The following is a 69,727-nucleotide window of genomic DNA, read 5'->3' as shown; positions in this document are numbered from 1 at the left end:
TGGGTGGAAAGATGAAGAATTCTGTTTTGGGCACATTAAGCTTGAGGTATTGGTGGGACATTTAAATAAGGATGTCCTGAAGGCAGGAAGAAATGCAAGATTGTGGAGAAGGAGAGAGATCAGAATTGTAGAGATAGGTGTTTCATTCATTCAATCGTATTTATTGAACACTTACTGTAGGTGGGGCACTGTACTAACACTTGGGAGAGTACAGTACAACAATAATCAGACACATTCCCTGCTCACAATGAATTTCCAGGAGAAGGGGGAGGTCCGTAGCATTGAAGACAGCCAAAATAATAATGTTGTATTTGTTAAGCGCTTATTATGTGCAGAGCACTGATCTAAGCGCTGGGGTAGATACAGGGTAATCAGGTTGTCCCACGTGAGGCTCACAGTTAACCCCTATTTTACAGATGAGGTAACTGAGGCACAGAGAAGTTAAGTGACTTGTCCACAGTCACACAGTTGACAAGTGGCAGATCTGGGATTCGAACCCATGACCTCTGACTCCCAAGCCCGGTCTCTTTCCACAGAGCCATGCTGCAAAAAGCCTCACTCTAGGCTTCAAGGCTCTCCATCACCTTGCCCCTTCCTACCTCTCCTCCCTTCTCTCTTTCTACCGCCCACCCCGCACGCTCCGCTCCTCTGCCGCCCACCTCCTCACCGTCCCTCGGTCTCGCCTATCCCGCCGTCGACCCCTGGGTCACGTCCTCCCGCGGTCCTGGAACGCCCTCCCTCCTCACCTCCGCCAAACTGATTCTCTTTCCCTCTTCAAAACCCTACTTAAAAATCACCTCCTCCAAGAGGCGTTCCCAGACTGAGCTCCTCTTCCCCCTCTACTCCCTCTGCCATTCCCCCCTTTACCTCTCCGCAGCTAAAGCCTCATTTTCCCCTTTTCCCTCTGCTCCTCCACCTCTCCCTTCCCATCCCCACAGCACTGTACTCGTCCGCTCAACTGTATATATTTTCGTTACCCTATTTATTTTGTTAATGAATTGTACATCGCCTCGATTCTATTTAGTTGCCATTGTTTTTACGAGATGTTCTTCCCCTTGACGCTGTTTATTGCCATTGTTCTTGTCTGTCCGTCTCCCCCGATTAGACTGTAAGCCCGTCAAACGGCAGGGACTGTCTCTATCTGTTGCCGACTTGTTCATCCCAAGCGCTTAGTACAGTGCTCTGCACATAGTAAGCGCTCAATAAATACTATTGAATGAATGAATGAATGAAAGGAGGATTAGGATGGAGTAGAGGCCATTGGATTAGGCAAAAAGGAGGTCAGTGGTGACCTTAAAGAGGGCAATTTCCAAGGAGTGAAGGAGACAGAAGATAGATTGGAGGGGGTCAAGGAGAGAATTAGAGGAGAGAAAGTGGAGACAGTGAGTGTAGACAACTCACTCAAGGAGTTTGGAGAGGAATACTGGGAAGGAGATGGGGAGGTAACTGAAGGGAGTTGTGGGGGTCAAGGGAGTTTTTTTTAGGATAGGGGATTCATGGGCATGCTTGGAAGCAGTGGGGAAGGGGCCATTTGAAAATGAGTGGTTGAAGACAGAGGTCATGGAGGGAAGAAGGGAGGGGCAATTGCTTTGATAAACTGAGATGGGATAGGTCAGAAGCTCAGGTAGAGGGGGTAGAATTTTAGAGGAAGTGGCAGAGCTCCTTATTGCAAAAAAACCCTGATCCAGAGAGGTGGGTTTTTTTTTAATTTATGGTTTTTGTTAAGCACTTACTATGTGCCAGGCACTGTACTAAGTGCTGGGGTAGATATAAAGTAATTGAGTTGGACACAATCCATGTCCCAAATGGGGCTCACAGTCTTAATCCCATTTTATGACTGAGATAACTGAAGTACAGAGAAGTGAAATGACTTGCCCAGTGTCACACAACAGACAAGTGGCAGAGTCGGAATTGGAACCCATGTCCTCTGACTTCCAGGCCAGTGCTTTTTTACATGAAGCAACACTGCTTCACTCCGAGAGTTGGGGCAAGGTTAGCTGTTCCTCACATGCAGTTCCTTTCCTGGCTTCACCCTTAATAATAATAATAATAATAATGTTGGTATTTGTTAAGCGCTTACTATGTGCAGAGACTGTTCTAGGCACTGGGGTAGACACAGGGGAATCAGGTTGTCCCACGTGGGGCTCACAGCCTTAATCCCCATTTTACAGATGAGATAACTGAGGCACAGAGAAGTGAAGTGACTTGCCCGCAGTCACACAGCTGACAAGTGGCAGAGCCGACATTCGAACCCATGACCTCTGACTCCAAAGCCCGGGCTCTTGCCACTGAGCCATGCTGCTTCTCTAAGCCTTTCCAGGCTCAGAGCCCCAGAAGGGGCAGGGAGCCCTCTGAACTGCTGGGGTCATGAAGAAATTTGTGTTCCTGTGTGAGTGTGTGTGTGTGTGTGTGTGTAGTGGTGGGGGTTTCAATTTTGGTTGTTGTCAGAGTGGATGGGCAGTAGGATGTACACGGGACAAAATTCACCATCTGCTCCCTCCCTCCCAGAAAAGTGGAGCAAAATCTGTAGCCTTTCCTTGATAATGGAGAAACAAAAAATAAGAATGACTGTGGCCAGCTGGTTTCATCCCTTTGGCCTAGTGCCTAAAAGCCTGCTTGGGGCCTGGGGTGGTGGGCACACATGACATTTTGCATTCCTTCCCTGGGAGCTCTGCTCCCAACTCCATCATCCTGGCAGTTTTTGTAACTCAGTGATACCTGTCGCAGGGCAGATGACAGTCCTTCCTCCAGGGTGGCCCCCAAGGGGGTAGGGAAGAGGTGATCCTCTGCCATTTGCCACACTTGAAATACCATCGCTGCAGCTCTGCTTCCTCTTCTGAGGCAGAAACAGGTTTTTATCATCAACAATGGTATTTATTGAGTGCTTATTATGTGCAGAGTAATAATGTTGGTATTTGTTAAGCGCTTACTATGTGCAGAGCACTGTTCTAAGTGCTGGGGGAGATACAGGGTAATCAGGTCGTCCCATGTGAGGCTCACAGTTAATCCCCATTTTACAGATGAGGGAACAGAGAAGTTAAGTGACTTGCCCACAGTCACACAGCTGACAAGTGGCAGAGCTGGGAGTCGAACCCATGACCTCTGACTCCAAAGCCCAGGCTCCTTCCACTGAGCCACGCTGCTTCCCTGTACTGTACTAAGTACTGTACTAAGTACTGTGCTAAGCCCTTGAGAAAGTACAATGCTACAGAGTTGGTAGAAATTTCCCTTCCCACAAGGAGCTTTATGGCAGATTTTCCTTTTCTCCACTTGAAAAGCTTATCAGGCATGTTTTGCTTCTTCCACTGGGTGTTCCCTTTGCAATTCCAAAAGAAACTAAGCCGAGAGATCTTAAGGAAAGAGTTTCTCTTTTTCCTCTCAGAACTAGAGAGTTCTTTCTGTGAGTTGAACGTGAGCCTCCGAATGCCGTTCTAGGGTCTGGTCTGCTATGCAGGCCATTGGCTAAGCAGTAGCCTTGCCTGGTTTTGCAAGGGCAGGACTGAGCCCGTTGAGGTTTGAGTTATGAAGGGTTGAACTCTGGAAATCATTAGCTTGTCTTCCCAGTTTGGTCCCTCTGCTTAGTCTGCATGCAACCAGTCAGTCTTTTGTATATTGGGCATATTTTTTTGCTTATCTGTTGGTTGGCTACATCCATGCCATTTTAGATTTCAGCTCCCTGCCTCCAGCCTCTCCTCTCCAATCTATACATCCCACTGCTGCAAAGAACATTTTCCTGCTCCTCAAAACCCCTAACTGGCACCTCACAATGGGCTTCAAGGTTCTCCACCAACTCACTCCATCTTAACTATCTTCTCTTTTTCCCAGCTCGCCCTCTTCATTCCTCCCAAACCAACCATCTAACTGTCCCTCACTGTCAACTCTCTGGCCTCCACCTCCTCACTCATGCTGTTCCACCCAGCTTGGAACTCTCTCTTCCCGAAATCTGCCAGATACTAACCTTCCCCTTATTTAAAGTCTTCCTGAATTTATTCAATGTACATTCAATTATTTATTTCAATTACTCAGTAAATACTTTTATGTTTAAAAGATATGAAATTTTTGAATTCAAAGCATCAGTAAGGTCACATCTTCTCCAAGAGGCCTTCCCCAATTAAACCCTTTTTTCCCAGGATCACTCTCTCTTCCGTGTCGTCTATGCACTTTGATCTGTGACCTTCAGACAGTTGATATTTGCCCCAACTCCAAAGCGCTTATGTACCTATCTTTAAATTATATATTATAAATTACTTATTCATATAATTGCCTGTCTCCCCCTCTAGACTATAAGCTCATGACTCTCCCAAGTTCTTAATACAATACTCTGCATATAGTAAGTGCTTAATAAATACAATTGATTGATTGATTGCTATCTTTCTTGCCCTATTGTCGTGTAAGCTATTGTTGTGCAGGAAATGTGTCAGATGCTTGTTTTATTCTTCCCAAGTACTTAGACCAGTGCAATGCATTCAGAGGGGGCTCAAGTACTCTCATTAAAATTACTTCATTTTCTTGAAATTCTAGCAATTCTTCTAGCAATTGTTTTTCTAGATCATGAATCATGTTCAGTTGAATTTAGCATGTACCTTTCACTTCCCTTACCTTCCAACCTCAGAAGTTGCTAAGTCCATAAACCTTGAGGAAGTGGAAAATTCATAAAGACCTCATACAATCCTGCCCACCCTATTTTAAACCTGCTCGAAAACCACAATGGGTAGTGTTCAAAGCTTCTCATTCGGGCCTGCTCCCAGGGAGGAGTTGGATTATTCAACATCAATATATCACTCAATCAATTGGGCAGTAGTATTTATTGAACACATACTCTGTGGAAAGTACTGTGCTAAGGGCCTAGGAGTAAATAAGTAATAATAATTGCAATACATGTTAGATTTTTACTATGTACCAAGCACTATGCTAAGTGCTAAGATAATCAGGTTAGACATAGTTCCTGTCCTTCATGGGACTCAGTCTAAAGGGGAGGGAGAACAGGCATTCAGTCCCTATTTCACAAATGAGGAAGCTGAGGCAGAGGGAAGTTAAGTGAATTGCCCAAGGTGACCCAGCAGGCAAGTGGCAGAAGTGGGATTAGAACCTAGGCCCCCTAATGCCCAGACCTGTGCTCTTCCCCCTAAGCCATGCTGTTTCTGAGCGTACAGTAGAGTTAACAGGCCCAGTCTCTGCATTCAAGGAGCTTACAGTTGTTAGGAGATAGACATGAACACAAGCAATAAAGTATAAGAATGTTTTCATAAGTGCTTTGGGGGTTGTGTGGTGCTTAAGAGACGCGGAAGTGTTTAAGAGACCTAGGTAGAGAAATGGGGTGGGGAGACGAGGGGGTATTCAGGGAAGGGCTTTCAGAAGGGCTTTGAAGAAGGGGAGAGTTGTGGTCTGCCGGCTCTGAAAAGAGAAGGCATTCCAGGTGGAAGGGATGGGGGTGAGCATGAGGTCAGCGGTGACAAAGACGAGAACGAGGCACAGTGAGTAGCCTGTTTTGAGAGGAGAGAAGCATGGGAGCTCGGTAGCAGTAGCAGAGGAGAGAGAAGAAGAAGAGGGATGAGAGCTGATTGAGTGCCTTAAAGCAGCTGATCAGGAGTTTCTGTTTGGTGCAGAGAGGAATGGGCAACGATTACAAAACTGAAGGTTTTGGAGTGGGGAGATGTGTGGCAAATGATGTTTTAGAAAGATGATCGTGGACTGGAGAGGGGAAAGACTGAAGGCAGGAGTTCAGGGAGGAGGCTATAGTTGAGTTAGGATATGACAAGCACGTCGACCAATGGGGCAGCGGTTTGGATGGGGAGGGAAGAGCAGATTCTGAAGATGTTGCAGAGGAAGAAAGGACAGGATTTGGTGCATGAATGAACATGACATCCCAGCCCTCCCTAATTCCATTACCTTCAGCCTCAGAGGAACTAGGCGAGAAGCAGCGTGGCTCAGTGGAAAGAGCATGGGCTTGGGAGTCAGAGGTCATGAGTTCGAATTCCGGCTCTGCCACTTGTCAGCTGTGTGACTGTGGGCAAGTCACTTAACTTCTCTATGCCTCAGTTACCTCATCTGTAAAATGGAGATTAACTGTGAGCCTCACGTGGGACAACCTGATTACCCTGTATCTACTCCAGTGCTTAGAACAGTGCTCTGCACATAGTAAGCACTTAAATACCAACATTATTATTATTATTATTAACTAGCTCTGAGGGAAAATGACTTGCTCCCCATGTGTACGACTACATGGTAGGCAGGACACTATACTCCACAGCACCTCCAGAGTCTTCAGAGCCTCAGGGCAAGGAGATTTGGCCACAAAACCCAGGACGTGCAGAGGGATGGTGCCCGGCTACCTCAGGGAGTTCCAAAGGGCACATCAATGTCAGGGGTGGATAGTGCCAGGACACCCTGGCATCCATCCTGGTGTTCATCCCACCCAGAGGCCATCTCCAGGGATTATTTACCAACAAAGGGAGAGAGGAAGAACAAGGATAAAACAGGAAGGAGATTTCCTACTACAGCCCAGAACATACACTTCGTTCCTCTAACACTAACCTCCTCACTGTACCTCAATCTCTTCTATCTTCCTGTCGATCCCTGGCCCTTGGCCTGCCCCTGGCCTGGAATGCCCTCAATTAATCAATCAATTAATGGATGATATTTACTGAGTGCTTACTATGTGCAGAGCACTATACTAAATTCTTGGGTGAGTACAGTATAACAGAATTAGCAGACGTGTTCCCTTTCCTTTCATATCTGACAGACCATCACTCTTCCCACTTTCAAAGCCTTATTAAAATCACATCTCCTCCAAGAGGCCTTCACAACCAAGCTCTCATTTCCTTCTGTGTCACCTTTGCATGTCACCTTTGCACTTGGATCTGTACCCTTTATTCATTGGGAAACTGACTTCATTCCAGCTCTTCATTGTTTGTGACTTTGTCTTGCCATGTGATACCAAGTCTGGGCTGTAAATTGAAGGCACATCTCCTCCAAAGGCCTTTCCTGACTAAGCCTTCTTTTCCCTTCCTTCAGCTCCCCTCTGCATTGCTCTGACTTTCTCCCTTTATTTGTCCCCCCTCCCAACCCCACAGCATTTATGCACATATCTGTAATTTATTTATTTATATTGTCTGTCTCACCCTCTTCAGAGGACTCAATCACCTTGCCTGCTCATACCTCACTCGCTACTCTCCTACTGCTACCCAGTCCACTCCCTTTGCTTTTCTAATGCTAACCTCCTCACTGTTTCTCAATCCTGTCTATCTCACAACGGACCCCTCACCTACATCCTGCCATTGGCCCGGAACAAACGTCCTCCCTTCTCAAATCCGACGGACAATTACACCCCCCCACTTTTAAAGCCTTATTATTAAAGCCTCTCCTCCAAGAGGCCTTCCTTGACTAAGCTCTCCTTTCCTCTTCTCCCACTTACTTCTGCATCACCCTGACTTGCTCCCTTTATTTATCCCCCTTCCAGTACCGTAACACTTATGTTCATATCTGTAATTAATTGGTTTATTTATGTTAATATGTCTCCCCATCTAAACTGGAAATTTGTTGTGGGCAGGGACTGTGTCTGCCTATTGCTATATTATATTCTCCCTAGCACTTAGTACAGTGCTCTGCATACAATAAGTGCTTAATAAATATGATTGAATGAATGAATGAATGAATGCACTAGGAAACTGACTACATTCCAGAACTTCATTGTTGGTGATTATTGTTGGTCTGGCCATGTGATATTGAGTTTAGGCTATAAATTGAATGAAAATTTCTTCCAAGAGGCCTCCTCTAAGCCCTCTTTTCCCTTTCTTCAACTCCCTTCTGCATTGGCCTGACTTGCTCCCTTTATTCATCGCTCCTGCCCCCAGCCCCATAGCACTTATATACATATCTGTAATTTATTTATATTAATGTCTGTCTCCCCTTCTAGACTGTAAGCTCGTTGTGGTCAGGGAAAGAGTCTGTTATATTGTAGGCTCCCAAGCACTCAGTACAGTGCTCTGCACACAGTAAGCACTCAATAAATACAACTGACTGACTGTAAATGTTCAAGGAGCTGGGAGTGGGGTCTTACAACCATAGTCACAAGTTGGGCAGCACTACATCCCTGGAGAGGTAGAGTTTGGTCTGGAGCCCGAAACCATGCCACTACCACTGTCTGACCGTCTCCCAAAGGACTAGCTTTCTTGATTCAGCTTTCAGCTTCCTTGACTGTCACTGCATCATTGTCATTATGCTGTTTAGATAACAGAATTCTGCCTTAGCTTTGAGTTCTGTGCTGCAAACTGATATATCACTTATGTTTTTATTGGATTTATCATTAGCCAGAAGCACCCTTTGCTGAATCAATTTACAGTCATTTGCATGTCTTCTTGGGTGTTAGCCTCTAGGGCAGTTAGGATAATTTCTCCAGTGACTGTCCCCAGGACTTCGGATAATGCTCCAAGTTTGTTGAGTTGGAAAAGTTTCTCAGAATTGCAGGAATATATTCAGGTCTCTTGTTGGATTTTCCAGCATGGCTGTGTAGAATAACTCGTCTCTGTTTTACACATCCCTGCTTGACTTTATTGGATTTCAATAAGAAGCTGCGTGTCTCAGTGGAAAGAGCCCAGGCTTGGGAGCCAGAGGTCATGGGTTCTAAACCCATCTCCACCACACATCAGCTCTGTGACTTTGGGCAAGTCATTTGATTTCTCTGTGCCTCAGTTATCTCATCTAGAAAATGGGAATAAAGACTGTGAGCTCCATGTGGGACAACCTGATTTCCCTGTATTCCCTCTAGTGTTTAGAACAGTGCTTGGCACATAGTAAGCGCTTAACAAATGCCATTATTATTATTATTGTTATGGGAATGGATTAGGCAGGGCATCCTTGGCTTTGACTCAACCAGAACCAAGATTCATTTTTCAGGGCAACCAAGAGTACTAAGTAATTTTCAGAGTCTATATCTACCGATGGTATCATATGCTTTTTGTATGGTAGATGGAAATTGTTCAGAAGTCTTGATGTTGGCTCCCTCTACTTTTCTTCAATCTGACATGCTACAGAGATGAAGTCTTTGTGAGAAGCCGCATTGCATAGTGGATAGAGCAAGGGTCTGGGAGTCAGAAGGTCATGGGTTCTCATCCCAGCTTGGCTACTTGTCTGCTGGGTGACTTTGGGCAAGTCACTTCACTTCTCTGGGCCTCAGTTACCTCATCAGTAAATTGGGGATTGAGACTGTGAGCCCCACATGGGACAGGGACTGTGTCCAACCCATTTTTCTTATATCAACCCCAGCGCTAAGTACAGTGCCTGATACATAGTTAAGCACTTAACAAATAACATCATCATTATTATTATTATTAAGTCCACTGGGTCACGTTGTAGTCTGAAGCCACATTGCTCAGGCAATGATAGTCCTTGGTATCCCATTTGGGAATACTCTAGTTGGGAGAGTGAGATGTTTTTGATACTTGCCTCAATCTGACCTTTGCCTTTCATCTTGAAAATGGTGAGGAGTTGGCATTTTTGATATTTTCTCAGTGTTTCATACATTAAGGAAGAGCTTGTGTCTCCTCCAGGCTTGTAGATATCACCAGGTGTGGCGACAGGTCCAGGTTCTTTGTATTTTTCAAGCCTCAGCCCCCAGTAAGCCCTTAAAAATAATAATAATAATAATCTTGGTATTTGTTAAGTGCTTACTATGTGCCAAGCACTGTGCTAAGCGCTGGGGTAAATACAAGGTAATCAGGTTATCCCACATGAGACTCACAGTTTTAATCCCCATTTTACAGATGAGGGAACTGAGGCACAGAGAAGTTAAGTGGCTTGTCCAAGGTCACACCGCAGACAAGTAGCAGATCTGGAATTGGAATTAGAGAAGCAGCGTGGCTCAGTGGAAAGAGCACGGGCTTGGGAGTCAGAGGTCATGAGTTCAAATCCCAGCTCTGCCACTTGTCAGCTGTGTGACTGTGGGCAAGTCACTTAACTTCTCTGAGCCTCAGTTACCTCATCTGTAAAATGGGGATTAAGACTATGAGCCTCACGTGGGACAACCTGATTACCCTGTATCTCCCCCAGCGCTTAGAACAGTGCTCGGCACATAGTAAGCGCTTAACAAATACCAACATTATTAATTGGAACCCATGTCCTCTGACTCTCAAGCCTGTGCTGTTTCCACTAAGCCATGCTGCTTCTCAAAAATAATTATACTAGTATTATATACTGTTATTCTACAATAATAATAATGATACTATTATATACTATTATTCTACAATAATAATACTAGTATTAGTAGTAAGACAACTACTGCAGAGAAAAAATGTACGCTCTGTTTTTGAAGCAAATGTGGAAGCACTATGGTCAAGGTCCTGCATCTGTTCACCTTTCTCTCTGACCTTTCCCACTGCCCAGGCCCACTTGACCACTTTGGGTGTGCCTTATGGGTTGATTGACTCCAGGCTTGGTTACTTGATTCAATCAAGTCAAGCCCAGTAGTTTGATTAACCCAAACTACCGGGTTACTTGATTTACTAAAAGCCAAGCCCAGTCATTTGATTGACTCAAATTATGTGGCTGTATGATTGACTCAAATAATTTGGTTTCATGATTGACTCAAATCACGTAGCCAAGCTCGATCTGAGTCAAGCACATTATGACATGGTAAAACCACTCCCTTGAACCAATCAAGCTCCTGGCCCTGCTTATCACTTTATCAAAGGAGGTCCAGGACTAAACAGAAACCATCCCAGGGACTCACTGCTTTCTATCCTAAAGTATTTCTTTTATTGCATTCTTCTGATCATTATGAATGCTGTATATAAGGAAACTCTGTAATGCTTGAAGTTGAGCTGGTTTTGACTAGCAGGGGGAATCTCTGAGGCTCAGTGCCTCTCCCTACTGGGTGAAGCACTAGTAGTAATAAACTTGTCTCTGACATACCTTTTTCTGAACACAACGCAGAGTCTTTCTTCCACACATGCTTTTTGGTTATAAGAATGTTACCTATTAAAATTCTGGTCCTTAATGTGTGGCTTTCTAGGCTTTTATGTTTCCTGGCCATTTATCATCCATCACCATATCTTAGATTTTAGGCAAACTGACTAAAGAAGGGTTTTATATCTGTCTTGCCAGAATCTCCTTGACATTCCTTGCACTATTTCCCATCTCTGATCAAAACAGGGAATTCAAGTCAGAGAGGCAGGTTTTAAGCATGATTTTTAATCTGTTTGCTGGCTTCATGGCGGATGCAAAAGAATTTCAGAATATTGTAAATCAGTGGTCAGTGACTGGTATTTTTTTGAGCAGTTACTGGGTACAGAGCACTGTACTTAGCAAGTGGGAGATAACAGTACAACTGAGTTGATAGATAATGTCCCTGTCCGTGAGGAGCTTACATTTTAGATGATTTATAAATGCACTTTTTTCTCCTCCTGTAATCATGAAAGGAAATATTTATGAAGTACCCATTATGTTGCTAGATTTGCAGGAAATAGAAAAAACCCAGTATTCTCTTTTATGGCTTGAAAGGAAATGAAATCAAACTGAGAAAACATTCAGCCCCTCAATGTCACTGTTCTAACATGTGAGGTGACAAATAGAGAAAAGAGGAGAGAGCTCAATTTGGAGGGTGATGCAGTGGTCTGGGACTCAGGGAGTTCTTTGTTCCAGTTCCAGCTCTTCACTCAGACTTGGGTTCTTGGACTTCTTAGCCTCTTTCAGCTCTAATTTTCTTCTCTGAAGTCAGAAGCACTCTTCTCCTTGGGTCCAGAGGAAAGCACATGAGTTGATGGGCTCGTCCAGCTCTATGCACAGGTAATCAAGCAATTGTAATTATTGAGCACTAACTGAGTGCAGAGTGCTGTACTAAGTACAGTATAAAACAGTACAGTTGTTACACCCCTTCCCTGCCCACAGTGAGTTTACAGTCTAGAGTGGGGACTCTGGTACTCTCCGGTCAGACTGATGTCCCCGAGAGGAGTCCCAGACACTGCTGTTGTTCTGCTGCGGCTGCTCTGCTGCCGCTGCTCCACCGCTGCTGTGGCCTCTGCAGTTCTGCTGCTGCCGCTACTGCTCTGTTCCTGCCGGGTCTCTCTCTCCAAGTTTACAGTGAGAAGCCGCAGTGGCCTGGTGGAAAGAAAATGGGCCTGGAGTCACAGGACATGAGTTCTAATCCTGGCTCTGCCACATGTCTGCTGTGCAACCGTGGGGGACTCACTACCCCCCACGGAGAAGCAGCGTGGCTCAGTGGAAAGAGCACGGGCTTTGGAGTCAGGGCTCATGAGTTCGAATCCCAGCTCTGCCACTTGTCGGCTGTGTGACTGTGGGCAAGTCACTTAACTTCTCTGTGCCTCAGTTCCCTCATCTGTAAAATGGGGATTAAGACTGTGAGCCCCACGTGGGACAACCTGATTCCCCTATGTCTACCCCAGCGCTTAGAACAGTGCTCGGCACATAGTAAGCGCTTAACAAATACCAACATTATTATTATTATTATTACCCTTCTCTGGGCCTCAGTTACCTCATCTGTAAAATGGGGATTAAGTCTGTGAGCCCCATCTGGGACAGGGACTGTGTCAAATTGATTACCTCGTATCTACCCCAGTACTTAGAATAGTGCTTGGCACACAGTAAGTGCTTAACAAATACCATTATTATTATTATTCCTGTCTGTGGCCTAAGGAGAGCAGGAGGGGGATGCTGATTGGTCTGGGAAACAGCATTAGCTGGGCAAGAGAAAGCACATTCCTGGGCCCGTGCCCAGGCCCCCAGTTGCTCCCTGCTGAGAAAAAAATCCAAAGTAGCAGCCCCCACGATTCCTGGGGAATCCCCAGGATGTTCCAAGGGACTCACCTGGCTCCCTACCTGGAGAGAGCTTATCCCAGTGGCGGTAGGTGCCAAACAAGAGGCTTTGGTTACTGTAGGTCTGGAGTGGGTGGACACCACTCCTCTGGAGAACCCTGGTACTGCTGAGGGGCTTTTAAGAGCTTACATTGCTCAAAGGGGTTGGAAGAGTTGGGGTTTTTCTTAAACAAAGCTGTTACACTCTAGCTTAAGGTCGATTTTGAAGTTGTGTTTTATAACTGGATTTTATTTTCTCCTATTTTGGTCCACAAACTGGTGTTTGGAACTGCTGGATCTTGTGTCTGCTAAATGCTGTGTTGCTTCTATTTTGCTTTTCTATTCTTTATTTTCTATTAAAATACACTGTACGTATCTGAAAGAGAAATGCCCTATGTCTCTATTTTCCTAAGTGCGGTAACAGTCAACTGCAGCCAGCCATCGGCTGGGGTCATACCATTCTAACCTCAGTTGTTTCAGTCCCAGCTGGGGAACATCTTCCATGCGCCCTCCTGGGAGCAGCCGATTGGGATGGAAAACCTGGCCGGAGTGGAAGTCCAGGGCTGGCTGGCTGCATCAGGCTGGTGATTCCGACTTCTGATTGGTGACCTGTTCCTCCCCAAGGAGGCCTCAGCTGGATCGGCCCCATCCCCTGGGATCCAGAAGGGAAATCTCATCCAGCCAAGAGTGGCCAGAGCTTTCCCTGGTCCAGGACCACCTTGCTCCACAGACAGTAGGAGTTGGATACTTCTGGGGCTCAGGAAGGGGGCCCGTCCTGCCCTTCCCCCGCTCCGTTGTGGCATACCTCTCTCCTTGAGCCACCTCACTCACTCCTCCAGCCTGCTCCCCTTCCCTCTCCTGCAGATCTCCCTCACAGGTCCTGCTGCATGCTAGGCCACAAGTCCCTCACTGGCAGGGATGGGCCCTTGAGTATCAGCCCTTCACCACTCTGAGATCTGGAGCCAAAGGGCGAGGAAGGGAGGTTCAGAGGTGGAGGCTGATCTCATCTGGAAAGTGAAAATATTTCCCTTTTTGTGGAAAGGGGAAACAGATCAAATGAGTTGCCTTGGCCTGTTTTTTTTTTAACCACTCACACCAACATTTCTTCCTGCAGCCTTTCTTAGGTGGGAATTAGTGAAGAGAAATATTGTCAGTCTGGGACTTTCAGATTGGGGGATTTCCCAGGAATAAATAGATTCTGCCCGACCACAGAAAAAATGTAGCTGCTTAAAGAGGCAGCTCCCATTCAAAGCCATCTGGTACCATTCCGGGACTGGGTAAATCATCTCCTCTAGAAACTATAGATGAGCAGCAGCCTGAATCTGCTGTATTTTATGTATAACTGGAAGAAATGACAACACTGTGTGCTCCTCTTCTAGGGAAAGCAAAGTAAGTGCTCCATGGTGCAATTTCAGGTTTATCCTGCCTTAAGTAAGCACATCGTTTGGGGAAATGCAGCGTCGGGGGCCCACGCAAACCCGCAGTGTGGAGTTGGCAGTTGCAGGAGAGGCAGTGACATTTGTGGTGGAGGCATAAGGAGGCCGGAGAGATTTGGGATAACAGCTTGTGTGCTTAGCACTGGATCTTTTCTCCTCTTCACACTAGACCCTCTCCTCTTCCTGACTTCCCAGATGTCATCGACAGCGCCCACTTTCTCCTGGCCCCCAGGCTCACTACTTTGGAAATAGTGGGACTTCTTTCTCTCTCTTTCATTTGCTTCCCGGGTGGCTTTAGGCATGTGGCCATAGAGACTCACAATTGTCTTGAAGAGTTCAATAGGCTCACATATCTAATTTCTTTACTATTTTCCCCTGCTCTCTTTGTTAGTACGGTGCTCAGCTCACAGTAAGCTCTCAATAAATGCCACTGATTGATTGTGTTCTTTCCGAGCTATCCTAATTATGCTACCCACCTTCATCCCCTTGCTCCTACTTTTCCCCTCGCTTGAAAATCGCTCCCTCCTCAAATCTGATAACCACAGCTCACCCCATGTTCAAAACCATCCTGAATGTCCAAATCTTTCACCATGTCTTTCTCAAATAATTTCTAGCTTCCCAAATCATTTAAACCCATCAGTCATCTTCAGTACACATGTACCTGTCCTCAGCTCTTATGTATATACATTTATTATGTTGTATATTTATTTATTTTGATTTCTGTGTAAGGATTTTAATGCCTGCCTCTCCCATTACAGTGTAAACTCCTATGGGAAGAGAATGTGGCACTTGATTTATTGGGCTATTACTTCTATGTGGGCAAGTCATTTAACTTCTCTGTGCTTCAGTTACCTCATTTGTAAAATGGGGATTAAGACTGTGAGCCCCTCGTGGGACAACCTGATTCCCCCGTGTCTACCCCAGCACTTAGAACAGTGCTCTGCACATAGTAAGCGCTTAACAAATACCAACATTATTATCTGGGGGCAGGGAAAAATTCACCACCTTTGCCCATTCTGTATAATATCACTTCAACATACTGCATGTGCACATAGCATAACATAATGATGTCATAAGAAAAACTGACCAAATCCTTGAACCTAGAGGGCTTGTCTGGAAGACTCCTGACCTGCTCTCCTTGCTCCAGAGCTGTTGCCTTCCCCACCTTTGCCCCCATTGCCACCCCACTGCTCCTTTTTTCTTGTGCCTCACTCTTTTACCATCTGAAGTTGGTCCTGTTTGCCTCCCTTTCTGTCGGGCCCTAAAGCCTGACAGTTCTTTCTCCACATTACCTTATGGAGCCATCCCTTCCTCTTGCGTGTTGCCTCTCAAATGGATTCCTGTTACCTCGTCCCTTGTCTGCCCCCGCCCCGCACACTCTCTCTCTCCTGATCCTCCTCCTTGGTGAGGTGCTGTCCAACTCTATCCCCTGAGAACTCTGGGGGGAGCAACAAAGATTTTCCCTAAGAATGATCTTTGTGCTAAATGTTTCTCCAGGTATCTGTCCTATACGATCGGGCCTTTGTTTCATAGATGGTCTCAGCAGTTTCCCCTACTGCTGGAGCTTGGGCTCAAGCACAGGCTGCGCCCTTGAGAGACTCAATGCTCTGCTTCCTTATCCACAGACATCCTCCTACCCACCCAATGCCAGGTTGGGTAACGGGCTCTCATGTCTGCATTGTGAACGAGCCAGGAAGTGAACCATTTGGGCAGGAAGCTAGGGGTGTCTTTCTGACAGAAGGGTGAGGTGAGGGTTGAGCTGACATTTGGGGTTTGCAGATGTAGCCGCTGGCCAAGAAGACTGAAGCGCCAGCAGCGCTCGCTTCCCCATCTCTGGCCCGTGGCCCGGCACGCCACCTGCCTCTGCTTTGGATTCTGCCTCTTGGGGTCCTATCCTGCTTGAGGCCTCTGCTCGAAGACAGCAACCTCCATCCTCCATTTCCCAATTGCTCTCGGTCAGACTGGCTGCCTGCTGCTACTGCAGCCTCCCAGCCAACCACTGTTCTGCTACACTGCCCGAGGTTTAAATGTTCATCGCCTCCCCAGTGCCACAGATGGGAGTGGTTAGGGTGTCAGCCTTGGTCATCCATTTCCCTGGCAAGTATCAAGGAAGGTGGGATGTGACAAGCAATTCTTCAGTGTGGGTCCCGCGGTACCCTTACAAGGGTTCAGTCCACTGCTCCACCGTGGCAAACTGAAATTGATAGTGTTGTGTAGGTGACCCCGATGGAATTGCTATCAGAGCCAGGAGGGACAGCTTAGTTATACCCAGGGGTTACAGCAGGTTTGCAGATGGGCCTGAAATCCTAGGCCAGGTGCCCCATGGAGAAAAGTTCAGAGCACCAACAATGTCTATCCTGGGGCAGACTGGGTCTGTTCAGCCCAGCATTCTTTCTTCTCCGGCATTGGCACCAGGACCCTTGGGTATTGGTGGGATGGCTGCCTTCCTGGAGACCCTCCTCCCACGTGGTCCTTAGTAGTGTAGTCAACACCTCCATCTTTCCCCTCAAAGTGTCCCATCTTGGACCTCTCAACCAGGCATTTCCAACCCATTCCTGAACCTGCCGATCTTGTCACTGCCTACCTTCCTGGGATGAAGATTCCATATGGCCTTCATACGCTGGGCCAAGGAGGACTGTTTCTTCTTGCTTGTTTTGAATCTACTCCATCTTTTTGGTTGCCTGGCTTAAGGTTGTTGTTTTTTGGAGGGAGGGGTGTTCAGTGGCACCCATTCTGCCTGTGCCTCTAAAGTGCTGTTTTCTCAAAGAATACTTGCTGTGTAGCTCGCTCCTTTCAACTCCTTCCAAACCCAGGTCCACATTTTTCATAGTTCCCTTTTTTAAAATTAATTACCCTTATGATAGTTGTTCCTCCTTCTCCTTTCTTCAGTGAACTACTTCACCCTTTTTCCCTTCTATTCTGTGCCTTCCTGCTCCCCACCATGCTACTCTGGCTAGCAAAAGTATGGCCCAGTGGAAGAGCTTGGAGCCAGGAGTCACGGGTCCTGTTCTCAGCTTTGACCCTGGCCTGCTGTCTGACCTTGGGCAAGTCACTTAAGCTGACTGCACCTCAGTTACTTCATCTGTCAATAGGGATGATGATAGTTGTCTCCCTTCCTCGAAAAGCTATTTTGAGATTAAAATGAAGTGATTGATGCAAAAACACTTTGAAAAAATTAAAGTGTGAGCAAAAAGCAAAGTATTAAAATTTCTGCTTCTTCTGTCTGCATCCCGAGCATTGACCACAACTCTGAAATATGGACTGGTATATAAGGAGTACTTCCTATGTGAGGTGCACTGTATTAAGCACTTGGGAGAGAAGAATACAGCCGAGGTGGTAGACATGATTCCTGTCCACAAGGCACACACAATCAGCCTGGGTGGGGGGAGATGGAGACAGGAGGAGGGAGCCAGCCTTGGGCTATTAGGAATGGGATGTTTTGGATGGACTGTGAGGAAATTGCACTGTGTTACCTAAACAGGGCGTCTGGTCAGCCCCATCCTGAATTCCTGACAAGTTGGGGGCTGGGAGCCGGAAAAGGGAATTGGCAGCTTCTCCAGGGATTTCCCCCCCACACCCACCCCCTGATGCTCTTGGGTCTCTGCTGAAGGCCCTTTGACCCCAGGGTGGTGAGGGGCAGACCGTGCTCCCCAAATCATTCATTTCCCCTTACTGGCAGCAGTGAAAGTGGTCGCAGCGCTCCAGGCCCTGAGGCTTGTGTAGGCAGTGTAGGAAACGCAGGTTTGCGGGAATGCAAATTCCAATTTATCTCTCCCTAGGCAGATCAGGCAAAGCTTTCAGAATGTTTGGTTACTTCGATTTTCCCGCCAGGCTGACTTAAAGACGTTTGCAAGGAGTCAGTAAGTATCCCGACTTCAAACTTAACCCAAACCTGACACATCTGTGTGATCTCTGCCTTGTTCAGGGCCCACAGCAGGGTTTCTCTATGCTCATGAGACCTGGGAGGAGAACCAATGAGCGGAAAGCAAAAACCTAGTCAACCTGCTTCCTCAGGCTTCGCCTCAGCCCTTCAGACAGGAAACCTGTTTCAGTGGCGGCTTGGCTCGCGGAGAGGAACCTCTCCCGACCCAAGTGGCTAATCAGCCAGAAGCAGCTAGAGCAAGGGAAGGGGCCCCGGGTGGGGGCGGGGAGCAGGAGGGCAGGATCCAGCAGCCTCTGATGGCCTGGAACAGAGCGGTCCAGCTCCGAGCTCCGTGGGTGGGCGAGGGAGGGAAGGGGAGAGAACAACAACTCCTGGCCACAGCGACCGCCCGGGCTCCCACTGGCCAGATTGAAGGGAGACAGTGAAGCGCAGAAGAGCCTGGAGATGAGCAGCTTGGGGAAGCCACCGGCCCCAGGGCTGCAGGCAATCATGGCTCTCCTGTTTGCTGCCGCCACCGCCTCCGGTAAGGGTGAGAGGTCATCGACAGAACTGATGGGGGAGGTAGGCGTGGCACAGGGCTCTGCTCCCAGCTGTTTTCCTTGTGACTTTCACCTTCCTTACAGAACTGAGCTGCTTCTTTAGGGTGAACGCTGATGGACCTTCTAGGCTGTCAGTGTGTCCTGGTCCAACCCAGCTGAGTGGTTGGAGCAGATGCTCTGCCATCAGTTGTCCCCAGCTAGCATTCTGCACTCTGCCAGTTGAAAAAGGTTCCTGGTATATGGTCTCTATTTTATGTAGACTATTAGAGTTATCACCTCCCAGGTCTGTCTTTGTATTGCTTGCAGAACCAATGCTGAGGAGGAGGCACCAGAACCCAAAGGTCTTCCGGACCCCTGAGAGCTCAGCGTTTCTGAGGGCTGGGAGGGCTGGCAGCCAGAAGGGTGGGTCGCACTTTCCCTTGGAAGGGCTAGAGGGGGTTGCTCTGGGAAAGGAGAGGAGCAGTCTCTAGGGGTTTCCAGGCTTTGATCTAGGCAAGGGGGAGGGACTGCAAAAAGCCAAGTGGGCCATGGCATTTAGTGGACTGCCCGCTGTGGGGAGACTGGCTGTCTGCAGTCCTGCTGAAGAAAGGGTGTGGCTTTCCATCCTCGCCAGCTCGGTCAGGTCAGGGTTCCCTCCAGCTGAGAGGGCCCTGGGGATAAGCTGGCACCTCGCAGATCAGTCAGTGGGATTTACTGAGCACACACTGTGTATGGAGTGCCATTCTAAATATGTGGGAGAGAAGCAGCATGACCTGATAGGAAGAGCCTGGGCCTGGGAGTGAGAGGACCTGGGTTCTAATCCCAGCTTTGCTACTTGCCTGCTATGTGAGCTTGGGAAAATCACTCAATTTATCTGTGTCTCTGTTCCCTCATCTGCAAAATGGGGGATTCAATACGTGTTCTTCCTCAGACTTAGAATGTGAACCCTGTTTGGGACAGGAACTGTGTCTGACCTGAATACCTTGTATCTACGCCAGTGCAAGACACACAGTATGTGCTTAACGAATACCGCAGTTATTATTACTGCAGTACAGCAGAGCTGATAAATACATTTCCTACCCACAAGCAGTTTATAGTCTAGAGGGGGAGACAGATATTAAAATTAAATATGGACATAGACATTAGTGCTGTGGGACTGAAGGTGGGGTGAATATCAAGTGCTTAAAGGGTACAGAGCAAAATGCAAATCCCTCAAGCTCAGGCTCCAGAGACTCTGGCTAGGAAAGCAAAGCTAGCAGGATGCTTCAGTGGGTTGAGGGGCCCCTGTAGGTCTCAGGTGCCACTAAGGTCTGGGCTCGAGGTCCCCTCACACTGCCTCAGCCCCATTGAATGACCAACACCCCCCACCCCAGTTGCTTAGTCGGCTCTCTGTTCTGGGCTTCCAGTGGCACGATTTTGAATGTTTACCAAGTGTTTCCCATGAACTGCCATTCTGAGGGTCATCTGCAGCCTTGAAGAAGAGAAGAAGCATGGCTCAGTGGAAAGAGCAAGGGCTTGGGAGTCAGAGGATGTGGGTTCTAATCCTGGCTCTGCCACTTGTCTGCTGTGCGACCTTGGGCAAGCCACTTAACTTCTCTGTGCCTCAGTTCCCTCATCTATAAAATGGGGATTAAGATTGTGAACCTCAGGTAGGACAATCTGAGTACCTTGTATCTACCCCTGCACTTAGAACAGTGCTCAGCACGTAGAAAACACTCAACAAATACCATCATTATTATTTGTTTAGACTGTGAGCCCTTCATTGGGCAGGGATTGTCTCTATCTGTTGCTGAATTGTACATTCCAAGTGCTTAGTACAGTGTTCTGTACATAGTAAGCGCTCAGTAAATACTTTTGAATGTACTCTGCTATGTTGGGAGAGTTAGGTGGAAGAGAGGGTTTGGGAGGGAAGAAGAGAAATTGAGTTTTTGACAGCTTGAGTTTGAAATGCTGGTTGGGCATCTGTGAAGAGATGTTCTGGAGGCAGGAGAAGGTGTGAGATTTCAGAGAAGGAAAGAGTTTGGGGCTGGCGAGGTAGATTTAGGAGTCATCTCTGATTCGGTGGTGGTTGAAGCTGAGGGAGTGGAGGAACTCTCAGAGGCTCCTTCTTTGGACTCTCAGTCTTTTGGCTTTTCAAGACCTAGAGTGGGAAGGCGTGCCCCTTTCCCTGCCTGACTGAGCCTGGCTGAACTGAGCCTCTGCTCCAACTCCAATATGGAGTCACATCACAGAACCACTGTGACAGATAGATACAGAGGTAGAGAGAGCCCTGGGTGGCCACCAGAGATCAAGAGTGTCATTCCTGGCTCAGCCACCTAATGACTTTCCTGCCTCTTCTTGGAGTCTCTGTCTGCTTGGTTTTTCTGTCTCTTGTGTCTTTCCTCGGTTTCTTTATCTTGGCTTGGTGTCTCTGTCTCTGCTTGATAATAATAATAATAATGTTGGTATTTGTTAAACACTTACTATGTGCAGACCACTGTTCTAAGCGCTGGGGGAGATACAGGGTAATCAGGTTGTCCCACGTGAGGTTTCCCCATTTTACAGATGAGGTAACTGAGGCACAGAGAAGTTAAGTGACTTGCCCACAGTCACACAGCTGACAAGTGACAGAGCCTGGAATCGAACCCATGACCTCTGACTCCGAAGCCCAGACTCTTTCCACTGAGCCATGCTGCTTCCCCTGTGTCAGTAGATTGGTGGAGAAGATGATTATGTTAAACTATACAAACTTGGCAAGCTGTTAGAGGGGCTCCTACAGACAGTCTGGAAGTAGGCCGTGCATCCTGTATGGTTGATCATGTGACTCTGGGCACAGAGTCCATTTTCCAAGAGAACTTCTAAGGGACTGGGCATGTTAATAGAATTAATCAGTAGAATTAAAGGACCAGGGGGCATGGTTCATTTGAAATGAAGTTTTGCTTAAATTGACTAGAAATATGGTGCCTTTGGGCAGGGCTTGGGTGAAAGGGGCGGCTAATAGGGGGCAAGGTCAGAGCAGGCAAAGGATGGGCAAGAGAGAAAAGGAGAAGAAGAAAGTGGTCAAAGGGAAGGGAAATGAGGATCTAGAAGGCAGGAAAGGCACAGACGTTTTCTTGGGCTGGATTTCAGAGCACATAATCCGGTAAAAATGACTCATTTATCATTTCAATGAGGAAATGAAACCCCGAGTTTTTCCACCATCCATTTTTCTAGGATGTAAAGATTTCTAAACTGTGGATGGGGCCTGTGAATTGATGGCATTCGGCTTGCCTGAAATAACTTCTCATCTAGTTGACTTGTTCTTATTCTTTCATCTGTTTGGAAACCTAGTGTCTCTGTCACATTAGGTCAAGGAAACTGAAAAGTCAGCTGGTGATCCCCTTCAAGGAATCACATCTTTAACTTGGTAGGAGTGTTCTCACAGCACCTAATGAAGTCCTGCACTCCCAGGAGAGAGAGGGCCTCCACAAATAATAAGGCTACTGCTGCTGAGAGGAAGCTTTTGACCCATGACCTGGGGGACAGAAGGAATCGGGAACAAGAATATTTTTAGGATCTTTTCCCTGGATGAATCCATGGATGAGCAATCCATGCTGGGCTCCTAGAGGAACAGTCAGGGATGGAAAGGGGAGAGTCAGGGGTGTTGGATGGCCTGTGTTGGGTTACTGCAGGACAGTCAGAAATGGAGAGTGTTGGATGGCTAGTGCTGGGTCACTGGAAGGAGAGTCAGAGATGGAGAAGGAAGAGTTAGGGGTAGTGGATGGTCTGGGCAAGGTCACAAGGGGGAGGGTCAGGGATGGAGAAGGAGAGAATTAGAGGTGATGGATGACCCATCCCTAACCACGAGGAGGGTGTCCAGTAGGGCAGCCAGCACATGACTTCTCCAAGAGCCCTGGTGTCTCTGTCAGAGACAAGTCTCGGGCTGGGGGATCTTTTGACCCGGCCCAGTATTGGCATTCCTTCTGGTCTCAGATCTTATGTTTTAATTTTAAATGTCTTCAAAGCTTTCCATAGACTTCAAACACACAAAAAGTGTTGAAAAAGATTAATGTCATAAAGGTTTTTATATCTGTAAGCACAAAAGTCAAAAACACTCAGTAATTATTTCCATAGCTGCCCTATTTCAATCAGACTGCACATGCATGCACAGCATGCACATACTGAACATTAAACTCAGGGATAGAAAATACACCAAATGCACTGTTAGTGTATTGTGACTGACAAAATGTTTGTCTGGTCTCCATAGTTGCAATTTTCTGGGTTTGTGTGTTTGAAATCTCAAAGTATAACATTAATGGGATGAGATTAAAAATGTCTATCATGATCTTCGAGTCCTTAAGAGGAGGAAGGGCTGATACAAATGAGATATTACTTGCATCTTGCACAATATATTGTCTTTTTGTAAAGTTATTTGCTGCCAAATATTGATATTTATAATTTATAAGCCAGGTTTCCCATGGTGCATGAGCAACAGGTTAGCGCAGTATCATTCTCTTTGGAAGGACGACAGAAGAAGCTGAGCCAGGCAGAGAGGGGTTATAAGGGAGTGAGGAGAGAGAATTCAGGACTGGAAAAATCCAGTAGAATGTGGCACTTTAGAAATCTAAGAGAACATGGCTGTATTTATTCTGTGCCACCTTCCTTTTAGCCTTCCTTACAGCCGGGAGGAAAGCGAAGGAGGCGTGGTCACATCAGGAAACGTTCCTCAGCAGGGGTTTGAAAGGGTTTGAATGAAAATGATCTGATAATGAAGCCGACATGACTCAGACAGCCTGGTAGATTCTACTCCGATTATAGTGCAGGCGGTGAGCCTGGGCCAGGACCAGGGAGGGAGTAGAGGATGTTGGGAGGACAGTGGGGAAGGAGAGAGGGAGGGAACCAACCAGAACAGGCCCCACAGGCCTGAAAACTGTCTAGCCTTCTTCCCTACTCTCCAAGTCTCTCCCCCGCCTAACCCAGCCGTGGCCACCCATCTGCTGCCTGGGAAGCAGCGGGACTTCAGCGTAGCCCAGTGGGGTCCCAGCAACGCTGTTTCTAGATGCGGTGCTCACTCCATGGCCCTGGGACAGGAAACGTGCCCAACTGTTTTCCTAGGTACAGGGTGAAGAGATTGTCCCGCACTGGCTTGCGCAAACACACACGCGTGCGTACACAGATGCACACACACCCTAGTGAAGACCTCAGAGCCAGTGGAAGGAAGCATCAACATACCCCTGATTCTGGCTCCCATCCCCCTCTCCTTTCAGAGTGCCTCCTCCCTCTGCCGTGCTCAAGGACCCGTTTTTTCGGCCCGGGTCACCGAATATGAATGAGGCGTAAGCTGAATAATAATTTCCGAGAACCATTTTTGCAGGCACTCAAGTGCTCCAAATATGGAAGTCTGTACCTTGTGGCTTTGCAGAGTCATGCCTGGCCAAGGCCTTGGTGTGGGTGGGTGGGGGGTATGTGTGTGTGTTTGTGTGTGTGTGCCGGCTGGTGGGTGAGATGAGGATTCTGGAAGGAAGCGCTTTATGCTTCAAATGAAAAAGGGGATTTCTCACTAATAGAATCAGAGAGCTATCATGAGATACATTACCGCTCATTTCCTTTGCTGATGATCCCGTTTTATTAAGATCTCCCCAAGGTTCTTTCACTCAGGAGAAAGTTGTCATCTCAGAGTAACATGTTTTTAATGTGGCAAATAAAAAGGCCTGACATTTCTAAATCTCTATGAACTACAGAAGAAGCAGCGTGGCCCAGTGGATAGAGTACAAGCCTGGGTGGCAGAAAGACCTGCGTTCTAATTTTGACTCTGCCGCTTGTCTGCCATGTGACCTTGGGCAAGTCACTTCACATCTTTTTGCCTCAGTTCCCTCATCTGTAAAATGGGGATTAAGACTGTGAACCTCATATGGAACAAAGATGGAGTCCAGCTTGATCAGCTTGTTATCTGTCCCAGAGCATAGTACAGTGCCTGGCACATAGTGAACACTTAACAAAATGTCATAAAAAGGTGGTGGGGGAGGGGGGCGGTATTTGTTAGCCTTGATTTTGTGACAAGCACTAGCCTAAGTGTGCGTAGTTGCAATACAATCAGTCCCTTTCCCACATGGGTCACTCAGTTAGTCAATCTGACTGACTGACATGGGTCTGATGGAATAAAAGAAAGGGAAAACAGCTATTTAATCCCCATTTTACAGAAGAGGAAACTGGCAGAAAAGTGAGGGGAGCTAGGATTTGAACGCAGATTTCCAGGCTTCAGTTTTGTACTCTTTAACACCAGGCTGCCCTGCATTCCTTGCTGGGGCTTTGCTGGGCATGAAAAGGGGGAAAAGAGGGACAAGAAGAGGCCTAGGCCAGTTTTGGAAGGGCAATCTGCTCCCCTGGTTCAAGGGATCTGCCTGTCTGCCGTTCTACCTCCAGACCATCCAGTTTGGGACAAGCCCGGTATGTGACCATGGGCAAGTTGAGGAAGACCTAAGACTAATGTAGGAATCCTAAGGAATTAGTCCCAGTCCTCCATCCCGAATGGATGAGAGGAACCGTTCTAATTTCTCATGCAGAGGTTTGTGGGTGTTTCACCCCCCCAACCTGCCTCCAGACTGTAGGCTCTTTGTGGGCAGGGAACATATCTGTGTATTGTTGCATCGTACTCTCCCAAGCACTTAGTACAATGTTCTGCACACCATAAGCGCTCAATAAATGCGCCTGGTTGAATTTCACCCTTGATGATTACACTGTAAGCAGATGGGGCTGTTCCAAGAGTGAAGTAGGTAGGTCATGATTATTTGAATACAGAAGTCAGTGTGAGAAGTAGCGTAGTCTAGTGGGTAGATCATGGGGTCTGGAAGTCAGAGGTTCTAATCCCTGCTCCACCACTTGTCTGCTGTGTGATCTCGGGCCAGTCACTTAACTTCTCTGTGCCTCAGTTCCCTCATTTGTAAAATGAGGATTAAAAGTAGGAGCTCCATGTGGGACATGGCCTGTGTCCACCCTGATTGGCCTTAGTACAGTGCCTAGTTCATAGCAAGCACTTAACAAATGCCATTAAAAAAAAGATCCACTGCTATTTTTCCACAGCAGACCTGAAAGTTTCATCAAATTCCTCTGGGCCTTCACTTCTGGAACAGACCCACCCAACCCTCATCCTGGACCAGGAAGCTCAAGCTTGCAGCAACTTCAACAAAGGTAGTGTTGGCTGGGAAGAAGCAGTCAGGTGGGGCAGTGGGTTGGTTGGGCCACTGGGGATAGTGCAGCTGGGCTGGGGCCTGGTGCTGCAGTCAGGAAGACTTCCTGGGCAGGTGATGCTGGGGCCAACCAGCAGGTGGATCCCCACATTGACCATGACCACTCCGGGCCCAGCAAGGCTCCCATAGTGCAGGAATGGATCTTCTTTTCCTCACGTGAAAAGGGGGAGGGCTTCCTGGTTGTTATTGGTTTTGTGGTTCTGAACCTCTCTGTTCCTGCACAGTGAGTTTCTTTTTTGATTGGTTGACACCCAGAGATTACAGGCCCTTGGACAGGCAATGTGGCTTGGGACCAGCCTCCTAGCCCTGCCGCATTGGTGGGACAACATCCTGTTGGGCCAAGACACGCCTGGGTACCCAGAAGGACTCTCTTGTGCGCAACAGGTCTCTTGTTCCACCCCCCTCACAACTGAGCCCTCCCACCCCAGGCTGCCCTGTGCCCTTTGACTGCCAGAGGTGGAATTCTGCCTGCCCACTCAGCTGGTGAGCCCGGGCCCTGGCCTGCTCAGCCCCTGCGAGATGTAGTCAGCTAGCCGATGGGCCAGCAGCCAACAGAGGGGCTAGCTGGAGTCCTTGCTTTGGGAGGGGAAGGCAGTGGGGTATGGAGTGTGTGTGTGAGTGGCCCGTTGCCGGGGGAAGTGGCTTTCATCAAGGTGGTGCGCCTGTCGGCTGAGCAAGGGCTTGGCTTGCATAGATTGAGTGAAGACTAGTGGGGTAGAACTTGCTTGTCTCACATAGACCTGTTTCTGAGGTGCCCCTGGTGAGCGGTGGATGCTGTGGGCCCCAGATGGATGATTTCTGTCAGTCCCATGACAGTCAGTCAGTCGGTTGTATTTATTGAGTGCTTACTGTATGCAGAGACTGTACTAAGTGCTTGGGAGAGTACAATATAGCATTAAACAGACTCATTCCCAGCCTACAATGAGCTTACAGTCTGGAGGTTGGGGGAGACATATACTAACATAAATAAATTAATTACAGATATGTACTTAAGTGCTGAGAGGCTGGGAAAGGGGGATAAATAAAGGGAGCAAGTCTGGCTGTTGCAGAAAGGAGTGAGAGAAGAGGAAAGGAGGGCTTAGTCAGGGAAGGCCTCTTAGAGAAAATGTGCCTTTAAAAAAGCTTTGGTCGGGGGGAGAGTTATTGTCTGATGGATACGAGGAGGGAGTGTGTTCCAGTGAGTCACAGTCAATTGTATTTATTGAGCACTTACTGTGTGCAGAGCACTGTACAAAGCACTTGAGATAGTACAATACAAGAATAAACTGACACAGTCCATGCCCACCATGAGCTTATAGTCTAGAGAGGGAGACAGACATTAATTTAAATAAATAAATTACAGATATATACATAAGCACTGTGGGGCTAGGAGAAGGGGGTGAATAAAGGGAGCAAGTCACAGTGATGCAGAAGAGGGAGAGGGAGAAGAGGAAAGGAGGATTTAATCAGGGAAGGTCTGGAGATGTAACTTCAGTATGGCTTTGAAGTGGGGAAGAGTAACTGTCTGTCGTACTGGAGGAGGAAGGGCATTCCAGGCCAGAGGCAGGATGTGGGTGAGAAGTCGGCAATGAGTTAGGAAAGTTTGAGGTACAGTGAGAAGGTTAGCATTAGAGGAGCGAAGTGTGTGGGCTGGGTCGTAGCTGGAGAGGTGAGGTAGAAAGGGGCAAGGTGATTGGATGTCCTCCTGTCACCTCAAATATAACATGTCAAAAACAGAACTTTTTATCTTCCCACCTAAACCCTGTCCTCCCCTGATTTTCCCATCACTGTAGATGGCACTACCATCCTTCCTGTCTCACAAACCCGTAACCTTGGTGTTAACCTTAACTCCTCCCTCTCTCATTCAACCCTCATATTCAATCCAATCTGTTGGTTCGACCTTCATAACATCGCTAAAATTCACCCTTTTCTCTCCATCCAAACTGCTACCACATTAATCCAATCATTTAACCTACCCCGACTTGGTTACTGTTGTCAGCCTTCTTGCTGACCTCCCAACCTCCTGTCTCTCCTCATTTCAGGCCATACTGCACTCTGCTGCCCGGATCATTTTTCTACAGAAATGTTCAGGCCAAGTTTCCCCACTCTTCAAGAAACTCCAGTGGTTGCCCCTCCACCTCTGCATCAAACAGAAACTCATCATTGTGTTTAAAGAACTCATTCACTTTTCCCCCTCCTACCTCACCTTTCTACTCTCTTACTACAACCCAGCCCACACACTTTCCTTCTCTAATGCCAATCTTCTCACTCTGTACTTCGATCTTGTCTATCTCACAGCTGACCTATCGCCTACATCTTGCCTCTGGTCTGCCGTGTCCTCCCTCCTCATATCTGACAGACAGTGACTCTCCCCCCCTTCAAAGTCATTTTGAAGGCTCCACCCTCGACATCTGCGCTTCCATCAGGGCTTCCATCTCCCCTCCTCCATGCGGAGTCGATTCAGCAGAATGTTTCTGCAGGCCCCAGCAGTAGGAGCCCGGGGAACCAGCTGCTCCCAGAGGACTGACAGGAATCATCCATCTGGGGCCCACAGATGACTTTCCTATCACTGAAGACAGGACCACCATCCTTCCTGTCTCACAAGCCCATAACCTTGCATTAATCTTGACTCCTTTCTCTCATTCAACCCACATATTCAATCCATCACTAAATCCTGTTGGTTTGAACTTCACAACACTCCTAAAATGTACCTAAATGTTTCTCTCCATCCAAACTACTACCATGTTAATCCAATCACTTATTCTTTCCCAACTTGGTTACCATATCAGTCTAATTGCTCACCTCCCAGCCTTCTGTCTCTCCCCACTCCAGTCCATACTTCACTCTGCTGCCTGGATCATTTTTCTACAAAAATGTTCAGGCCATGTTTCCTCTCTCCTCAAGAACCTCCAGGGGATGCCCATCCACCTCTACATCAAAAAGAAGCTCTTCGCCATTAGCTTTAGTCATTCAATCAATCATATTTATTGAATGCTTACTGTGTGCAGTACTCTGGACACAGCACTTGAGAGAGTACAATATAACAGATAGACACATTCCCTGCCTTCAGTGAGCTTATAGTCTAAGAGGTTAGGGGAGAGAGACATTAATATAAAGATATGTACATGATGCTTTGGGGTTGGGAGGGGGCAATGAATAAAAGGAGCAACTCAGGGCAATGCAGAAGGGGGTGGGAGAAGAGGAAAGGATGGTTTAGTTAGGGAAGGCCTTTTGGTCTCCCTGCCCCACAGCACTTAACTATATATGTATTTATCTACAATTCTATTTATTTATATTGATACCTGTTTACTTGTATTGATGTCTGTCTCGCCCCACCTCTAGACTGTGAGCCTGTTGTGGGCAAGGGTTGTCTCCCTTTATTGCTGCATTGTACTTTCCAAGCTCTTAGTACAGTGCTGTGCACCCAGTAATCACTCAATAAACACGAATGAATGAATGAATGAATGAATGAATGAATGAATGAATGGAGATGTGCCTTCAACAGGACTTTGAAGTGGGGGAGAGTCATTGTCTGTCGGATGTGAGGAGGAAAGGCGTTCCAGTCAGTCAGTCAGTTGTATTTACTGAGCACTTACTGTGTGCAGAGCAATGTATTAGATACTTGGGATAGTACAATACAAGAATGAAGAGGGCTACAAGTTGTAAGCCCTAAAAGGGTTTCAGTTCCACTCTTCCTGGCTCTTACTCTGCTATGGCATGGAGGGTTCTGGGAAACTGGGAAATGGATGGGCCAGGATTTGTTCCATTGGAGACCCATCCAACATGGGGACCGTGGTGCTGCCAGGCGGGAAGCTGACAGGGGCCGTGGGAAGATCAGCTGCAGGATATGCTGTCCTGGCAGAACATTGGACAGGACTTTGAGGACAGTGGTGATCCCATGCAATGAGTTTTTCAGTTCTCCTGTTCTGTGTCCAGGTTGCACGTTGGTAGAGGCAGCTGTGGGTTCCAAGGCAACTCTTTCCTGTGGTGTCGTCCCATTGGAGAATCTCATTATGATCTCATGGACCATCTGCAGCCGGACTGCTAACTGGACCATGGCTTACAGGAATGATACAGCCCATATTACCACACCTCCTGATGTGAGATTGGCCTGGGGACCGAGACCTGATCGGAATCCAGTCCTGCAGATCAACCCCGTGACAATCACAGATGACAGCTTTTATCGCTGTGATATTGCAACAAGTGAGGGGAATTTTGGATGCGGATTTTGCCTGAGCGTGCTGGGTAAGGAAGAGGTTCTTTCAGGGATGGTAGATCCAGGACAGCCTTGGAAATTGAACCCTCCCAGGGTTCCACTTGGTGTTGGGAGGGTCCACATGCGGGTGACCTGAAGAACAGGACCCCTGGAACCCTGTGGCTCTTCCTATGTCCTCTATAATGGCCTGGATTTTGGTCCTGATCTCTCCCTTTTGCCCCTGTCATTGTCTCCCCCAGGGTGTGGGCTCTGAACTAAGGACCAATGAGTCTTCCCATCCACATTGGTCTGTTTATTTTGGAGATGACAGAATGATAGTTCACTGTCCCCTCACTGCCTAGGCCTGGAGCTGCAACAGATGAAATCAGCACAGAGGAACAAGAGTGTTCCAGTTTCCCCTGAAAGTCCCTCAGGGGGCATCAGGCCCCACATTGAGAACCATCAGTTCCCTGCTCCAGCAGGGTCTCATTATCAGGCACACAGCACAAAGCAGTGACTGATCATCCCTTGGGGAGGAGACGAAGGCCAAGCACCCAATTTGTTTTTAGGATATTTGGTTCTTCCAGGAAAGAAGGGATTCATTTCCTCTTCCCCCATCCCTCATGTTGACCCATTCACTGTCTTCCTATTTCTGCCCTTCCTTGGACAGTTTTGGATTTTGCAACCCGTGGGCCATCACTATTGCTGGTTTGAGGTCTCAATGTCCAGGTCCTTGGGACTGCAGGTCTGATGGAGGGAAGAAAGGGCCCAGGGGACCACAAGATTGAGTGGACCACCAGGTGGGACCAGGGGATGGAGAGGCAGATGGTGATGCCCAGGTGTTTCCAGGTGTAGATGTCGAGGAGAGAAGAATATTTTGTCCTGGTTCAGGGAGCATGACTTAAGAGGAGGGAATACAGTTTAGTATGGGAGATTGGGGAGAAAATACCAGCAAACATTTGTAACCTTTGAGAACTGGGCCTGAGGGTCAGCGAGAGGAGTGATGGTCCCTTGTTGTGGGACAGTGAACCTGCCATTTGTGTGTCCCCAAGGGCATGGGTTGTGGGTTGGCAATGAAGGTCTAGGGCCACCCCCTGCCCACCCCACAGAGCTGGGCTCCCTGGTGCTGAGAACAAGATGAGGCTCGTAACCTGTTGCCCCAGAGCAGTGAACTGTGCTGCTGGCCTCACTCTCTTCCTCCTCTGCAGTTCCTCCTGTGGTCTCGCTGGTTGTGGCGAAGGATAACCGGGCTGTGTGCGAGGCCTCTGTGGGGAAGCCGGCAGCCCAGATTTCCTGGGTCCCACCGGGGGAGCACAACACTTCCAGCAGGACCCATCACAATGGGACAGTGACGGTGGTTAGTACCTACTGGGGAAACAGCAACCTGTCTGACCTTGTCTGCTTGGTGGGTCACGTGACCGGGAACAGGAACCTGTCCATGCACGGGATTTCAGGTAATGGCTCTTCTCTTGGAGAATGGTTCTGGGGCAGGGCAGAGCATGGGGTGGCCGGACAGGGACCCAGCAGCTCTTCACTGTGCATTTTGTCAAACCAGGATCAGTAAGGAAACTACAAGGAGGGGGAATGATGTGGGGGAACTGAACTACCCACTGCTTTCTGGAGATACTGGAGCTGGGGCTCCACTTCTGCAAGCAGTGGGGCCATTGTCAGGGGTTGGGGGAGTGGCCTGAGGAGGGTCCCAGAGGTGGGGGGTGGGGATCTTCAGTGAGTTCAGCACAGGGGTGAGGTCTCCCTTTCCAACACAGATCCTCTTGTCCCTTCTGCTGTGGTCTGCAAAGCTGGGTCTCCATTGCGAGTCACCACTAGTTCCACCTCAGGCACCGGCAAATAGGACAGTGCAGACTTCAGAGACATAAATTAACTCTCCTGGCCAAAATGTCTTGTAAACTTGGAGGCATCCTTGAACCAGGTCCTGGACCTTCTCAACTGCTGCCGCTGTTCTTGACCTTCTCTGGGATCTTGGGAATTTTGGCTATCGTGGGAGCTATTCAGTTTTGGAAGCTCAAAAGCAACCCCAGGTAATTATTGATTGGTTAAATGATTTGTAAATGTATTCATTCCCCCTAAATTGAGCAGTGGGCTCTCTGCAAGTCAATTTACAGTCAGAAGGAGCATACTGAGTTTCCTGGACTGGAAATGCTAGTGATTAAGGAGAATACTGAGGTACCAAAGAGAAGCGGTGTGGCCTAGTCGAAAGAGCACTGGCCTAGGAGTCAGATACTGCATTCCAATCCCAGTTCTGTCACATACTGCTGTGTGACCATGGACCAATCACTTAAGTTCTCTGTTCTTGTTACCTCTTGTGTAAAGTGGGGATTGAGACTGTAAGCCCTAGGTGGGACAGGCACTGTGTCCAACCCATTACCTTGTACGTGCCCCATCACTTAGTTATGTTCCTATAATATAGTATATGATTACATACAAATGCTATAAGAACACACTGGGAAAGATTAATTCATTCACTTCTTGCTGGTTCTACCATTTTTTCAGAGTATCAAAATCCAGGAATCCTGGCGACACACTAAGGGCTGATGAGGTAAGATAAGAAGAATCTTTTAGGATTTTACATTTCAGCCCCTGCACCTGATGTTTGGCCTAGGATCCTGTTCCCTGGGGTCTTGAGAGCAGTGGTTGAAGCTAACAACCTCTGGCCATGTCACTTCTGGCTATGTGTGCAGCCAAGCTTTAGTTAGACTGAGCATGAGATCAGCCACATCCCATTGTCACCCTCGCCGGGCCCCTCAGCCATGAGTTAGCATTACCAGCACTTCCCCTTGATGACCTAGAGCCTCCAATCCCTCCCATGATGTTCCTGGTGGGAGAAAGAGGGCAGAGACCCCTGATGGAAGTTTTGACAATGGGAGGTGGGGACTAGTAGTGTGATTTCCTGTTTTGCGTGCTGCTGCTCTGACTCTGATTTCCCTGGAGTAGGATGTTTTGGAACCGTACGCCAGCTACACAGAGAGGAGCAATCCCCTTTACAGCACCAGGACGGAAGTGGCAATTTTACAGTCGTCACAAAGGGATGACTTCCTCATTGGTCTCAGAGTCCTGTAGGCCCTGGCGGAACCAGTGGGACAGACCACGGCTAAATTGAGTGGGAGAACTGAATTCAGGATCCCGCCTGGAGCACCGAAGCTCAGAACGAATTTGGGGTAGCAGAATTCCTCAAATTCTGAGAAGGAGACTTTGTCTCCATGGATTTCCTCTCACATTGTCTCCCCTGGAGTTCTGGGAAAGCTGAGCAGTTCACGGCCGCTTGGCTATTTGGAATGGTGTCCCAGGACCATTCCTTTCGCTTCATTAAGCTTCTTGGGTTGGAATTGATGAATACAGGTTTCTGGAGCATCCCTGGGCCTATTTTGCCCATACTCTGAGAACTGAAGGTGGGACAGAGATTGTGGGGGCTGTGGTATGTGTGGGGGTATTCAGAGGGTCTGTATGATCGTGTTGGGATATTTCTAGAGTGTGTGTGTGTGTGTGTGTGTGTGTGTGTGTGTGTGTGAGAGAGAGAGAAAGAGAGAGATGTATGGCCTGAGGCTCCCACTGCTCGAACACCCTCCTGTATGCTCATGAAATATGGAAGAAACTTTGATGGGGAAAATAAAATCAAGTCAGCAGTAGTCTCCCCATAGTCCTCGCCACAATTATGAATCCATTCATTGGTATTTATTGAGCTCCTTCTGGGTGCAGAACACTGGACTCAGAGCTTTGGGCCGTTCACTAGAGGTTGAAGACATGGTGCCTGCCTTTTGAGGTGCTTAAAATCTAAAATGATCTCTATCTTGGATGGTGAAAGAAAGGGTTAACTTTGAGTTGCCCCAATGGAGGAGGTTCCCCATTTCCAGGGGGACATCTCCCAAGATAAGAGCAGTAAAGAGTACTGTGTGTAAAGTGCTGGGGAGACCTCAAGACAATGCAGAGGGAGATTTGTTGGAACCAACTGGAAATTAATGAAGAACCTCACTGGATTGGAGATGGGACTTACTACTGAGGTACTGAGGTGCTGACCTGGACCGTCACCATAGTAACTGGACACATACAGTGGCAAAGATGCATGTCACCTAGCGAGAGACTAATCTGAATGGTAATGCCAAGCATATGTAACAGGCAGTCACACACTAAGCCTGTGCAGTAGGCTCTGTGAGGAGAGAGGGAAGTGACCAGCATCCCTGAACCCTCTGGGTGGTAGTCCCAGTTGCATGAACTGCGGGTGATGAAATGTGACCCTGGATGTGGGACAGCTGGTCTTTCTCTACAGGGACTTGGTCCTTTTCAGGAACCTTTGGGTTTTTTTTGCAAAGGGTCTTGGGGTTTAGGTGGACTTTGGCAGAGAGGACCGCTCTGTTGGAACCAGGACAATAAACTCAGCTGAATTCACATAAAGGGTGATGCTTGTTGTTGGAGACTTAGAGCCGCTCCAGACCAGGACCCAAGGACCACCGACGTCGCTCGCAGGTCAGGGGCAGAAGGGTGGTGGATGCCCTTGGGGTCCCAGTCAACAGTGTCTAGATCTAGCTGTGCTAGGACTTCAGTGATACCGCTATTGGCAGAGAGTTTCAACTTGTTCTGCAGAGGTGGTCCGCAGGTCGGTGCATGGAGAGGGCTGGCAGTGTCAGCAGGAGTGGCTGGGTCAGATCCCCAGCTTCCTGGAACTTGAATGGGTGATGGAGGTGGTGGCAGGGCAGGGTGCGGGGAGGGACTGGGGGTTGGGAAGGTTGGCTGCACAGCTGTCCAAGTAGGGAAAATCACTACCTCATCCTGCTGGGATCATGGAAGCTGACAGCTGGGCACTAACTGGAGCTGGAACTTGGCACCCTGACCCTGCAGTGGGCACTGCTGACCTTGACGTGGAGACTGCTGACCCTGCCTTGGGCACTGCTGAACCTGCCACGGGCATTGACTGGGACAACTTGCCTGTGGCCAGATGGGTCCTGCAGGTGGGTGTGAGCCAAGGCTCCCTGATGTGATGTTTTCATCTGTTTTGCGCGCAGAGGTTGGGGAGTTTCTAGGTGGCATGTTTCTGTTCATGTCTGCCACAGGATTTATCCACTTCAGTCCAGCATCTAGCCCAGTTGGTCACTTCAGTGGGAAGAAACCCTCAGCTGGGGCTACTGTTTAAACTGAGAGTTTTTGTTTGTCAGGTATTCATTATCACTGGATAGTTTGTCTTTCTCGCGGAATCAATAACAACCCAACAAAATGTTGATCATAAACATTTTTCTTCTACCTCTTATGTCCCTTTACTGGCTTGGCTAACTAGGATTTGAGTCACCCTACATATTTTACTCTTCAAATCTCAAATCCACTCCTTTATAACTATAACTGGAATGACTACTTCTTAATTACTTTGGCCTCCAATATTCTACTCAGAGCAGCTGGGGGCTTAGCAGTATCTGCTGCTCTGAGTGTAGACTGCTCTCATTGTAGATACCACTATCTTCCTTGTCTCACGAGCCCATGATCTTGGCATTGTCCTCCACTCATTTCTCTCATTCAGCCCTCCTATCCAATCTTTCACCAAATCCTCTCCTTTCTATCTTCACAACATTGCTAAAATCTATCCTTTCCTCTCCAACCATACAGCTACTATGCTGATCCAAGCATTTATCCTATGTCACCTTGACAACTGCATCTGCCTCCTTGCTGACCTCCGTGCCTTCTGCCTCTCCCCACTCCAGTCTTTACCCTGCTGCATGAATCATTTTTCTAAAAAAAAAAAAAAATCAGTCCAAATCATCCCACTCCTCAAGAACCTTCAATGGTTGTGCATCCATTTTTGCATCAGATAGAAATTCCTCATCATTGGCTTTAAAGCACTTAATCAGCTTGCCTCCCACTACCTTACCTCATTGATTTCCTCCTACAGCCCAGCCCGCCCACTTCACTCCACTAGCTGCAACTTAGTATCATCTATCTGGCCACCAACCGCTTTCCCACATGTTCCTCTAGCCTGGAACTTCCCCCCCTTCATATACACCAGACCACTACTCTTCTCACCTTCAAAGCCTTATTATGGTCACATCTCCTTCAAGAGGGTTTCTGCCATTTCCCTGTATCCCTTTCCCTTCTGTGACATGTAAACACTTGGATCTGTGACCTTTGGGCATTTGATATTTGCTTCCCCCTCAGCCCCACAGTGTTATGCACATATCTATAAATTATATATTATGAATTCTACATAAGAACATCTGTCTCCCCCTCTAGACTGTAAGATCACTGTGGGCAGGGAACAAGAATGCTAACTATGTTGTATTGTATTCTCTCAAGTGCCTAGTACAGTACAGGCTAAGTACTGGGGTAGATACAAGTTAATCAGATTGGACACAGTCCCAATCCCCTCATGGGGCTCACAGTCTTCATCCCCATTTTACCCCTGAGGTAACTGAGGCACAGAAAAGTTAAGTGAGTTGTCCAGGTCACACAGCAGACAAGTGGTGGAGCCGGGATTAAAACCCAGGTTCTTCTGACTCCCAGGGTCCGGCTCTATCTGTTAAGGAAAGCTGCTTCTCATAAGGGCCTAGTGGATCCCTTATGAGAAGAGAGTGGAGTGAGGAGCAATGTGGTCTAGTGAATAGGCCATGGGCCAGGGAGTCAGAAGGACCTGGGTTCTAATCCCAGCTCCACCAGTTGTCTGCTGAGTGACCTAACCAAATCACTTCACTTCTCTCAGCTCCCTCATCTGTAAAATGGGAATTATGGCTGGGTTGGGAGGGTAGGGAAATGACACCCTTCGCTTCACCCTCTAGGGGGCGCTCATGCAAACCACCAGTAATTAAAACTGAACCCAGGTGTTGGGTGATGATCTGCAGAAGGGCTCAGGCAATTAACTCAGCTCAGTTCACACAAAGGCCGTCTCTTGGCGCTTAGTACAGTGCTCCGCTCAAAGTACGTGCCCAACAAATACGATTGATTGATCGGGTAACGGGGGGAGGATTCGTTAGGTCAGTGAACTCCCCAGCAAGTGGGCCACGAGAAGCCGTGTAACCTAGTGGAAGGAGCCCGGGCTTGGGAGTCAGGGGACCTGGGTTCTAAACCTGGGTCTGTCAATTGTCTGCTGTAAGACGTAGGGCAGGTTGCTTGACTTCTCTGTGCCTCAGTTACCTCCTCTGTAAAATAGGGATTACAACAGTGAGCCCCGCGTAGAAGCTGGATTATGTCCAACCTAATTATCTTGTATCTACCCCAGGGCTTAGTATAGTGCCTGGCATATAGTACTTGCTTAACAAATAACATTTTTTAAAATGGCACTCAATTAATCTGGATATAGAAGCAGCTTTCCTTAACAGATAGATTAATTGATTAATCTGGAGAAGCAGCGTGGCTCAGTGGAAAGAGCATGGGCTTTGGAGTCAGGGCTCATGAGTTCGAATCCCAGCTCTGCCACTTGTCGGCTGTGTGACTGTGGGCAAGTCACTTCACTTCTCTGTGCCTCAGTTCCCTCATCTATAAAATGGGGATTAAGACTGTGAGCCCCACGTGGGACGACCTGATTCCCCTATGTCTACCCCAGCGCTTAGAACAGTGCTCAGCACATAGTAAGCGCTTGACAAATACCAACATTATTATTATTAATCAATTGTATTTCTTGAGCACTTGCAGAGCACTGTACTTAGCACTTGGGAGAGTGCCACACAACAATATAAACGGCACATTCCCTGCCCACAGGGAATTTACAGACAAGAGGGGGAGACAGAAATTAACATAAATAAATGATGGATATATACATAAGTGCCATGAGACTGGGGAGAGGGTGATGAAAAAAGGGAGCAAGTCAGGGTGATGCAGAAGGGAATAGGAAAAGAGGAAATGAGAACTTAGGAAGGCCTCTTAGAGAAGATGTGCCTTCAGTAAGGCTTTGAAGGTAAGGAGAGTAATTGTCTGTTGGAGATGAAAAAGGAGGGCATTCACCTGGAAGTAAGAGTGTCAGAAATAAGAAATAATATAAACACAATAGAAGTTGTGCAGCATCTTTGGGAAGAGAAGGAGGTTTAGGGAAGAAGTTCTTGTCCTGTGGGAGGTTAGAAACTTCACTAACCAACCAACTACTTCACAGCTGCAGGAAAAATCAGCATGTAGAAGCAGTGTAGCCTAGTGGAAAGAGCAGGGGCCTGGTAGTCAGAGGACCTGGCTTCTCATCCTGGTTCTGTCAGTTTCACAGGTGGAACCTTATCTGTATGGTTTGAAGTTCCTTAACTAGCAAGCTTTTCCCAGCAGTCCAACAATCTGCAGCTGAGGCCTGGAGGCAGTCAATTGCATCAATCATTTGTTTTCTTTTGGGCTTCCTTGGAGATAAGGAAAAATCTTTTGGGGGTTGGAGCTATCATTTTTAGAAGTGTAAAAAATGGAATTTGGGGTTTCTGCATAAGTCATTTGTTTGAGGGAAGGCATCTCCCTCAGGCAAATGTTTCATTTGTTTCGGCCAGGTAGGGATCTTACTGTTTAGAAAGCTAGTCCTCAAATGGTTAAGTGTGAGAATGCAGAAGAGTTACTGGGAGACAATGGTCATCGACATAAAAGAAGGGCAGTCCTGTAGTGCATGAGCTTCCCAGGGAGTAGAGTCCATAGCTCTGCTCAGAGAGGCAGCTCATACAGACCGACCTTAGTCACCCCTTCTTTCAGAGGGGTCTTCCTTGGTCAGAACAGCAGCTGTTGGGGTTGGATTTGCATCAGATTGTCAGACTGAACCGAAGGTCTAAGTGTCTATCTGCACTTGAAACAGAGGTGCCTCACTACTGCCTATTCTTTGCAGCACTCCCCGATGGCGACTCATAATTGTCCTCCTTGCGCAGGTCCACCAGCGTCACCTACAGGCTCTACTCAGCAGCAAATGGCCGGGCAGGGCTACAAACGACAAAGGACCCGAATGAAGTCAGGCTGAGCATTTATTTATATCTGCTCCCCCTAACCCGGGCTAGACCCGTCCTGGCCGATGGCAGATGACCCAAGTAGCTGCTGTATGGACAGCTGAAATTGGGAATCGGAAAGCACCAGGGATGGAGGAAACAGTGTAGGGACACTGTAAGGCGAAGCCTCAACTCGTGCTGCGAACCCCACTGAAAATGGGCAGTGGAGGGCTGCAAGCAGACCAGCGTGATGAGCTGGAGTTGGGAAAGGAGCGGCTCTTCTTGAGCAGAAACTCCATAATGATCGAGAGAGAAGAAGGCAAAAAGAAATACAAAGCGAAGAACACACCGTGTCTGTGCACAGCGTGGTTGGGACTGTCGGTCCCTCCTTGGCTTTTTCGTAATAAAAATAATTGTATCTGTTAAAGCGCTTACCGTGTGTTAAGTACTCTACTAAGTGCTGGGGTAGATTGAAGTTGGTCAGGTTGGGCACAGTTCTTGTCCCATATGGGGCTCACAGTCTAAGTAGGAGGAAGAACAGGTATTGAATGCCCATTTTGCAGATGAGGGAACTGAAGCACAGTGAAGTGAAGTAACTTGGCCAAGGTCACACAGCAGAAAGTGGTGGAACTGGGAATAGAACCCAAGTCCCTCTGACTCCAAGACCCGGGTTTTTTCCGATAGGTCACGCTGCTTCCCTTTCAGTCTCACAAACACCTTTAAGTGAATTTTACCTTCAGTGTCATTTTCTCTGAGTATGGAGAACAATTCTAAAAAAACCATCTGCACGCATATCTATTTGATCTCAGCACATTCTGGGGGTCCAGGGCGGGGTTTCTCTGTGCACAAGAGACGTCAGAGGAGAACCAATGAGCGGAAAGTGAAAACCTAGTCAACCTGCTTTCTCAGGCTTCGTCGCAACCGTGAAGACAGGAAACCTGTTGCAGGGGTGACTTGCAGAGAGAAACCTCTTCTGGCCCAAGTGGCTAATCTGCCAGAAGCAGCCAGGGTGAGAGGAGCCCTGGGCAGGGTTGGGGGGCGGGAGAGCAGGACCCAGCAGGCTTTGATGGGCTGGAGCGGTGTGGTTTAGACTGGAGCGAAAGGGGCGGGCGAGAGAGCGAGGAGGAGAGAGCCACAGTCCCTGGCCACGAAAACTGCTTGAGGTCCTGCCAGCCGAACTGAAGGGAGACAGTGAAGTGCAGAAGAGCCTGGAGATGAGGACCCTGGGGAAGTCGCCGGCTTCAGAGCCGAAGGTAATCATGATTCTCCTGTTTGCCACCGCTGCTTCCAGTAAAGGTGAGCACTTGTTGACAGAGTTGATGCCGGGAGGCAGCGGGCGGGCAAAGAGACCCGAATGATTCTCTTCTTATTTATTGACTGGGAGTTTTCAAAATTCAACTTGATAGGGTCTGTAGAATCATTTTTTCTCTCCATGCTGGTGCCTTTAACTTTGATCTCCTCTTTGAGATGAAATGAAGAGACTGATTAATGGTCCCCATCTGAGCAGTGGGACCCAAGGCTCCCGGGCCCTGGCAGGGTTCAACCTGCTCACTCCCAGCCTGCCGGGTAAGACGGTCCAGTCAGGAGGGATTGTCTCATGCAACTGTTCCAGGCCAAAGAAGCCACCATGGGTGCTTTGATGGGGTTATAGGCTGCTGGAGCTTGGTTTTGGTGGCCTGTTTTCCTTGTGGTCCTCATGGACAGTTGGACATTAGCGAGGGGGTATGTCAGTTTCACTATGAAAGGCTTTCCCCACTGTAATTCCATTCTTCATATATCCAATCAATCAGTAGTATTTATTGAGCACCGACCTTGTGCAGAACACTATCCTGGGCGCCTACTGCATGCAGAGCACTGAACTGGGTGGCTGATAAAGTACAACGTGAGTAACGGATACTGTCCCTACCCTCAAGGATATTACAATCTTACGGGGAAGAGAAACAGACACAAATTATTTATTTACCAGTAGTTGAAACAAGAGCAAGGACAAAGATATAATTGGCAATGGAAGCTTAAAGAAAGACGACTAGGTGAATGTCAGTAAGAAAATACAAGAGCTGTCTGTGAATCACCATTTTCAAAAATGTTTAAGGTGACTGGAGGTTAATCTGGAAAGCTTCCTCGAGGAGCAGGTGGGAAGACTTTGAAGGTGATGTTTTAGAAAACTGACCTGAGATCAATGAGAATTTAGAAAACTACAGCTCTGATTTGGTGTTGGTTGAGTTGGTGGGAACATTCTCGAGGAGAATGTCTGGATGGGGCATCTGGATGGGGTGCCAGAAACCCGTGTTCTGTTCTTGGGTCAGCCATACAACTTGCTTAAGGATAATCAGCAAGTGATAGGGTAAGAGACTTGCCACTGCCCTGCTTTCTGCAACACTCTCCTCTCACCAAACTTGAGGGGTCCTACTTCCTTTGTCTTCAGGATGGTGTGAAGATTGATTATGTAGACAGGAAGCCATTTGAAACTTCTGAAATACATGCAATAAATATTATGATTTTCCAATTGACTTTTTGTGTACAAGTTTCTATATGCCCAAGAATCTGGGCCTACTTCTTCAACCCTTGCCAACATTTACTAAGCATTTGAACGTGTCTTGGTTCTCAGTTGCCCTTACTGGCCGGTCTCCCAAGCCAGTCTGTAAAAAGTCATCTAGTCCGTGTGACAGGCAGGGAGAGTTTACTTTCAGTGGGTACTTTCTACTCACCAACCACAAGACCCTTTCCCTAATGGCATGTTCAGTGTCCCAGTTGGTCATATTTTACAAGGAAATGAGGTCAGTCATGTATGACTGTCATTTCAGGCTAAAACTGAACAAGGAGAGGTGACTTCCTGTCCCAGTCTCTGTCACCAGCCTCTTCCTCTGCAAGTCTACTCTTCACCCTGCCACTAGAAGTAGTCCTGCTGATAGAGAAATTCTCCCCATTCTTGGAAGCCCGCAGGGGCTCAAACCGCCTCTATCATTAAGTCAGACAGGACCAATCAATTGATTATTTCCCCTATCTTGAATTTATTTTAAAGCCTGTCTCCCTCTCTAAACTGAAAGCTCCTATGGACAAGGATGAAGTCTACCAACTCTATTGCACTGCCCTCTTTGGAGTGTTCAGTACAGTGCTCTGCAACCAGCAAGCACTTCCTAAATAAACAGACAAATAAATACCACTGATTCGTTGAAGCCCTATCATTTGGGGCTGTACCTTATGGTCTCTCATAGTCATTTCTTTGATCCCTTAGTTTTCAGTACCTTCCTTCCAGCTCTTCAGAGAGCAGCCATCTAGGTGTCTCACAGCCATCCGTTCTCCCCACATATCCCACCCAGAGTACTAGGTTGAGGTGAGCAGAGCTTCCACAGTTGGAGATTGACTGTGTTCCAGGACTTGGCTGCTTGTGGTCCCGACATGCCGACAGAAGTTGAGTCTGGCCCGTAGGTGATGTTGATGGAACTGCTCAAGAAGCCAGATATGGCACCCCTGGGTGATCCAGGGCATGAATAATATTTTACTAAGAAATGGATGGCAAAATCGGAGCTGGAATTCCAGGACCATCAGCCACCTTTTTCATCTCAAAGAGATGACGAAAGGAATTAGAAGTGAGATTGGCCAAGTTGCACAAATACAAAGGGTCTTCTCTCTCTTCCAAGAGAGTGCATTGGTCTTATCAATTTCTGTTGGTGGGTGCAGAGAGGACAGAGTCACTTGCAATATCTGGGGTCTCCCCGAAGTGGTTGATGATCCATCCTGGTTTAGAGAGATTTCCCATTATAGCTCACCAAATAGCTGCTGTTTGGAGATCCTGTCATTGTCTGTTCTCCACCCATGTCCTGAGCAGCAAAAGTGTAAGGTGACAGACTTGGGTTTGAGGCTGGCAGGCTGAACCAGTATCCAGGGTCTCAGTGTTTGTGATGTTCAGTGGTCCATGAAGCTGCACCATCCAGACGCTATGCATGTGTAACTTGGCGTGGTTTATCCCTCATTGCTCTTCTCTGAGTAGTTCTGGGTTGGTGTGGTTAGGGACTTCTTTTGTTTCCCAGTACTCCTTTTGTGACCTCCTGACTGAAGTTTCCTTAATGGGTTGCTGATAGTGTGTTAAAACCTAAATTAATTGCTAATTTGTGTTTTCCCCAAGAGATATCGGTCAAGTTGCATCAAGTTGCTTCAGAAAGTTCTTCAAGTTCACTGGTGACCCAGAAAACTCCCTGCAGAGCTATGTCAATGGACTTGGTTCTCCCAGACCCCAAAGTTGCAAAGGACTAGAGGATAAAACATGAAATTAACTTTCCCAACACTGGGATCCTAGGTGATCTCTCTTATTTAACCATCAATATTGTTACTTACATGGCATCTACTTTAAAGCTGCTCAGAACAGGAAAAAGGAGTGTCTTCTAAGAGCTGCTCAGAACAATTGAGCAGGTCAAGGAAGACCTGAAGAGTAACATAGGAGTCCAGATGAATCAGTTCCCACGCCAGGTAGATGATGGAAACTATTCTGCTTTCTCATGAAGAGGTCTGTGGGGTTTTCACCCTTGACTGTTACCCGCAAGCAGGTAGAGCTATCCCAAGAGTGAAGCAGTCGATGAATCGGTCATTTTTTTAAAATGGCATTTGTTAAGCGCTTACTGTGTGCCAGGCATTGGACTGAGCGTTGGGGTAGATACAATTTAAACAGGCCCTACACAGTCTATGTCTCACAGAGGGGTCCCACTCTTAACCCCCATTTTACCGATGAGGTAACTGAGGCACAGAGAAGTGAAATGACTTGCCCAAGGTCACACAGCAAACTGTGGAGCCGGGATTGAACCCAGGTTCTTCTGACTTCCAGGCCTGTGCTGTGTCCACTGGACAACACTGCCTTCAGTGGTATTTATGGAGGGCTTGCTGCATACAGAGCACAGGTGACTCGACGTTGTTTTGAGCACAAAGGTCGCTTGGTTCTGTTTTTCCACAGCAGACCCGACAGCTTCAGTAAATTCCTCTGGGCCTTCACTTGTGGCACAGACCTTCCCAACCCTCATCCCGGACCAGGAAGCTCAAGCTTGCAGCAACTTCGACAAAGGTAGCCGTAGCCAGGAGGCAGCAGCCTGGTAGGGTGGCAGGGTGGTCTGGCGGCTGGGTGGTCGGGCAGCTGGGGTTAGAGCAGCCGGGCTGGGCCCTGGAGCGGGAATAAGGAAGCTTCTGGGGGGAGGTGACGCCGAGACCAACCAGCAGGTGGAGACCTCACACTGACCCTGCCCAGCAAGGTTCCCATGGGGCAATAACGGATCTTTTCCTCACATGAGGGGTAGAGCTTTCTGGCGTTACCGTGTGCCTGGCTTCACTTTGGTCCATCATTGTTGCACAGCGTTTTTCTTTTCCTGTCAGCTGGCCTCCAGAGAAATTACAGGCCCTTGGGTGGAAAGCACAGCTCGAAACTGGCCTCCTGGCAGTGCCATAATAATAATAATAATGTTGGTGTTTGTTAAGCGCTTACTATGTGCAGAGCACTGTTGTAAGCGCTGGGGTAGATACAGGGTAATCAGGTTGTCCCACGTGAGGCTCACAGTTAATCCCCATTTGACAGATGAGGTAACTGAGGCATAGAGAAGTGAAGTGACTTGCCCACAGTCACACAGCTGACAAGTGGCAGAGCCGGGATTCGAATTCATGACCTCTGACTCCCAAGCCCGTGCTCTTTCCACTGAGCCACGCTGCTTCTCAGCGTGCCATGATAGAGGGACAGCATCCACTTGTCCAGAACTTGTCTGGATTAACCAGGAGGGCTCTCGTGCACAGCAAGACTCCTGGTCCACCCCTTGACAACTGAGCCCTCCCACCCCAGGCTGCCTTTTGCCCGTTGCCTCACAGAGGGGGAATTCTGCCTGATCACTGGTTAGCCTGGGCCTTGGACTGCTTAGCCTCACAGACAGGAGGAAGGGGAGCCCCAATCCCTGAGAGATGCGATCATCTAGTCGATGGGCCAGCAGCCGGCAGAGGGGCCAGCTGGAGTTCTGATTTAAGGCAGGGAAGGCAGTGGGTTAAGAGGGAATGTGTAAGTGGCCCATCATTCATTCAATTCAATAGTATTTATTGAGCGCTTACTGTGTACAGAGCACTGTACTAAGCTCTTGGAATGTACAAATCGGCAACAGAGACAATCCCTGCCCACTGACGGTCTTACAGTCTAATCGGGGGAGACAGACAGACAAAAACAGTAGCAATAAATAGAATCAAGGGGATGTACATCTCATTAAAACAATAGCAATAAATAGAATCAAGGGGATGTACATCTCATTAACAAAGTCCCCCATTGCGGAGGGGAGTGGCTCTCAGCATGGTGGTGAGCCTGTTGGTTGAGCAAGGGACTAGTTTGCATAGATGGGGTGAAAGGACTAATGGGGTGGAACCTGCTAGTCTCACGTAGACCTGGTCCTGAGGTGACCCTGCTGAGTGGTGGATGCCGTGGGCCCCAGATGGATGATTCCTGTCAGTCCCACGTTGGGGAGCAGCTGGCTCCCTGGGCCCCTACTGCCGGGGCCTGCAGAGAGGATCCGCAGATGTAACTCAGTGTGGAAGAGGGGACATAGCTCTGTGGAGAGCCCAGTTGTCAAGGGTGAAGCCCTGCTCCCTGGGGCCTGCTAGGCCTAATCCAGGGCCACAAGTTCTAAGCATTTCCAAGGGTTCGAGTTCCACCCTGCCCAGCTCTTACTCCGCTATAGCATGGAGTGTTCCGGAAACTGGGAAATGGATGGTCCGGGATTTGTTCCGCTGGAGACCCATCCGGGATGGGGACCGCGGGGCTGCCAGGTGGGAAGTTGACAGTGGCCGCTGTAGCATCAGCCACAGGACACGCTGTCCTGGCAGATCATCAGACAGGCCTTCGAGGACGGTGATCCCGCCCAGTGACCTTTATGGTTTTCCTGTTCTATGTCCAGGTTGCACTTCGGTGGAGGCAGTGGTGGGTTCCAAGGCAACTCTTCCCTGTTGTATCGTCCCATTGGAGAATCTCATTATGGTTTCATGGACCATCACCTGCAATGGAACTGCTAACTGGACCATGGCTTACAGGAATGATACAGCCTATATCACCACCCCTCCTGATGTGAGATTAGCCTGGGGACCGAGACCCGATCTGAATCCAGCCTTGCAGATTGAACCCGTGACAATCACAGATGACAACTTTTACCGTTGTGATATTGCAACAAGTCAGGGAAATTTCAACTGCGGACTTTGCCTGAGTGTGTTGGGTAAGGAAGAGCTTCTCTCAGGGATGGTAGATTCAGGACAGTCCCAGAAGTTCAACTCTCCCAGGGTACCACTTGATGGTGGGAAGGTCCTTGTGTTATGATCTGAAGAGCAGGACCCCCAGAGCCCTATGGCTCTTCCCCAGTCCTCCACCATGGCCCAGATTCTGGTCCTGATCTGGTCTCCCCCTTCTTCCCCAATCCAGTACTGACTCCTGCAAGGTGTGGGCTCTGAATTCAGGGGCTGGTGAATGCTCTCATCCACATTGGTCTGTTTATTTTGGAGATGTCAGAATGATAGTTCTCCATCCCCTCACTGCCTAGGCCTGGAGCTGCCACAGGTGAAATCTGCACAGAGGAACAGGAATGATCCAATTTTCCATGAAAGTCCCTCAGCGGGCAACAGGCCCAACAATGAGAACTGTTGGTTCCCTGCTACTGCAGGGCCTCATTCTCAGACATATGTGGTGATTGATCATCCCTTGGGGGGGAGGGGAAGACTGAGCACCCAGTCTGCTTCTAGGATATTTAGTTCTTCCAGAAAAGAAGGGATTCATTTCCTTTTCCTGCTTCCTTCCCCTCAACCCCATTCACCACCTCCCTGTTTGAGCCCCTCTGTGAACAGGTTCAGATTTTGCAGCCCAGTGGGCCATTACTGTTGCTCATTTGAGGCCTTAGTGTCTGGGTCCTTGGGACCATAGTCTGGTGGAAGGAAGAAAGGTCCCAGGGGACCCCGAGACTAAGCAAACTGCCAGGTGGGACTAAGGTGATGGGGAAACAAGTGGTGATACCCAGGCGTTTGGGGGTGCAGATGTCGAAGAGATAAGGATGGTTTGGCCTGATCCCAGAAGCAAGATTTAGGAGGAAAGCATACGATTTAGGATGGAAGATTGGGAGAAAATACTAGCCAACCTTTGCTATCTCCAGGACTGGGTGAATGGGTCTTGAGGGGTGATAGTGGGATAATAATAATAATAATTTTGGTATTTGTTAAGCGCTTACTATGTGCCGAGCACTGTTCTAAGCGCTGGGGTAGACACAGGGGAATCAGGATGTCCCACGTGGGGCTCACAGTCAATCCCCATTTTCCAGATGAGGTAACTGAGGCACAGAAGTGAAGTGACTTGCCCACAGTCACACAGCTGACAAGTGGCAGAGCTGGGATTCGAACTTATGACCTCTGACTCCAAAGCCCGTGATAGTGGGATGGTGAGCCCACCATGTGTGTGTTTCCCAAGGGCATGGTTGCAGGGGTGGGCTGTGATGAATGGATCCAGGACCACCTCTGTCCACTCCCCAGCAATGAGCCCGTTGGAGTCGAGGACCAGGTGAGGTTCCCTGGCCTCGGGCGGGGGCAAAACCTATTGCCCAAGGCAGGGAGCTGAGCTTCAGGCTTCCCTTCCTTTCCCCTCTGCAGTACCTCCCACGGTCTCGCTGGTTGTGGGGAAGGACAACCAGGTTGTGTGCGAGGCCTCTGCAGGGAAGCCGGCTGCCCAGATATCCTGGGTCCCTCCAGGGGAGCACAGCACCTCCAGCAGGACCCACGGCAACGGGACAGTGACGGTGGTCAGCACCTACTGGGGGAACAGCAGCTACATGTCTGACCTTGTCTGCTCTGTGAGCCATGTGACGGGGAACAGGTCTCTGTCCATGTACGGGACCTCAGGTAATGGTTCTTCTCTTATGTGGAGGTCCTGGGCTGGGGCAGGACAGGACGGGGTCACACAGGGACCTAGCAGCTCTTCACTATGTGTTTCGTTAAACTGGGATTGAAGAGGTAGTTATCGGAGGGGAGAAGGATGTGCTTTCTGGAGATGCTGGGTCCCCACTTCTCTTAGCACCAGGACCACGGTCTGGGGGAGAGATCCTTGGTGGTTCCCAGAGATAAATGCTCTTCAGTGGGTTCAGTGCAGGGGAGAGGTGTGGTGTGGGGGGCCGAGGAGCGAGGCTTTTCTTTCCAGTCACAAAGCCTCATGTCCTTTCCACTCCGATCTGCAAAGCTGGGTCCCCATTCTGAGACATCAGTAATTCCACCTCAGGCACCAGCAACAAGGATGGTGTAGTCTTCAGAGCAGTGAATTAACTCCCCTGGCTGGCATGTCTTGTAACCTTGGAGGCATCTTTGATCCAGGTCTTGGACCTTCTCAACTGCTGCCGGTTCTCTTGTCCCTCTCTGGGCTCCTGGCAGTTTTGATCATCGGGGGAGCTCTTGGAAGACAGAAACTCAGAGGCTGCTGCAGGTAATTATTGTTTGACTAACAGATTTGATCAGTCACTAGTGTTTATCGAGCATCTACTATGTGCAGAGAACTCTACTACCAATTATGATTATAATTGTGGTATTTGTTAAGTGCTTACTCTGTCAGGCACTCTACTGAGCACTGGGATGGATACAGCAAATCAGGTTGGATACAGTCCCTGTCCCACATGGGGTTCCCAGTCTCAAACCCCATTTTTCAGATGAGGTAACTGAGGCACAGAGAAGTGAAGTGAGTTGCCCAAGGTCAAACAGCAAATGAGTGGCAGAGCCGGTATTAGAACCCATGACCTTCTGACTCCCAAACTCAAGCTCTATCCACTATGCCATGCTGCTTCTCACAGTCTAAGAACTCGAGTGAGTACCCTAGAGTTAGTAGACATGATTTTTTGCCCTCAAGGAGTTTACAATTCAATGAGGGAGTCAGGTAGACACAAATTACAGTATCCATTTAAATCTAAACCTGTCCATACAGTGCCTTGGATGACAGTGTGGCAATAATCAGGGAAGTCTGCCTGGCAGAGGTGGGTTTTTTAGAGCACTTTGAAGCTGGGGAAATATACTTCTTGGGAAGATTTGTAGTTGTATCTCTGAGACCAGGGACCAAGTTGGGAAAGTCACGAATGATGGACAGTTAGAAGGCAAGCTTGTGGAGAACAAAAATTTCACTGGGGGAATAGTAGGTGAGGAGGACTGTTATATAAGTTGGAGAGATGTCATGGAGAATACTGGAGCCAAGGATCAGGAATTTCTGCTTGATGCAGAGGAAAGTGGTTAGGCATGGGAGGTTTTCGAGGAGTGGGGAAATGTGGGCTGAGTGATGTTTAAAGAATATGATCCATGCAGCAAAGTGAAGTACTGGCATGCCACCACCGCACCCCTTCCCCCTTCCTACCCCACCACCCCAAACACAACCACATGGAACATCCCCATGATACCAACATTCACAATTCAACCACATTTTCACGGAACATAAAATGCTCTCATATTCCTAGACACTTGCACATCATAAATAGGGAAGCAGCATAGCCTAGTGGAAAGAACATAGGCCTGGGAATCAGAAGGACCTGAGTTGTAATTCTGGCTCCACCACTTGTTTACTGTGTAACCTTAGGCAAGTCACTTCAATTCTCTGGACCTCAAGTACTTCATCTGTAAAATGGGGATTAAGACTGTGAGCCCCATGTGGGACGTGGATTAGGTCCAACTTGATTAGCTTGAATCTACCCCAGAACTTGAACGAATGAAAGACTGAAATACCTTAAAAAAATTAGGGCATCTGGAAGAGTAATAAGAAATTCCCTTATATGCTATATATTATGATGATGGTGGTGACAATGGTATTGAATGATACATATCATTAAACTATTGTTTTATTTTTAAATTAGAAATTCAAAGCTTAACATCACAGTATTAAGAAAATGAGGGGCTGTAATATAACTGAGTCTTTGCAGGGAGCTGCAGGAGCTTGTTCTGCTGACTGTCATGGAGGTTATTCAATGTAAGTGGGGAATTCATTCAATTTGGGTTGAACCGCTGCCATCTTCTTATTTTCTTCTCAAAACCCTTTGGTACTGGTGCTTTCCTTCTGAACTCCTCTGTGCACCTTTGATCTCCTCTCTCATTAGTCCCTTCTTTTTCTTCTTTGATTAGCATTAAAAGTTCATTCTCATTCTTGAAAATTAAGCAAGACTTTTTAGTCCCAAGATTTTAGCTGCTGAAGGAGAAACCTCAGTTTCTTTGTCTGTTTCAACATCTTGCAATGATGCATGGGATGGTTCAAGTTCAATGAAGTTCTTGTTGACCAATGATTCCTCTGAGCAGAACACAGTTAATGGTGCCCCTCATCTGGGCCCTTTAGGGTGAGAAAAGTGACAAATGTCCATAGCCTTTAGGATTTCCAAACCTCTTGGTGTCCTTTCTGGACTGAAGAGTCCTCACCTGTCCAGCCTGAATGCCAGTGGCAATTGTTCTATTCCCAGATGGTCTTTCAGGCCCTTCACTGTTCCATTCCCATGCCATTCCATCCTTCTGCAGAACCATGAGTGTGGCCATCTATCCCTACCCAGTTTTCTCTCCCTAACAGAATCCTTTCCCTCTGGTCTTTTGATGTGGTCCTGCAGCAGTGGGCCAAGGCTGAAGTTCCATTGTTTCTGAGAGTAGTCCAGGTCCTTATGCCCACAGCTGCCTGTGTCCCCTGCCGAAGCAGCTGGGTCCTTCAGCTGGACCCGGTTGCACAGTGACCCTGAAGAAGTACCCTCCTAGACCTCCAACTCCATCCTCCATTCCAGCAGGTGGAACCCCCTCCCACTCTGACTCTCAGGAATTTTATGCTGGGGGCCTCTCCAACCCCAGTGCTGTAGCGGTGGGATTCCCTCCCAGTGCAGTCTGACATCATGGAGGCCCCAAAGGCTGAAGTTATTGTACTTGGCCTGCATTGGGCCTCAGCCAAACTGTCATGTGAAGATCAGAGTCAGCATCAGCCTTGTTGATGACATCATCATCATCTTCTTCCTCATCACTGTCACCTTGGGATCATCCTCTGCATTAACCCACATCGCCATCATGACCCTCTTTCACATCAGCATCTTCATCATCATTATACTCACCTCAGCATCCTCATCATCGTTATCATCACCTCAGCATCTTCATTGTCGGTATAATCAACTCAGCATCAGTCTCCTTATCATCTTCAGCATCGTCACCAGCATCAGCACCCTCAATGTCCTCAGCATCTGCACCCTCATCATCACTGTCACCTCAATAGTCCCATCATCATTGATGTCACCTCAGCATCAGTGTCTTCACTGTTGTTCTTGTCATCTCAGCATGAGAGTCCTCACTGTTGTTCTTGTCACTTCAGCTTCAGTATCATCATCTTTATCGTCACTTCAGCATCGGTAGCCTCACTGTTGTTATCATCATTTCAGCATCAGTATCCTTGTCATCATTATCATCACCTCAGCACCGGTATCCTTGTCGCCTCAGCATCATCACCTAGATCAGCATTCTCACCTATGTTTTCTCTATTGTAACTTTAAGTGGAGGCAGAGGAAAGGGGTTGTATTTATTGAGTGCTTCCTGTGCACAGAGCACCTTGCTTGAGAGATTATAGAGACATGATCCCTGCCCACCAGGAGTTTCCAGTCTAACAGATAATGGCGATTATTGTTAGGAAAGGGGTTCTTGCTGAATCAGGTCAGGTTTTTGGGAGGAGTCAGGCTTTAAGCTCAGTTTTGAATGATGGAGGACAGGGACCTGGTCACAGGGACAAAATGAGGCAGGAATCTTGGGACCGCTTAGTTGGCATTGGTGTGAGCTTGCTGATGGAGGCTCACTGTATGACCAATGTAATAGAGAAACTGCAAGCCGGAAGAGCAGGACAACATTTCAAAGATACAGTGATGCTCAATCTCAAATAATGTAGGAGAGCTGCAGACCGTTGGGAGAGAGCAGCAGCAGCAGCAGGAGCAGCCACAGCAGCAGCAAGCGCACCAGCCCAGTAGGCAGTGGGCAGAGAGGGGCTGCTCTCCTGGAGCAGATGACTGGGAGACACCACAGTGGTGAACAGACCCACCCAGCAGGAGATGGGTGGAGAAGGGCTGCTGTCTTGGAACGGCTGGCTGGCAGACATCTTGATGGCAGACAGACCAGCCTGGCAGACCGTGGGCAGAGTTGGGCTGCTCTCCTGGAATGGATGTCCGGGAGATTACAGTGACAGCAGATCGCCCAACCTGGCAGGCGGTCAGTGACAGGAAAAGAGGGGCTGCCCTGCTAGAGTGGAAGGCCAGGAGACACTTCAGTGGCAGACAGATCAGCCCCATGAGCAGCAGTTGGGAGAGGGGCTGCTCTCACTGTTCCAAGGTTCAGGAAGATAGAAGACCAAGGGACAGATTAGAAAGTAAAGGCAGATGCTGAAAGGAGCAAACCCATTCATGTGGCCAAGTACAATAAACATGTTCTCTCCCAGGGGAATAGAGTGTCAGCCCAGCCACACCTACATACCTGGATAGAAGTAACATCTCTGGATATAAAGGGAGGCTATCTCTACGAGTGCACGTGCATGCACACACACACACACACACACACACACACACACAATTCACCCACCTGCACATGTACTCTCCAGCACACACAACTCCACATGATTGGTTTGAAGTTGACAGAGGAACAGAGATGGAGACATACACAGGGTAAGGAAAGAAGACCTAGAAGGTGTGTATGCAGGGAGGGGTGTGAGAAGAAGTGCCACCAGGTAAGTACAGAAAGGAGGGGAGGGACCATGGGAGTGTGGAGGGCAGGGTTGTGGGGAAAGAATGTAGGGATATAGAGGAGAGGTGTTGAGGCATCTGGGTGGGAAGGGATGATGACTGACCCAAAAGGGAGGCTGAGAGAGAGCACGGAGGGGAGAGGGTGGGGCGTGGAGAAGTGGAGACAGACCCAGGGAGGAGTTTTGCCTTTGCTGCTCTGCTCCATGCTTTGCCGTCCACTTGGGCAGAGTTGAAACAGTGCTCTCAGTTGATTATTCTGTGGATTATCTTGTATTTACTCTCAGTGCTTAGTACAGTGTTTGGCACATAGTAAGGACTTCAAAAATTCCATTTTTAAATTATTATAAGCCCACCAGCCCTGGTCACTACTCTGAAGGTAGAGGGCTATAGCAGCAGCCACCAAGTGGGTGGCCCTGGACTGGGGGCAGGACCCGGCCTCCCACCTTCTCTCTCTGGGAGGCAGGAGGACTGTGAGGGGCAGAAAGTGCCCTGTTGGGTACGTGGTGTGTGCACTGGGCACCTCTGGCCCAGCCCTCCCAGTGAACCAGTTGGAGCACCTGCTGGTGGGGATAGCAGAGACATACAGTAAATACCGTTCCTGGGATTTAGCAAAGCCAAGACCTCATTGGCAGCTCTGGCAGCGCCCCACCCTCACCCTCTACCCCCGCCAACCCCAGCTTCCTACCAATCTTGCCCACCCCAGTACCATGTGGCTACCTTAGAGCAGGAAGTGTGCTCCACCCATTCCCCAAGCAAGGCTCCCATGGGCCTGTGGGCACAACTTGAGTGGCAAGGTGACAGTCAGGCCTGGAATTCCATGAAGCGCTCCCTCCTCCTTCCTGTAAGCTTCCCTCAGGGGCTCCCTTCTATGACAGTTGGAGCAGAGCCCCCTGGGTGGTTGTGGGGTGACTCCTGCATTTGCTGGGGAGGACTGGAGTCATTGCTGCTGAATTGTTCCCACAGGACTCCCCCTACTGTGATACATGAAGCCAGCTTTGGTGCTAAAAAGGTAAGGTGTGAAGACTTGGGTCTGGCATAGGCCACGGACTGTCACTTGGGTCCAGGGTGGAATTTAGGGATTTTTTTCATTCCAGCTAAAATGCTGTGGGGAGCCCCTGAAGCCCCGGCCCACCCACCCGTTCCCTCAGCCCTGTGTTGGGTGAGGCCAGTTCCTGATTGCTCCCACTGGGGCCGGGATCCAGTGCCCATACCGGGCTGCTTTTGGGCAAGGCTGTGCTGCCGCCTCCTCTCACCTGAACCCCAGCCTGCCCTTGTCCCTCTGTGCCCCCACTCACTGTCCTCCTGAGAACCCCATCCCGTGCCCTCTTGTCCCTTCTAACACCATCCCTGAGTGCTCCTGACCCTGCACGTCCCGCTCTCCTGAGCACCCCTTCCAATTCTATCCACCTGAACACCCCTTCCATCCTATCCACCTGAACACCCCATCCTCTGTTCCCTCACCACTCCAGACACCACCTTAGTCTGCATAGCCCCATTCCCTGGGCATCCCCCATGCATGCACCCCAGAAACATGGGCTCCTGCTCGGGCCCATCCCCTGTGACATTGTGAGTAGTAAGGTCCTGGTTGGGGTTTGGCTCAGAGGAACAAAGTGATCCCAACTAGTTTCCTGGTTCCTGCCCTGACCCCAGCCCTTGACCCCCGGGTTCCAGGGTTTGACTGGCGCTTCCAGTCAGAACCAGGAGGAGAAGGAAGAGGAGGAGGAAGTGGAGCACATTTATCTCAACACCAGCGTGGAGAGCAGTGCGCACAGAAGAGCTTGGACCCAGGCTTCCAGCCGGGACCAGGAGGAGGAGGTGGAGCACAATTACTTCAACACCGGGGCAGAGAGCAGTGCCCGTGGAAATGCTTGGACCGAAGTTTTCTGCCAGGGGGAGGAGCACATTTACCTCAACTTCAAGTAGAAGAGTGGTGCTCCCGGGAGCCTGAAGCCTAGTCAGGCCTTGCTCCCGCCCTATCACTGCTGTCCCTAGGGGCTCTGAAAAGTTTAGGGGAGGAGGAAACTGACCCTGGGCACAGACTTTGGAGGAAGGAGTCAATCCTCTCTGTGTGCTGCTGCCTTTGTTGGGGTCTGGCTGGTTCAGAGACTTGGCTTGCTGGGCTCACTGGCCTTATTTGGTGGCACCAGGGTTACGGGAGGTTGGAGTCGGTGAACAAATGGGCCTGAAGCTGGGCCTGGCCTGGCATCTCTCTGGACTGCCTATAGCAAAGGTGTGGTTAAGTCTGTAGATGGTTCCTGCTGGGATAGACTCAGGGCGGTCCCATCAGCCACAGGTCTGGCAGGGGCCTGGCAAGGGTTTGGGGGATGTGGGAGGGGCTGCTTGCAGCTTGGCATTTTTTTGCCCCTTCTGCCCAGAGAGTGCTTGGGACACTTTGCACAAGTGTCCCTGCCCTGACCATCACACCAGTGTCTGAGGGGATCTGCCAACCTGCTGGGAGTAGCCAGAGATTCCTGCTGATGCTCCAGCACCCCCAGGTTTGGCCAGGTGCTGAGGGGTAGGAGCTGCTGGAGGTGGGAGCTTCCTGAGAGGAAAGCCTTGGGGTCCCAGCTCACACTCTTTTTCATTCCTCCCTGCAGTCATCAGCATTTTCTGTCCAAAATTGTTGTCTCCACCTGGGTCTTGGTCATTTGTGTGGCTGTTGTTTGGAGCCCCTGACCCCTCCTGGATTCCCCACCTGGTTTTTCTCCCCACCACTGCTGGAGCCGAGCGGTCTCCTGAGCAGACCATGTTCCTTGTTGTCCAATTGGGCATATGACCCTTTTCTTGCTGCAGTCTGGCTCTTCCCATGCCCCCTCCTGCCCCTGCTTGGACCTGGGCTCCCACCTCCGGCCCCACCCTCCAACCAGCCTCCTTCCTCCCCCTTAGTTTCTTCAGTCAGTCAATCAGTCAATCAATCGTACTTGTTGAATGATTACAGTGTTCAGAGCACTGTACTAGGCGCTTGAGAGAGTACAATATAAAAATGAAACAGACACATTCCCTGCCCATAACAAGCTTACAGTCTAGAGGGGGAGACAGACATAAATATAAATAAGTAAATTACAGATAAGTACATAAGTACTGTGAGGCGGGGCAGGAGGATGAATAAAGGGAGCTAACCAGAGCGATGCAGAAGGGAGTGGGAGAAAAGGAAAAGAGCGCTAATCAGGGTAGGTCTCTTGGAGGAGTAGTGCCTTCAGTAAATCAGTCCATCATATTTTTTGAGTGCTTAGTGTGTGTGAAGCACTGTACTAAGCTCTTGGGAGAGTATAATATATAAAAAAACAGACTCAATCCCTACCAACAGTGAATTTACAGTCTGGCTTTTAAGGAGGGGGAGACTAATTTTCTGTTGTGTATGAGGAAAGAGGGCATTCCAGGCCAGAAGCAGGAGGTGGATGAGAGGTTGCTGATGAAATAGATGATAGAAAGGTACAGTGAGAAGGTAAGCATTAGAGGAGCTAAATTTGCAGGGCTGGGTTATAGTAGGAGAGTAGCGAGCAGAGGTAGGAGGGGGAAAGGTGATCGACTGCTTTAAAGCCATGGGTAAGGAGTTTCTATTTGATGTGGAGATGGAACATCCTGACTCTCCCAGCTACAGTCCATACTTCATTCTGCTTTTTGGATAATTTTTCTAAAAAAACCACTCAATCCATATCACCTCTCTCCTCAAAATCCTAAATGGTTGCCCTTTCACTTCTGCATCAGTCAAAAATTCCTTGCCACTGACTTTAAGGTATTTAATCAGCTCACCCTCTCCTACCTTATCGGGCTGATCTCCTATTACAACCCAGCCCACACACCTCTCTCCTCTAACACCAACCTATTCACTATGCCTTGATTTCATTTATCCCATCACAGATCCCTTACCCACATCCTCCCTCTGGCCTGGAACTCTCCCCACCTTCATATCCGACAGACCACCACTATCCCTACCTTCAAAGCCCTCGAAAATCACATCTCCTCCAAGAGGCTTTCCCTGAATAAGCCCTCACTTCCCCTATTTGAGCTACCTCCTTTATCAGCTGTGCTATTGGGTTTTTGATTTTTTATACCACACCCACAGCAGTTATGTACATATCCATCTGTAATCAATTTTCATATCTGACTCCCCATCTGGTCTGTTAGCTCCCTTTGGGCAAGGATCTTGTCAACTTATTCTACTGAATTTTACTCTCCTTAGTACTGAAAACAATGATCTGCACACAGTAAGTGCTCAATAAATACCACTGATGGACTTTCCCATCACTGTTTAGAGTACCATCACTATCCCTGTCTTCCAAGTGGCCACCTTGGCATTATCCTTGACACCCTTCTCTTTCAATACTACAGTTTCATCTGTCACAAAATCCTGTCAGTTTTTTCTTCCCAACCTTTCCCATATCCCTCATCCCTCCTTTATCAGCCAAACGTTCACCACCCTGGTCCGGGCCCTTATCGTATTCTAGTAAGCCTACAGCATCAGCTCCCTGCCTCCATTCTCTCCCCTCTCCAATCCACACCTCACACTACTGCCTTGAAAATTTCACAAAATGCTTTACTTCCCACATCTCCCCACTCCTCAAAAACCTGTCTGTGACAAGCAGAAACTTCTTACCAAAGGCTTTAAGGTACTGTCAGCTGTTTTCCTACTGCTTATTCACTCTCTTCTCTCACTCCTCCTTAGGTATCACACTTTCTTCCTCTCAAGCCAAGTTAGTCACAGTGCCTCATTCCAATTTCTATTGCTCTTGTCCTCCCTCCAGCCTGGAGCTTCCTCCCACTTCAAATATGACAGACCACCATTCTCCCCATCCTCAAAGCCCTTCTGAAATCTCAAATCCTTCAGGAGGCTTTCCCCAGTTCATTTAAAATCTCCCCTGGTCATCTTCCCTCCCCGGCCTCCCAGTGCTGCTTAGTCTTTCTGCACTTCCTAAGCTCTTGGGTGCTTGGCTTCTGCCCACAGCTCCCTGCATTTATGTACCTATCTAATGATTGCTATTACTTAAAGTACTAACTGATATTTACATATCCCTACCTATTTTATGATATTTGTTAAGTGGCTACTGTGTGCCAGGCACTATACTAATCAGTCACTCGAACTTTGAGCACTTATGTGCAGAGCACTGTACTAAGCACTTGGGAGAGCACAATACAACAGAATTAGCAGACACGTTTCCTCTCCTAGTGAGCTTACAGCCTAGAGGGGGAGCCAGACATTAATATAAATGAACAAGTAATTTTATAATATATAATTTAAAGATATGTGCATAGGTGTTGTGGGGTTGGAGTTGGGATGATTATCAGATGTATCAAATACTAAGCACTGGAACAAGCCAATTAGATTGGACTTGGTCCATGTCCCACCTGAGGTTCACAGGTAACTGAGGCACAGAGGAGTTAAGTGACCTGCCCAAGATCTCACAGCAGACAAGTAGTGAAGTCAGGATTAGAATCCGGGTCCCACTGAAACTTGCATGGGGCTGGAAGCCAGGGCACTTCGCCACAGGCATGTAATGCATAAATGTATTTCTCCCATATGGGAAGAGTGCATGAATGGGAGTTGGGTGCTTCACCACATGCAAGTAACACATAAGGGAATTTCTCCTGAGTGGGAAGCATTCATGGGTGGGAGCTAGATGCTTTGCCACGTGAAAGTAATGCAGAAGTGAATTTCTCCTGAGTGGAAATTATTTGTGGGTGGAAACTAGAGGCTTTGCCACATGTGAGTAACACACTTCCCCCAATGGGAAGGGTTCACAGGGGCTGGGTGCTTCACCATGTGCGAGTAATGCATGAGTGTATTCCTCCCGAGAGGGAAGTTCAATTTGCCACGTAGAATTAATCTTGCATGTCTCAGCCTTTTTGACCTGATCGCTCCCTCTCGCCGCGTCGATCCTCAAACCCGTCCCTGTGTGACAGGGTGATGGGGTCCCTCTCCCAGACTAGGCTTTCAGAGGTTTGAAGGCGGGGATCATGTCTACTAACTCTATTGTATTTTCTCAAGTGCCTAGCACAATGCTCTGCAGATAGTAGGCGCTCAGTAAATAGTATTGATTGACTGACTGATTTTGTCTCCAACACCCTCCTAACTGTCCCTATCCTGGAGGTCCAGGCATAGCCCAAACATGATTCTGCCCAGGATCTAAATGCTACTCTCCAGGACAGAAGTTTGGGTTTGAAGACTTTGGGGTTGACCCCAGGGGAGTAACTCAGAGTCTAATGATCTGAAGGACAAGTGGTCATCCTCCGACCCACAAGGCTCCCTGGTCTACCACAAGGGCACTGTCTGTCCTGACAATCAGGAGTGGTTAGGGGGACTGACTCCAGTCAGTAATGACTCCATTAGTGGTTCTGTGGGAGACTCTGGTGTCTTGAGGTTCAGGGGGCTGCAGAGACAAGAGGTGGATCCCAGTAAGAGTCCCAGGAGCCAGGAGCCTGGTCTCGGTCAGCTGCTGCTCTGCCAAGCTCTCCCAGGCTGCGCTGGGCGTTGCTGATTTGTTCATTTCTGGCCCCACCCATCATCCCTCCTGCGCGAGTCCAGCGGATTCCAGGCTGTGTTTTTTGCCGGGCTTGAGGCTCTGTTCCAGGTTTCTTGTTCCCAGTCTCTGGAGGTGCCAGCTGCTTTACGCCTTTTGAAGAGCTGTGGCCATCTGTGGAATGGAAGAGGTTGAGCTAACTCAGAGGACTGCAGAGTCATGGCAGCAGGGAGTAGACTGGGGGAGAGGACTGAGGGATAGGATGATCAGAAGGACTGGGGTGGGATGGGCTGGGGAGCAGCTGATGGAGGAGTGGAGCACACAGTGAACAAGAAAATGGGGAGCCAGGGGAACAAAGGACCAGAGAATGGACAGTTGGGGGACCAGAGAAATGGGAGACCAGGAGGACCGGGGTGACCGGAGGGACTAGGGGAGCAGGGTGACTGGGGATGTCAGTGGAGTGGGATGCCTGGGGTGATTTCCAGGAGGAAACAGTTTGGACAGTGAGAAGGCAGCAGCACCCATGGGTCCATTTTCACCATCACCTCAAAACCCAATCCCGTAATAGGCTGTTAGAGACCAGCCATGCTGCTCTCACTGGCTGGGAGTCTTCCCAGATCCCAGCTGTGCTAGGCTAATCTGGGGTCTCAGGTTTCTCTGCAGATCATCTCATTCCAGCCGCCCACACTCAGATGCATGAGATCACACTAAGCGCCGTGCCCAGCTCAACCTCTCTCTGGCTTTTGTGACTATTCGGTTTCCGGCCTGTCTGCCCCCAGCTGGTACAGAGAGGGCACCGGGTCACTTTATGTCCTGTTTCTTTAAGTGCCCAGGCTCCCACTGTCATGACGCTGCCACCCAGCTGCCCCCAGGGATGTGCATAGGGTTGGGTGGTCCCAGACAGATTTGGCAAAGCGGTCTGTGTGACATCATCACGTACTGCTGTGTGTTTGCAATGCAAATGACTTCATGTGTGCGCATCTGTCATGGGTTCTTATCTTGGCTCCACCACTTGTCTGCAGTGTGGCCTTGGGCAAGTCACTTCATTTCTCCGGATCTCAGTTACCTCATCTGTAAAATGGGGATTAAGGCCGTGAGCCCCATGCGAGACGGGAACTATGTCCAACCCGATTTGCTTGTATTCATCCCAGCACTATTATAGTGCCTGGCACAGAGTAAGCGCTTAACAAATACCACAATTATTATTATCATTAGTGTCTTCACCAGGTTCCTTCCACAGCAGTGCAGTAAATGCTGCACTGAAAGGGTGGGGACAAGGTGCTCCTAGATGCAGTGTTGGGGATGGGACACTGCCAGGCATAGGGTGTGGATGGGGCTCTGCCGGGAATGGGGTGGGAGTCCAGAGAAGCACACAGCCACCCTTTGTCCAAAGAGCCGCTGCACACTCAGAAGGGATGAGGAAACCGTAGAGGCCTGGCTGGACATTGGGTTTCACCACAGTGTTGGTCAGCCCTACACAGCCCCTGGGGCCTCAGTCCCACCCTGACCTCAGCCCCAGCCCCACCCTCACCCCAGACTGGACAATCTGCCCAGTCTTCACTGATCTGGCTCTGCCCTGGAGACTCGCTCAGCCCAAGGAGTGCCATTCTTTTTGACTGGGTGGTTGCCCGGCAGTTCTCTGGCAGACCTGCCCATCGCCTTGGGAGCTTTTCAAAGCAGAAAGAGGAGAGGTTGGTTTTTGCTGCTGTGTGGTCCAGATTGGTTTCTCCTCCCTCCCTAACCCTGGGTCTGGCTGAGGTGTCTTAGAGGGTTCACCCCCGGTCCTTCTGTCTGCCCTCCTCCCCACTTCCAGCTGCTTTGGGCCAGTGCAGCCCTAACGCCATCCTGACTGGTTGTGGTGGTCCTCTGCCCAGGTTGCAGTCCAGAGAGGTTGTGGCTGAGGGCACTGAGACCTTGGGGCACCTGGAGTCTTTCCTTTCCAAGGCCTGACTGGGCATATTCTTCCACATCCATTCCGCATTTACTCGTCCGGGATCGGATGAGCCCAAGACTCATGGCCAATGCCATCCCCCTACCCCTGACACCACTGGCTGGGGTTCAGGGCCCGGGAAGGCCAGGGGTGATTGGGGGAGGAGACAGTGTCCAAGAACGAGCTCAGCAGGGAACTGGGTGGGGGCCTGCCTTCCCCATCCTGATCTGATACATGTGTGACTCCACAAAGCTCCCTCTGTGCTCAGAGTGGGGAGATGGAGTTTATTTTTGAGGGGTTAGGGTTAAGTTTGGGATGTGACTCTGAAAGGAGTTTGTCAGGCCCTCTGCAAGCTGTTATGTTGCTTTCCACACTTGGGTAACTCCCAGGACTTCCTGACTCCAGCAAGCACGTCCAGGCCAGGGCCAGGGCCAGGGCCAGGGCCTGAAGGTTTGTTTGTGCTTCATGGAAAATTCCTTGTCTAGCCCCAAATCTGCCCTGGGAAACAAAACCCATAGAGACTATTCCCTCCAGGTGGGGCTAATACTTTAGGACCCTCAAACCTGTCTCAGAGATCCACAGGAATGCTAATGTTTAAAGTAAGATTTCCTAGCTGAAGGGTGGAGTCTTGGGCTTAGCCCTCAGCCCTGTCCCCCCATCTAGCTGCCCCCTTGGGGGCTTCAGGGTATTCCCACTGCAGGTTGCCTGGTGTCAGTGGGAGGGGAGCAGCCCAGAACCCCCAGACCTAGGTAGAGGCTTCCAGACTGGAAGATCCAAGGTTGCCAGGAGGCCACGTACAAGGGTGTGATTCTATAGGAGAAACCCTGTCTGCCCAGCCTTCAGTTCTCCCACTTGGAATCAAAGCTGAAAGTGGCAACAGTAAACCTAATCACTGTTAAAAAACTAAAGAACCAGCATCGATCTACATCTTTGAGGTTAAAGCTGTCCTACAGGTTTGAGGGTGAGGCAAGTAACTGGTGGCAAGTTTGATCAGTGGGTGGGTGTGACTGGTAAAATCCCTCCCACATTCTGAATGGGCAACAATTGCCCCTTGCTGTTCTGGTGAATCTTTTACCCATAATCCCTGGTGCCATTTTCATTTCTCCCTGTTGGGGTCTCAGTCATCTCCAGGTTTCTGCTCTTAGCGGTCTGCCCTTCTCTGACTGAAAAAGTAAGGACATTCTGGTCTAGAGAGGTGGGCACTCAGAAGGGAAAGGACTGAAGTCTACAGAATCATGAAGAGCGTGGACAGGATCAACATTAATTAATGAATTCCCAAGCCACCAAGAAGAAGGGACTTAGAGAATCTAGAAGTTGGAAAAGAGCTACTCCTGCAGCAGTAGATTGTAAGCATGTAGAATTCGTTACCGCAGGAAGTTGTACAGACTGAAAATACCAGCGAGTTCTAAAGGCATTTGACTATGTTCAAGGTCAGGTGGTCCGTAATGAGTTTCTAGAGAGAGAGTCAGGGATGGAAAGGGGAGAGTCAGATGCATTGGATGGTCTTTGCTGGATCCCTGGAGGTCAGAAATGGAAAGGGGAGAGTCAGGGTGTCAGATAGTTCATGTTGGGCACCAGAGGAAGGGACGGGGGCTGAGAGAGGAGAGTTAAGGGTGTTGGACGGTCCACGCTAGGTCACTGGAGTCACTGGAGAGAGTGACAGGCGCAGAGAAGGGAAAGGTCATGGTGTTGGCTGGTATTTCCATTGAAGCAGTAAAATCTCTGACCCTTCACAGATAGCCACATGCAGCAGCTGCTCTGAGTGGTGGACCCTGGGTGAGGGGGTCAGCTCCTTCTGCTTTGGCATCTTGGCCATGGAGTGCCACCCCCTGGCAGGACTAACCAAGGTAGTGGTCACACCGCTCACTCTTCCACTGTTGGCAAAGCAGCACTTTGCCTGAGTTTTTGACGTGTTATTTTTGTTGAAAATCAGGACACCAACCTAAGCTTAGAAGGTGGAGGGGAGGAAGGGGGGAGAAGAGGGAGGTCCCCCAGCACTACTGCAGCTTTCCCCGAGAGCCAGGAGACGGAGGTAGGGGGGAGTTGCCCAGTGCCCCACTGCCCTCCTGCCGGCGCCCATAACCCGGGCCCCTTTGGCAGAATAAGAGAAGTAGGCCAATTACGGACTGCTGGGCCGGCGGGTTAACACAAATCCTCCTTGCACAGCAAGTTTTACGAATGGAACTCGAGTCTGGACCGGAGTTTTCCTGAGCAGTTTTTCAGGTTGAAATTATGTTAAGAATCAGTTTTCTCACTTTCATTCTCTGAAAATATCCGTGCCATGTGCCTCTGCTGATTTTCTTTAGCCTTATTCATAATTTTCACTCCATTCCAGGAAATACTTGAAACTAAACCTCACTGACAGTCTGTTACCATAAAAATAATGTTCATTCCTGAAAGAAAGAGGTACATCATCTCTTGGTTTTCAAGTGAATTACTCAGCAACAGAGTGCCCTCCGGTTTCAGGGATCAAAATAAAAAGTCTTTATTGCTTAAAGCTTCAGTGCTACTATTTTGAAGTATTTTATGTTCAGAGACTCATGCGCTTCCAAGGAGGCAGAGGTCTGGTATTTATTTAGCCTTGGGTGAACGCTGTAAGGAAAGGCGGGGCGGTACAGGAGACTTGGAGGAATTTGTGTAAGTGTCTGGCCGTCCGGCCACGTGTGCCTTTACGAGCGGCAGCGGGTGTTGGCTGGGGAAGGGGACCGGGGCAAAGGTTAAATAGTTCTTTCTGTTCAGTAAGGGTATCCGTGGGGGTACCCGTCATGGTGGCGATAATCGTCCTGGTAACCGTCCTGATACCCTTGGTGATAGCCATGGTAACCGTAGCCGGCGTATTCGTCTTCTGGGCAGCGCATCCCCAGGGACTGCTGAATGGCCATTTCCTGCCGGCGGAGCTGCATGGAGTCGATGAGGTCGTACACGATCACCATGGACCACATGGGCGAAGGGTACCACGACTTGACGTTCCCATCCTTCCCGACCAGCAGCATGGAGAAGTACTCCGGGCTGACTTGGAAGTAGTTCCGGATGTCCTTGACCAAGTGAGCGGGCACGTCCTCCCGGTCCACCGTGGCACTTCCTATGAGGGGAGGGGGCGGGAGCAGTAGATGTCACCCCACCCTCCATCCCCCACCTCTCCAGCACGTATATGCACATCTTTACTTCCTATTGCTTCCCCCTATCTTTTCACAATTTTACTCTCCATCTCCCTGCCTAGATTGAAAGATTCTTGGGAGAAGGGAGCGTGACTACTTACTCTACTGTTCGCTCCTCAGTGCCGAGTCCAGTGCCCTGCACGGCGTAAGTGCTCAATAAATACTACTGATTGATGGATCTCGGGGGCCCAGCCCCGCAGAGGACCCATAAACAAAGTTGAGGCAGAGGCGGGGAAGGCCTAGGGGTGAGCTCAGCCACTGAACTTGAGAGTTAGGGGCTTCCTGATTGAGACTTTAAAGCTTGTGCTCACAGTCATTCACCAGGAACCTGAACTAGACCCCACTGGGGGATGAGATGGTGACCATCGTATACCCTCTCTGACCCCTGCCCACCCAGGCCCCTCTCTTCTCTCCATCTCTCCCTCCCTCCTCACTTGCCAACAAATCTGACAGCAGGTCCTCCCTACTTGATTGTGGCCACAGTCGATTCGAAGAAGGGAGAGAGTGCTGTCGGGAATGCCTACAGGACTAGCTGGAGCCACGAATGGGCCCCGTTGACCCCTGGCTGGTGAATGTGTCAAAGCCCTCGGCTAACAGCTTCCAGTCCCAACCCACCGACGGGACCCCTAGAGGAGGCGGCTGACGCTCGCTCGCATGAGGCAGCGTGGGTACCCGTCGGCCAGCGGGAGTGCGCCGGCCGTGGAGCTCGGCACTTTTGGGCGGGCCGTATGGAAACACAGAGTCTCACCGTTGATCGGGAACAGCTCCAACACCCCTCCGACATCCTCACCGAGGCCCAGCAGCTTTAGGACGGTGATGTGGCGCAGACCTGAGGAGAGGTGAGAAACACAAGTGTGAGGGAGGCCCACACAATGGAAGCCGGTCCCACCACCGCCGGCCCCTGCTGGCACGAGGCAGGAAGGAAAGTTGCCGTCCAGTCGGCAAGAGCTGCGATGGGCTGAGTTGGGTGAAAATGGGATTTTTACAGCCCCAGTCACGGAAACGTGGCTGCGGCTTCTACGAGTCTTCGGAATGACTTCAGGGAGGAGGGAGATGCAGGGAAGGGCCAACCATTTATTGGCATCTATTGTTTTGCAGACTGAAATAGAAAGGGCTTTGTTTTCAATGTGCTTCTAATTTTCAAGAGTATTTCGTGGCTGCTCTGTAAATTTGAAGATGACATCATGGTGGGTGAAATCCAGGCAAGGGTGTGGCTGGGGAGGCCGGAGTGGACCGGCGGTCTCCGTCACCCTCTGCTCCCCCCCCAAGATTATTCCCTGTTGTAAATTATAATAATTATTATTGTGGTATTTGTTAAGCGCTTACTTTGTGCTGTACTAAGCCGTGGGGTAGGTTCTAGATAACCATGTTGGATACGGGGCTCACAGTCTATGGGGTGAGAGGACAGGTACTGACTCCCCATTTTACAGATGAGTTAACTGAGGCACATTGATATTAAGTGACTAGTCCAAGGTCACACAGCAGGCAAGTGGAGAAGCTAGAATTAGAATCCCGGTCGTCTGCCGCCCAGGTTTGCGCTATCATGTAGGAGCTGTGCCTATACTCTGGGGGCTGTGCAGAGAGGTCAGAGGAAGCTAGGTTCCCAAATCCCTTGGGTACTTTCATGGGCCTCAAGGATGGGATTGGGGTGGTGCAGGTCCATCCCTAGACCCGGAGTGTTACCCTGGGGCCCACAGAGTGGCCGCGTCACAGGAGTGTGTGGCCAGGACTGCATTTTGGCAAGTGGAGTTGGGAAAGAAGTCTCGGGGGGTAGGGAGGGGAAAGTGGGAGGCACTCACCAAAATTGCAGGCCTGTCCCGTGAGGGCGGAAAGCTGCTGCGAGTAGGCCCAATCCTCATCGTTGGGAGCTGAGATCACCAGCAGCCGTCGGCGCCAGCGGAACCTGCGGATGGAGGGAGGGCAGGGGTTACTGCCAGTTACTGCCGGAGGGAGTGGGCGTGCACAGGGGAGCCGAGGCTGTGGCCAGGAACCTCCGAGGGCCTGGGAACCTCCTGGACTGCTCGGGACCTCGGCCCTCCCTTCCCTAGATTTTTTTTCTTTCCAGGATCACTGACCCTGTCTTTGTAACTCTGGGCCTCGGGGGCTGCTCCTGGGATCCCTGGGCCTTAGTCAGTGGTCAGTGGTGAGGACAAATCAGGGGACAGGAATGGCTGCTGGGTTGGGAGTTTCCAGGCTTGGCCATGCTTTTTCTCAAGGTCTGGAGAGCCAGTTCCTTCTACTTGCTGATCTCCAGCCCAGGCTCGTGGCCTGCTGATCAGGAGGGTCTGTTGCCCATGGGGATGTTCACAATCTAGTAGGGGAGGCAGAGGTTGAGGATGCTGAGGACCAGGAGGATAAGGAAGAGGCAGAGGAGGAGAATAATCCAAGGTGGGACAAGGGACAGTTTCATGCCCGAGTCTGGTCCCCCACTTAGCAGGCAAGGCAGTGGGTTTTGGCTAGGTGGAGGAATGGCAGGGCTTTGGCTAGATGGCACAGTTGCTGATTTCCTTGCTGCTCCCCTCTCCTCCTAGTCCAGGCTTGGGCAAGAGCACAAAAGCCTTGGGGGAAATGGCCGGTCAGGACTGAGGGAGAAAATGACAGCCTGGAGGAGCCCTTGTCAGACAGAAAGGGCCAACTCAGCAATGGCCAGGGGAACCCCGCCAGGCTGTCTGAATTTCCTGTGTTTATTTTCTCCAGGGAAAGGGAAGTTAAAATCAGCACTCAGGAGAGGGAGAGAGTGTGTGTTTGCCCTGGGGAGGTGGGAGGACAGGGCTGCTCCCTGGGGGGGGCGGTGCCAATCCCTGGCAGCGTCATCCTCAGTTCTCCCGGGGACATTGCCAGGCTGGCCCTGAATTGGCAGACCCAACCAACCAGCCCTCCCCAGGGGAAGGGAGTCGGCCCAGGTAGCTTTTGTGGGCCGAGGGTAGGTTAGCTTGTCTGCTGGGATAGAAAAGAGTGAAGAAACCCCTTGTGTGGGTCTCCCGTTCTGAGGACAGCCCCCACCCTGGCCTTCACGGGGTGTCCAGGGAGTCTGAACAGGTCCTCCGAGAACCCAGCCTCCTCTCCTGGTCCTGTCGGTCCCCTGGCGGTGGCTATGGAAGATCAGCAGCCACAGGGGGGCACGTCACACAGCCCATTGACGTTCCAAATCTGAAGAATGGCGGCCCTCCGTTCGCACCTGAAGGTGACAGCAGGGGGGCCCCCGGGGGCACGGCTGAAGACTAGATGGACTCGAGTGTGTGATGAGCCCCAATCCCGATCCCCGCCAGCCTTCAGCCTAGATATACCTCCTTCTTGAGAGGCTGTTCTGTTCATGGGACCGGTATTTGGGCAACGCTCACTCCCTTCTTTCACTAGCACTGGGAGCTGCCACTCCCCAGCAGAAGATTTTCCTTCAAACCCACTCACTACCTCGGCTTGCGATCACAGTCTCAGCTGGGGATGGCTGTGGTTCCGGCAGGCGAGTCCGGAGTACAGCAGATGGGGGCCTCATCCGAGGTGTCGGTCTGGGGCCTCATCCGAGGGCCTGAAGGAACCTTCTGCTTGGGGAGCCCTCACTGGGACCGGGGCCTGCTCTCTGTACAAGGTTCCCACGGGACCCCTCCTTCCAGCCTGGGCCAGTCCGCAGCCACCCACTGAAACAGGACCAAATCGCTCATCTTCACTCCTCGGGGACTCACCATCCCTCTTTCCTAACTTGTGAAAAGCTCGCCCTGTGGAGGGCAGTCAAGACTGCAGAGGCATCAAGTTAGTGGGGGAAGCAGGGACAGGGAAAGAGATAGGTGGGCTTGATGATGAGGGTAACTCTGTCTTTTACCCCTACTGTATTTCTCTCATGTGCTCAGGACAGTGCTCAGGACACAATCAATTGTATTCATTGAGCGCTTTCTGTATGCAGAGCACTGGACTAAGTACTTGGGAGAGTTTAATGCACCAGAGTTAGTAGACACATGCCCTGACCACAATGATCTCACAGTCTAGAGGGGACACGGTAGACCATCAGCTCCTTGAGGACAGGGATCATGTCTACTAACTCTACTGTCCTCTTCAAGTGCTGAGGATGGGGCTCTGCACACAGGAGGAGCTCGATAGATACTATTGATTAACTGATTGATTGGGAGTGAGGAAACACTTATCTCCCCTCTGAGTTGGATCCTGGCAGCACGTGTGCCAGGGACTGTGACGTGGCAGCCCTCAACAGTCACTTTCGGCCCCAGGCAAAGGCTCCACCCCCAACTCCGAGCTGGGTCGCGCTCCCCAGAACCGAGCCTGTAAAGAACCAAATGCCTCTTGCGGATGTCCCTTCAGCTTTCCCCATTCCAGAATTGGTCGCCCGCTGTGGGAATGTGTGGCCCTGAAAGCACTCTGGAGGGGACTCAGCACTGGGGGACAATTGGCCAAGGGAGAGTGACTTAACCCAAGGGCAGCGAGTCATGGGCTGAGCCCGGGAACAAGCTCAACAACCCTCAAAGCAGCACACCTCCAGGGAGCAGGAAATCAACGTTCCTGGCTGCAGGGCTAGGGTGTCGGTCTGAGAGAGGATGACTGTCAGTTGGGTTCCCTGAACCACGCATGCTTGACCACCAGCCAATCAGTCTCAATCCCTACATGAGTGAGAAAGGGGTCTTACCTAGACAGGAAGTTCTCCAGTGATTGCTTCTTGTTCTCCTTGCAGAAGATGCCTTCCTTCTTCTGCTTTTCCATATCTTTGATTCGGGATTGGAAAGTGTCAATCAAATCAAATACAGACTTCATTGCAATGGGCACTTCATAGTATTGCTGTTTGAGGGAAAAAGACAGCTGAGTCTATGACAGATCCAATAGATACTATCAAATGACAGGGATGGAGGGGTGGAGGGGCCGTGGCCCATGGGTTTGGGAGTTTGGGGGGCTTCATGTCAGAGAGGGGAAGAATCTCACTGTGGGGGATTCCCGCTGGAGAAGGCGTGGGCTGCCGTCTGCAGGCTCGGAGCAGGGAACCCCCTCGACGGCCCCATCCGGTTGGTAGTTAACCTTACATGGGAATGGGTGTGTCCTCCTCCCCCAACCCCTCCCCCCCCCAAAGAACCGAGGCTTCACCTTGACCCGTGTGTCAGTGTCAGTGAGCACCATGAAGAAGTCGTTGTAGGTCATCCCATACTCTTTTCGCAGTTCGTTGATGAGGTGCTGGTCTACCAGGTCCTCTTCTTCTACCACCTTCATGGGCTTCTCGTTATCTTAAAGCAGGGAGATCACAAATGAATGGGGTGGAGGTCGCCTCCTGGGGGGGGGGGGCGGAGGTATGGGGAAAGAGAGGCAGACAGACAGAATCCTCCAGGAGCTCCATGAAGCCTCTTACTCATCTTGGCCTCACCTTCACAGGCTGGCCTAGGGGCATGGGGGCCCAAATTCCTCCCCTCCTCTGGGGCAGGGGAGTGTGCACCAGAGACCGGTGACTCCTCCCACCCTCGATGAGCTGCCAGTTGAAACTGAGCACAGACTCCCTGCCCCTTTACTCTCACCATTTTTAAGTGAAGAAACAGTCTGTAGATAGATTTACCCACCCA

At 49.4% G+C, this 69,727-nt stretch overlaps 3 protein-coding genes across 7 annotated transcripts in view; 2 read left to right on the top strand and 1 right to left on the bottom strand.

Moving 5' to 3' along the window:
- The first annotated feature begins 18,426 nt into the window (after positions 1 to 18,426).
- On the top strand, positions 18,427 to 39,317 carry LOC103167486 (cell surface glycoprotein CD200 receptor 2-like). Of its 3 annotated transcripts, none has more exons than XM_039913525.1 (7): positions 18,427 to 18,649; positions 25,683 to 25,790; positions 29,765 to 30,073; positions 31,232 to 31,477; positions 31,954 to 32,062; positions 32,535 to 32,580; positions 38,837 to 39,317. In XM_039913525.1, the coding sequence occupies exons 1-7, from the start codon at positions 18,571 to 18,573 to the stop codon at positions 38,912 to 38,914; spliced, it is 975 nt and encodes a 324-aa protein (XP_039769459.1). In that variant the 5' UTR covers positions 18,427 to 18,570; the 3' UTR covers positions 38,915 to 39,317. The 3 variants fall into 3 exon arrangements, with proteins under 3 accessions (XP_039769459.1, XP_039769458.1, XP_028931573.1); XM_039913524.1 differs by lacking the exon at positions 38,837 to 39,317 and adding an exon at positions 32,976 to 34,426 and having other exon boundaries at positions 25,686 to 25,790; XM_029075740.2 differs by lacking the exon at positions 38,837 to 39,317 and adding an exon at positions 32,976 to 34,426.
- A 515-nt stretch (positions 39,318 to 39,832) lies between these two features.
- On the top strand, positions 39,833 to 55,508 carry LOC114815012 (cell surface glycoprotein CD200 receptor 2-like). 3 transcript variants are annotated; one of them, XM_029074753.1, is made up of 7 exons: positions 39,833 to 40,186; positions 43,836 to 43,943; positions 45,799 to 46,110; positions 47,525 to 47,773; positions 48,239 to 48,347; positions 53,599 to 53,644; positions 54,307 to 55,508. In XM_029074753.1, exons 1-7 carry the CDS (start codon positions 40,105 to 40,107, stop codon positions 54,556 to 54,558), a joined length of 1,158 nt encoding a protein of 385 aa, XP_028930586.1. In that variant the 5' UTR covers positions 39,833 to 40,104; the 3' UTR covers positions 54,559 to 55,508. The 3 variants fall into 3 exon arrangements, with proteins under 3 accessions (XP_028930586.1, XP_028930584.1, XP_028930587.1); XM_029074751.1 differs by having other exon boundaries at positions 54,286 to 55,508; XM_029074754.1 differs by lacking the exon at positions 43,836 to 43,943 and having other exon boundaries at positions 54,286 to 55,508.
- A 7,975-nt stretch (positions 55,509 to 63,483) lies between these two features.
- CCDC80 (coiled-coil domain containing 80) overlaps positions 63,484 to 69,727 on the bottom strand; it is a gene marked incomplete at its 5' end in the record, with an annotated part of 13,309 nt that continues 7,065 nt past the window's right edge. Inside the window, 5 exons of the mRNA XM_029074630.2 lie at positions 63,484 to 64,105; positions 64,930 to 65,010; positions 65,981 to 66,084; positions 68,812 to 68,960; positions 69,261 to 69,397. Of these exons, the coding sequence (XP_028930463.2) occupies positions 63,759 to 64,105; positions 64,930 to 65,010; positions 65,981 to 66,084; positions 68,812 to 68,960; positions 69,261 to 69,397 (818 nt within the window). The remainder of the gene's footprint in view (positions 64,106 to 64,929; positions 65,011 to 65,980; positions 66,085 to 68,811; positions 68,961 to 69,260; positions 69,398 to 69,727) is intronic.

The sequence above is a fragment of the Ornithorhynchus anatinus genome, chromosome 11, assembly GCF_004115215.2.
Source record: "Ornithorhynchus anatinus isolate Pmale09 chromosome 11, mOrnAna1.pri.v4, whole genome shotgun sequence".
NCBI lineage: Eukaryota > Metazoa > Chordata > Mammalia > Monotremata > Ornithorhynchidae > Ornithorhynchus > Ornithorhynchus anatinus.
The sequence above is the reverse complement of the archived record's forward strand: the minus strand, read 5'-3'. Positions and strand labels throughout refer to the sequence as shown.

Bases quoted from the DNA above. Each gene is read 5' to 3' on its own strand.
- LOC114815012 (XM_029074751.1), top strand. From the start codon at position 40,105: ATGAGGACCCTGGGGAAGTCGCCGGCTTCAGAGCCGAAGGTAATCATG. The intron at 46,111-47,524 runs GTAAGGAAGAGC...TCCCCTCTGCAG, and splicing joins ACTTTGCCTGAGTGTGTTGG to TACCTCCCACGGTCTCGCTG. The intron at 47,774-48,238 runs GTAATGGTTCTT...TCTTTGATCCAG, and splicing joins GTCCATGTACGGGACCTCAG to GTCTTGGACCTTCTCAACTG.
- LOC103167486 (XM_029075740.2), top strand. From the start codon at position 18,571: ATGAGCAGCTTGGGGAAGCCACCGGCCCCAGGGCTGCAGGCAATCATG. The intron at 18,650-25,682 runs GTAAGGGTGAGA...ATTTTTCCACAG, and splicing joins TGCTGCCGCCACCGCCTCCG to CAGACCTGAAAGTTTCATCA. The intron at 30,074-31,231 runs GTAAGGAAGAGG...CCTCCTCTGCAG, and splicing joins ATTTTGCCTGAGCGTGCTGG to TTCCTCCTGTGGTCTCGCTG.